The sequence below is a fragment of the Eumetopias jubatus genome, unplaced genomic scaffold (assembly GCF_037043125.1).
Source record: "Eumetopias jubatus isolate StellerSeaLion01/CBP00866 unplaced genomic scaffold, mEumJub1_p1.0 scaffold_9, whole genome shotgun sequence".
Classification (NCBI taxonomy): Eukaryota; Metazoa; Chordata; class Mammalia; order Carnivora; family Otariidae; genus Eumetopias; species Eumetopias jubatus.
This window is the reverse complement of record NW_028274815.1, coordinates 41,360,779-41,432,867: the sequence shown is the minus strand read 5'-3', so window position 1 is coordinate 41,432,867 and position 72,089 is coordinate 41,360,779. Positions and strand designations below refer to the sequence as shown.

The following is a 72,089-nucleotide window of genomic DNA, read 5'->3' as shown; positions in this document are numbered from 1 at the left end:
AAAAACTCTCCCCTCATGTTTGATCCCCAGATTTTAGGCTGTTTATTGTGTGTCTCAACCCTAGTCTATTGTCCCAGGTGGCTGTAGGTTTTCTGTTTGCCTTTAATGTTGTTGGGCAATGCTGCTTTTCCACCCTGAGTGAATTCCAAGTTAGGCAAAACGGAAACAAATCTTTTGTGCCAGATCCTTCAGGTAGGTCCCAGACAGCTTAGAACAAACAATTGTTTGCATCACTCTCTTCTAAGTTATTTTACAGAAGCCATAAAAACATCCTCTTCAAGAATCTCACTCAATACCAGTACTTCTTCCCTAATATGATACCTAAATCCATTTGTCATACAGCAAAAAATATGACTTTAATGGGCTTTAATGGTTTTATATTCAAAAAGCCTACTCTACTTCCTTTGCATCCATATGTTCCCAGTGATGTCCCCCTAAACTGTATTCTGTCTTTGTACTTATTTTGTGTTCATGTTCTTATTCCTTTTCTCACAATGATAGCTTAAGAATTCAGCGCAGGCCAAGCAACATGCCTAAGTTTTATTGTGACTACTGCGACCATACCTCACCCATGACTCTCCATCTGTGAGAAAGACACACTGCAGTGGTAGGAAACACAAAGAGAGTGTGAAAGACTACTATCAGAAATGGATGGAAAAGCAGGCTCAGAGCCTGATTGACAAAACAACCACTGCATTTCAACAAGGAAAGATACCTCCTACTCCATTCTCTGCTCCTCCTCTGCAGGGGCAATGATCCCACCTCCCCCCAGTCTCCCGGGTCCTCCTCGCCCTGGCATGATGCCAGCGCCCCATATGGGGGGCCCTCCCATGATGGCAGTGATGGGCCCTCCTCCTCCTGGGATGATGCCAGTGGGACCTGCTCCTGGAATGAGGCCACCTATGGGAAGCCACATGCCAATGGTGCCTGGGCCCCCAATGATGAGACCGCCTGCCCGTCCCATGATGGTGCCCACTCGCCAGGAATGACTCGACCGGACAGATAAGAAGAGACAGGAACCTCTTTATATTCATTTTATGTTACTTGTTCTACTTCACCAGGAGATCATGGTGCTGTGACTCTGGGTGTTTTCTCACAGCAGGACAAGGAAGACTTGCTCCCCCTTCCTATCAAAGCGAGAATAGTTTCTGCCGGGGAGCGGTGGGACAAAAAAAAAACAACAATTTTTATTTGTATTGTGAAATGTGAGAATAAAATTGTCAACTGTTTTAGTTAAAAAAAAAAAGAATTCAGTGCATCTTATCCTTATTAAAATACAAGCATGACTTTATGTTCAACTTATCCCATCCCATTTCCACAAGGTAATTCTTATTTTCAAGACTAATGAACAGGGATAGCTCCTGAAAGAAAACCAAGTTTCTATCTATGCAGCTCTGTCTCCAAGCATTTTTTTTTCACTGTAATTTGGAGAAATATATCCGCAGAGCAAGGTGGATCCAGATTTCTCATCTTGGTCCCCAACCTCCCTTTGTGATTCTGTACGTTGGTACCTTTCCAAGGATCACACTGAGACCTTTTACCTGTTTATGATGTGTTTATGGCTGTATTTTTTAATGAGCTTAGCCATGGGGGCCTCCCAGAGAAGGAAGATCTCATTTAGTGGGTAAATGGCTCCCTGCTTTAAGGACTCAAGAAACAATTTCCCTTCTGCCAGTTTTCTTCTCACTTCACTTCACCTAATTTGTTCTGCAAAAGTTTATGTGCAAATAGTATGTCCAAATCACCACAGGGGAGGGGCAGTACACAGTCTTGGAATAATAGAGAATTAATCTAATTGTTGAACTATTAAAGTGGCCATGACCACCTACGGCAAGAGGATTGGCTTTAGTAACCACTGGGACTAGAGATCAAGTGACAAATAACCTCATGAAAGAGAAAAAAATAACATCGATTTATTTCTGCTGCATCAGTACAGAAAAAAGAAATACCACAGAGTGGGATTAGTAATTAAACTGGGTAGTTTGGTCTGCCAAGATGAGCATATGTGCCAACCTGAGAACCCTTACAGAAGACATTTTTAGGGACTGGAGCTTCCATATCTCTAGTGAATCCTGGAGTCAAAGTTTAATGTCATTATAAAATTTTTATGGGGCACCTGGGTGGCTCAGTCAGTTAAGTGTCTGACTCTTGATTTCAGCTCAGGTCATGATCTCAGGGTTGTGAGATTGAGCCCCAGGTCAGGCTCTGCACTGGGTATGGAGCCTGCTTAAGATTCTCTCTCTCCCTCGCCCCCCACTGCCCCTCCCCCCGCGTTCTCTCTCTCTCTCTCTCTCTCTCTCTTAAAAAAAAAAAAATTATACACTGCCCCTGCCTCTTTGATTATCCCTATCCGTGCAGGTGTGACCTAGTAGATTGGTTAGCTAAAACTGAAAACAGCCTTAGTTACAACTTCCACCCATTGGTTTCAATACCACTTTTAGAGCTTCCACATTGAAAAATATAAATCCCTAGATATCAAACATCAGCTCCTAAAATGTTGGAATGTCTGCGTATCTCAGCACTATTTTTCCTCTTGTCAAAATAATGGAAGTCCTGTGTGTTGTGAGAGAAGTGATCTGGAGGCATGGAGGACAAAGGCAGCCTGAATTCCTGGCTGTGGATTACATCAGATATGTAGATGCAAAGCACCAGGGTGATGACATCCTGACCCCAGAAATGGGCCACTGAACTTGCCTCTGGGAAGGATGAATCGCCCCAAAAGGCAGGCTCACTTCTAACCTTCAGGAGAAAGCATAGAAGGCAAAGAAGAGAAACTGCTTTCCAGTTAGACTAGCAGCCTGAACTTCCTCCTCACCCCTCCCTCTTCCCTGCCTTGGTGACCCTGTAATGGATGTGGTTTATAATAGGCATAATGCCTTAGGTAATTGTCATTTTGATTAAGCTATAAACCTACCCACTTGTGAGAAGGAAATAGCCTTTCAAATCCTGTGGAGAGAACAGACCACAGGGCAGGCCAATTTAGTTTAAATAATTTAGAAATACCCAGTGAGAAGATTACCCCCCTAAATACTTAAGACCCTGAAGGGACAAGTCATTCCAGTTGTTCAGTGTTTTCTCTCTAGGAGAACTGCCATCAGGATAATTGCTGACTCATCTGTGGTTCTGTTTCAAGCCCTTGAGCCTCAGAACTTAGACTCTGGGCACAATGACAGGAGTGGAAAGCAAGGTAGCCAGGAATCTTCTTCTCTGTTGTCTCTATAGAGGCGGATCCCTTGTCTGAGATAACTCTGCGTCCTGTGAAACGTTGATTTCTAATATGTAAAGCGTGTAAACATCTAGCTCTCTGAATGAGAGCTTGTAAAACATAAAATGCTGTGCAATTATTAACTGGTTAATTAAATTTTACTTAAGAAAGGTTATATTATGCCAAATGAGATACAAAGAATTTCAAGATACTATCACCACTTTCAAAAGCATACAATCAGGTCAGTGAACCACAGTGGTGAGTAACTTGAAATACAGGCTAAATAAGGTGATGTGTAGCTGATAAATAAATTGGGATTTAAGCTGATCTGTGATGAAATGTAAAAATTGGAACGAATAAATGAAGGAAGACTTCCCATGGTGGGAAGTGTTGGGGCTAAGAAGTGTCATATACCCCTCCTCCTTTCCAGGGCCCTGACACATGGAGTGTAGCCACAGATCAACAACCCAAAAGGAAACAAAAGCAATATATTTGAGCAAGTATCTGTTCCCCCACATGCAGCTTGAGGTCAGATACGCTCAGTCTGGTCCAAGGTGGGCTTCTTGCCTCTCATTAGCAATAACCAGGTCTTCAGTTCCAAACCTGGCCTCACTTCCTGTTCACTCAGAACAGAGAGGATGGGATTCTTCCGGCAACCACCACCTGAGGGTGTTTCCTGCAAGAAAAAGAAGACGCACCACCCCTGAGTACAAGAAATAAAAGAGAAATCACTAAATCAGTTCCCAACTGTGGGTAGAGTAGCTATACCCAGTAATAAAATATCCAGCTCCCCCTTTGGAGAGAGGATAGCAAAGATGTATTAGGAACAGAATTCAATAAACACTGTGAGTCCACTTAGTATTCAAAAATATTTAAAGTAGTGGTAGGAGATTTTTTCCCCCCCTTGTTCTTCTACCCACTCTCACCATTTAAGGTTAAATCATGAAGCTCCTTATGCCAGAGGAAGTATTTACGAGAGGTCAGCAGACTGGAATCTCAAAGCTGACATCTTTGCAACTATAATTTTAAAAACCAGAAATCTTAAAAATCTGAAAATTAAACCTTAAAATCTGATAACTCAACCTCATGAAAAAGAAAAGCAGAGCATCAGTGCCGCAGAAAATAAACATGGTGGGATTGGTGCCCCTGAGGCCGCATGCCCTGGTCCGCTTAAGATGAGATTATATGCCAGCCTAGAACAATTAATGGAAGAAACTTGGAGGGACTGGAGGCTCCATCATTTTTTCCGGCATGTTCTGGAACCAAAGCTTAATGTCATTATAAGTTTTATTTGCTGCCCATATCCCTTTATTTGTACCTGTGGAGGGAATGAATTTGTGTATTGACTCAATATATGAGAGAGTGCATTTGTTTGTTTGTTTACTTATTCTTCCTGTAGTCATTTGTAGGGAGAACCCAGTATATAAGAAAAGTGACTTTCCCAAAAGGAAATGGAAATAGGAGCCCTTTGGCAAGGAAAAGAAAAGTCAGGGAGACAGAATAGGGAAGGACAGAGAGGAGAATCGCTGTACCCTGCTAACCACTCTAGGTTGAAACCCAGGGTAAAGAATGCTCTGGTGGTTTTAGAAACAAGCAAACAGGTCAGGGGACTCCAGGGCCCTGGCACTCACTCCTCCATCTTTATAATGAAGACTGGGGACCTTTGCAGTTCTCTTAGACAATCTCCCTGACTAGCATAACTCTATCTAGATGGCGGAAAAGAAAGAAGGGATGAGACTACACAGAGAGAAGGTCATTGATAATGCCCCAGGGTTTCCTCAACAGCCTGGACTGGGAATCGGGAAGTCCCTGCTTGCACCCAGTCAGTAGTTGGAAGACAGTTGAGGTGGGAACCACAGGCTGGCAGTGGGGAAGCAATTACGGAAGACCAGCATGAGGCAAGAGCCAAGTAGACCATGACACAGAGCCTGTAACCCCAGTAAGAGCTGAGGTAAAGCAAGTTAGCTGACGGAGAAGGGGCTCAGGGCCTTGAAAGTATCAAGAGTGTAGACTGTGCAAAATTCACCAACTAGATTTCAGCAGCAGGACACTGAGTACTGACCAGGACAGAGGCCGTCAGGTCAGAAACCAGCCAAGACTGGGGCAGAACCAATTTTGCATGTAGACTAGTCAGCCCTCCAACCATTGTGAAAAAGATGTGTAGTTTCCCTGACAGCCAGACATGACGGGGATATGTGGAATGAGAAGGGAGTAACTTCGTCTATGGCCATACCACCCTGAACGCGCCCGATCTCGTCTGATCTCGGAAGCTAAGCAGGGTCAGGCCTGGTTAGTACTTGGATGGGAGAGGGGAGTAACCTCTAGTCCCACTGGTATGCTCTGGCTAGCTTATGTAGGCCTAACACAGGGGGCCAACTGTGCACAGTGCTTCCAGGCCTTTGGAAATTGAAATGCTAAAAATCAGGACTTTTTTCCCCAAAGGGAGCTGATTGTTAACCTTTTACCAGCCTGCCACTGCCTAGTCCTCACACCTCCCCCTCCCTACCTCCAGGTAGAAGGAATGAGGAGTTTGGTTTCTCATGACTAGAGTATTAGCAAGCACATGGAAGAATGGCTGCTCAGAGTAAACTTGGTAAAGAAGAAGAAACAAGCTTGCTCTATGCAGGATGTAGATTATCCTGGAAGGTAAGGAGGGCTAGATTATAGAGAACTTTAAATGTCACAGCAAGGAATCTGGCCTTTATTGCTTAATCATTAAGAAAACTTGAAGTTTTGTGGAAAAGAACAGCATCATGAAATGGGTATGGAAAAATTACCTTTTAGGATATATCAAATTAGATGAAGTAGTGGGTAAAAAAAAGAATATTTTTAGGAACTTCAATAATACAGTCTATTAAATTGTCTTAAGAGTGAGGGGACGATGATGTGGAAACTAAGCAGATAGAAAAATAGATGTAAAAAAGTACAGAGCTGTGTTAATCAACCCTAAGTGACTTGTTTCACGTACATATCTGCCATATATCCTTGTTTTCCTACTTAGATCACTTCCTAGGTCAGATTTCAAGTCAAACTGTTTCAAAGCCCCTACTGAAAGCAGATGATCAATTTCCATCAAAGTCACCTGGGTGCTTGTTGTTATGCAGATTCCTGGGTTCCGGTCCAGACCTATTAAATCTGGTGGGGCCTAGCAGTCTGTGTTTTAACTGATGCTCCTGGGTGATTTTCATGCACAGTAAATTTGGGATCAGTTTTCTCAATGTAGTCATTTTGTGGTCTGGCACTTTAAACGCATTCTGATATTTAGCTGAGATTTATTGGAGTGGGAGGGGGCAGTGGAGTCTAACTGCATTATACATATGGTTAATATAAGTTTTAAAATATGGGCTTTCACCTTACTCACTCATTGGCCACAGATGGCAAGCTTAAAACCATCTCTTTCAGGGAGTTCCTCAATTTTTCCTCTTTCCAATTCATAGAACTCTTCCTTCAGGCTTTGGGTATATGAATCAGTTTTTCTAAATTGTCTGAATTATTGCCCCTCCAACCCTATGTCCACAGTGTGGCTGGGAAGTGACCTTCTCTGGGCCTTAGGAGGAGGGTGCTTGGAACAGCTGGCTCCAGATTTGGATTCAGTCTGGCTCTGATACTAGTTTTGTGACCTCCTGCTAGTCAATTTCCAGCCTCACTTTCCTCAAGTATAAAATGAAAAGGGGAAAAAAAAATCTTTAAGAGGATAAAAACGAGACTACTCTGTTTAAGAAACTCTAGCTCCCCCTTTTCTCATTTTCTTTGCATCCAGATCAGAGCTTCTGTGCTGGCAGTCACCCTCACTGACAAGGCAGAGAGTCCACCCACCATCCCCCAGGGGCTTTATTTTAGTGCGCCAAGCTCAGTCACTGCCTCTAGTCACACCTCTCTGTGTGCCCCTGGTACTTGAGGGAAGGCTCTTCTCACAGCCCTTCTCTCATGAGCTCCCCCTCCGTTTCTTCAGGGGGCCTCTCAGTCTCTTGTCAGTTCTGCTCACTTCTTTCCAACCCTGGTACCACCGGCACATCTGGTCCAGATGTCTCACCTCCAGAAGAGGTGTTTATGTTCTGACAGCAACCCTCTGGATCCAGAGACGCTCTAACGCTGACACCTCTCACAACGCTGAAAACATCTTACGCCTTACGTCCCCACATTCTCGCTCCTGCTTGAGGCCACAGGCACTTTCCAGGGCAGGGATTTTGTTTTGTTTTGTTTTCTCCGTAGCAGTCTTCTTGTTGCATCCCTTCTTGTTGCATCCCTTTCCCCACCCGCTCTCCCCGGTTCCTCAGCCTACGGCAGTGACTCACAAGGGTTCTCATCCGAGACAGTGACCCATAGCATGTTCCTCCATTTCTCTGATTAGAAGAAATCAGTGCCTCAGGTCTCTGCTTTTTGTTCTCTTCATGTCTCTCAGGTGTGAACATTCATATCAGTTTCACATCATCCCCCATCTGGAGGACCCATAATACCCTTGGAAATACCTGAAAGAAACCAGTGGAGGAATATGGCACATTTTCTGGAACGCTGATTTTATCTCAAGATTCGGGAAATAGGGGAATATATGAGAAAGAAGTAACACAATATAATAAGAGGATAATTTAAATAACATTTTAATTTAAATATACCTGATTATATGTTGATTTATATATCACTCAAGATCCAAGTAGGAAATAAATGGCATGATCAAATGGTGAAGATGAGCAGAGTCTAATAAAGGACTAGTTACAGATGAATGGGTTGAATGAAGGGGAACCAACAAGGGGCAGTGAAGCACCCTAACAGCAGGGGTGCCTTCTCACCCTTGGACCAGAGGGAGCCTGGGATAATCTGCAGCTGTAAGAAAGAACCCCCGGCTGGAGGTGGGACAGTTGGTAGCAAGGATTCACTGAAGATAAAGCCCCGCGGGCAGACAGCCATGTAAATAAGTAATCTGACCTCTCTGTCCCTCTGCACTCTGACATTCCATTATCCTTTGGCCGAATCCAACCATAAGCCGGAGGGCAAGGGCAGCCTGTTAGTGCCATCCGTAGAGGCTGGCTGGGGGGCCCAGAGAAAGGTGGAGGAGATTAGCAAGTGAATCTGGAAGAGCAAACAGAATAGACAGCCCAGAGTAGAAAGCAAAAGTTATACCAATTTTGAAGCTTAAAGAATGAAACTGGAAATAAAATTTGAGCTTAAGAAAAGCCCACTTTGGCTCATCACTATGTTCAGAAAAAAAATCTAAGGTCTGCTGCTTACTGGAAACCTGACGGAGTTGAAGATGAAGGCTTAACATAAAATATTTTTCAGTGGTTACACAAAATGAATGTAGTAGCAACAGCTTCATACTAATCACGGAGCTGCCAGAGAATTTTAGGCCTTTTAGTGCCTCAGAGTTACATGCAAAGTGCCCGGTAGTCTGCCCCACCATGTTCTCTATGTCTATCATCATCTGTAAAGCTATGACCAGAGGAGACAGCTCCCAGATGTTCTGTAGAGTCTATTCTGGAGACTTGTTCCATCACTTCAGAAGGGGTTCTGTGTCCAATTCACTTGAGAAGCCTTAACTATTATATTTCTGGTTTGAAGATTCCTAAAGCAGATCAGAATTCTAAAGTTTCTAAGAACTTCCAGTGTGGTCAAAATACTGTTTTAGGTTTTGGAGCCGAATTACCCGGGTTTCCACCTAATCTCTAATTCACTCCCTGTGTGGTCTTAATATCACGAAGTTAGGTTTCTCCACACGTGAAGCAGAGACACTTAATGTACTTACCTCATAGAATCATGGTGAAAATTAAGTAAGAAAACTTTTCAAGTGTATCTTGATACAGTTAAATACTCAAACATGGCAGCTGGTGGCAGTACTAGTAACGTTAGTATTTTTATGATTATCACTACCTGTTTAATTTAACCCAGAGATTTCCCAAAGGAACCTGAGCAAATCGAGCTCACACTCGAGTATGTGTTAAGATCATATGGGGTTAGTATACTTTGCTGAGACATGATACTTAGGAAATCCCAACCTGCATTTTCTCTCCATGGAAGGCAGTGGGTTTCCAGAGCAGACCTTTCCCCAGCCTTTATCACCTGAGAGTCTTGTTAAAAGGCAGATTCTGATTCAGTCGGTTCGAATGGAGCCCAGATTTCTGCACTTCTTACAAATACCCAGACAGTGCTTATGCTGTTGGTCCCTGGCCCCTGCTTTAAGTGTCAAAGTCTGAGATATGCTTGCTCCACTTGAGAGGAGAGAAAAGGACTTTTTTTTTTTTACTACTCTTGTGCCTACAAAACTGAACCTCTAGCTCTGGGAATTGGTGTCAGAGATCAGTGTTTGATGTATGGATTAAATCCAAGAGAGTAAGCTTCTAGAGCAATTTCATGAAGGAACAGGATTCCAGGAGGTAGGATAGAGAGGCTCACAAAAAGGAGAGAAAGAGATGCCCCAAAGACAAACTTGTATGTATCCAAAGTATCACTTTGCCTAGACCAGCTTTGAACTAAAGGGAGAACCCCCACATGCCCACAACATTGACCACGCAGAACCCAAACACCACCCTTCCCTACGTGCACTTTGATCACAATATTTTTTAAACAGTATCCATCTTGCAAAAGTTTAAAAAGCAGTAAAAGTCATGCATTCTCTGCATTATGCTGAAAATGACACTAAAGATATAATGGATGGTTTCACAGAAACTGAGCTCATTCTCTTCCAAAGACAAAGTCTATTAGCATTTTTTTACCTCACATCATGATGGCCTTTCCACAAACAAATGGAAAGTGTTGGTCTCCATGTACATGTGGGCAGGAATATTAACCCAGACTGCTGCGACTGCAGAGTTTTTAATAACAGTTAGAAAAAGGAAGGTGATGGCAGGGTCATTTTTGTCTTCTCAACACAAGAAACAAAGGGAAGTTCACTATTTCAGAACCAAGCACTCAGGCTGTGCTTTTTAAAACCTGTGCTTTGCTCTTGTAAATCTGGAATCAGTAACATCCCCAAAGGGCTCCAGGAGCTGCCTTAGTTAGCCCGTGCCTCTGCTCTAAATGTGCGAAGTTGTCTGATGTCTCTTCCTTCAGAGCCTCCTAAGGCTTTTATCGTGTCATTTCTAGAAACCAGCCGAATGCCCTTCACACACGCTCTCTGCCAAACAACCTACTCTCCTCAGTTTCTTCAAGACCTGGAGAGGCTCTGACACATGGTGACAAGGACTAGTCTCTAGGATTGGATAGAGCAGAGTCTGAGGGCTCCCTCCCTAGTTATATGACTTTGGGTGTCTTACTCTACCTCAGTGAGCCTTAATTCCTTCATCCGTAAAGTGACAATAATAAATGTGGCCCCATCTTGGTGTTTCTCTAAGTATGACAAGTTTGCTAGTGAAATAGTATTCACTGCCTGAGGACAAAGCCATTCATTCATCAAGTCAAAAATATATTGACTGAAGTGTCACTGTAACAAGGTGATATAGGAGAAAGGGGACTCTCTCAGTGGAAGCTTCCCAGTGATATTTATAAGGATTTTTATAGCTTTTACGTATAGTTCCTGACCATTGCTCCACAATCCAATCCAATTTATGTTAAGCATGTTTTGTCTTATCTAAGTGGTAGTTGTTTTTAACAATAAGAACCATACCCTTATGGCTTTTGTAATCTCTACCCATCATATCTAAATAGATTGGTTACTTGACAAATGCTTTGTAAACTCCAAAATTGAGTCAGAAGAGGAGGTAAGAATAGAGGGAACAAAAGTGACTACTCTAATTCTCTTCCAGATTACCTCATTTTTGTTTATTCTCACAATATCTTGGTAGAAAAGATATAATAAAAAAATACATATATAAATCTTCCCCGTTCCTTCCTTCCCTTCATTCATTCATTCCTTCTTCCCTTCCTCCCTGTTCTCCTTCCTCTTTCTTTCCTTCTTTTCTCCCTCCCGCTCTCCCTCTCTTCCTTTTATCTTTTTTCATCAAAGAGAACTCAGAGACTAAGAGAAGCAAATGAACAAGTACATGCAAGTATGTAAAACTGCAAAGCCCATGTTCTACTTATCTCCTCACATTGCATACTGAATAAAGACCCAATTATGTAATTTCTGTGAAAGATGCAATGGTACTTAAGGGGAAATAATTTCTACTCCATCTCTAAGTAAACTAAACTACCAGGCTCTTGGTGATCAGTTTCCTCTAGTAGGAAGTATCTGGGTACCCAAAGGATTTCCCTGGATGATCTTCCAGTCTATGTGCAAAGAAGATGCAGTCAACACACACACACACACACACACACACACACACACACACACTCTGCATAACAACCAAAGAGTCTAGAATAGTAATCACAATAGCACAGTTCAATAGAGAAATCTTTTGAAAGGAAGGGAATTTTGTCCAGAGAATGTGCTAATTGCCCTTGGGAGTGTGACTGACCAATAACTGTACTTGACTTGGAAAGACCAGAGGGGCTCAACCTTCAGCCCTATAAGAGCCTTAACGCATATCTTCTTGACAGAATGACACAGCCAATTAACTTTCCACTCTGTTCCATGGAATGCGATTGTACAACCTACAACGAAAGGAAGGAAACTAGTTTTAATTATCTACTTTATGTAGGGTAAGATATGTCACTTACATTGTTTTAGTTAATCCTTACAACCATGCTATTAAAATAAGTCCTAGTATTTCCATTTCACACATAAAATACAGACTCAGAGATACTGTGATGTGCCCAAAGTTTAACAAATCACACAGCAAATACTCAAATCCAAATTCCTTGACCTAACAACCCTTTTTTTTTTCCACTATATTACTGAATCAGACATGAGATATGGTCTTTTACACAGAAGTGAGCCACTTTTGATTTGCCATTTTAAGCCATGTGCCCCCTGGTTTGAGAACAGGTGACCTCAAGCCATATGCCCCCACACACCTAAACCTCCCTTCAGATAACCAAAAGCCCACTAATGCTGAAGAAGTTTAGAGAATAATCTGAGTGTTGGGAGAAGTTTAGATTAGAGTTTCCCAAAAGTGAACTGTTCATGAACCATCTTCGTAATATTATACCATATCCTCATTCCAACTGTACCATATTTTCTATATTTTTGTTTCTTTAGATTAATTTATTTTATCTAAAATTAATATATTTCCAAAGAAAACTTTATATTACCACCACAAATGGAATATCAGCATCAACAAATTAATTTCACGGTAATTAAAATCTGTGTACTCCTTAATATCCTCAGGCATGCCATCAAGAGAAGGCTTACCACACTTTAGAAAATACTGCTTCAGGCAAATCTGACTCACTTCAGGAATAAATCACAACCTTAATTCATTTGCATCTCACTTTAATGGTATTACTCAGCTGGCATATTTCAGTATTATAGAATGTGCCCTTTTGAAATTCAGTCCTGGTTTCCTTGGTCAAGATGAAGAGCTGTCTTCTTCTTTCTCCTTTGTCTTTCTCAGTCTCTCTCATAACGGCTTTATTGAGGTGTGGTTCACATACCATAAAATTGACCCATTTCAAGAGTATAACTCAATGGTGTATGTTGGTTTGCAGCCCTCTCAGGAGCTTCCAAGGTGTGATCTGAAACTGGCCCCCAAAAATGGAAGACAGGAAGAAACTAAAGAAAGAGGCAGGCCCCTCCAGATTGGTAGGTAGCAGTTTTAATAAGCAAAGGGAACTTACATGCAAGGCTTATTTGGGGCTATAGCAAGACAGATGGATCCCTGCACCCCCTCCAAATCTTAAAAATTTAAAAAGAAGCCCTAACTTGGCTCAGTCACATATACCATGTAGGTGTTTTCAACACAACATCACCATCTCAAGGCTATGTCTTTGGAGCAGCCCCTGGAAGCAGGAAAGGCAAGCAGAACCCACATTCCAGGACAGGGGTGGGGGTGAGAGCCTCTAAGTGCCCAAATCCAGCTCATGGGTCAGTCAGCAGTCATGTCTTTTTGATGACATTTCCCAACAGTATACTCACACAGTTGTACATTCATCACCACAATCCATTTTATAACATTTTCATCACTGCAAAAGGAAACCCCATATCCTTTATTAGCCATTCTTCTTCTCCCACTACACCCCAGCCCTAAGCAACCACTAATCTACTTTCTGACTGTATGGATTTGTATGGAATCATGCAATATGTGACCTTCTTAACATTTAACGTAATGTTTTCCAAAACTAGCCCATGTTGTAGAATATATTGCTATTTTATTACTTCTTATTGCTGAATAATATTCCATTGCATGGAAATACCAGTTTGTTTATCCATTCATCAGTTGGTGGACATTTGGGTTGTTTTCACTTTTTGGCTATCATGAATGATGCCATCGACATTTATGTACAAATTTTTATGTGGATGTATGTTTTCATTATTTTTGCATTATATGCCCAGGAGTAGAATTGCTGAGCTGATAAAGGGCCTTAGCAGTGCCTGGGGTTATGTTTTAAATTACCTTTTTGACCTCAATTAAATCACTCAAACATAATTATATTCTGCCTTAATTCACACATTGTAAAACTAGACAAACAAATGCTGCTGTATTTACTACAGAGGGGTCTCCCAAGACAGAAATGATCTAATGGTGCGTGGACAGAGACTGAAGAATCTGGATTCTGCCACCAGCTAGCTAAATGTCCATGAGCAAAGCACTTTACCTACTAGCTTCCATTATCATTATTTGGAAAATCTATCTATCTCTCTGTCTGTATATAGCACTACCCCTCAATTTGAAACAACAAGATATTATTGTCTCTCATGGTTCTGTAGGTTGACTGGACTCCGTTGGGTGGTCCCAACTGGTGTCCCCCATAAGGTTGCACTCAGACAGCTGGGGTTGGAGTCATCAGAATATCCGACATCAAAGGTGGCTTGAGAAGTGGCCACCTAGTCTCTGTTTTTATACTTCAGCTCAGGGTAATTTATTTCAGATTCATTTGTACATCAGTACTTTCACATGGTGCATCTTTATGGCCAGGACTGTTCAATAGATAAAAGATGAGAAAACAGAGATTCAAATATGATAGCGTACCTGAAAAAAACATGGCTATGAGTATTTAAAAAATCCCAGGAATTGTCCTAATCCTGACCCAGTATTCTTTTCATTACAACATATTACTTCTCAAATTCTAAGGGATCATGGTCCATTACTGAAAAATTTGATAAAAATGCGTTCCCTTTTTGTACCAGAACTTGCTTCCCAGTAATATGCAACAACTGACCTTTACACAGCCCTCTATGATCTAGGTTAAGATTAGATTAAATCTGTCTTCTACCTGAGAGTTCAAATACTTGAAAACCCAGTTATCTTCTAAAATACCATCTTCTCCCAGTTCTCAATCATATGCATGTTTTTTTTTTCTCTTAATGGCCTGTAACTATTAGTCAATGAATGTTTCTAAGAGGTATATTTAGTTATTTTTTCCCGAAATCAGACATTAGGTTTTTGGATCAAAGGCATAGTATTATTGTGTTACAGCAACAAATGTGCTGGTTCCCCACAACCCAGTATCTCTCTTCAGGGTGATACAATGGGAGCCAGATGTCGCCCTGCATGCACACGTGATTTTTTCTTTGGCACTACAGAGAAGAATCCCAAAATTATGAATCTGGGAGCTCATATAAGAACTACCACTAAGCGCCCACTCTCCTTCCAGAAAGACTAAGATAAATCTTTGCTCCCTACTGTTTTACAATCCTTTTAATTATAAACAGATGGCCCCAGGGATTTTATACCCTTTTGAAATATAAAAACAATACTCCTGAAGATAAATCTCTATCTATGGAGATCTCTATTCAACCACTGTGTCACATCCATGTTTGTCCTTTTTACTTAGTGTTCTTTGCTTAGAAGGCCATAATTATGTAAAAAATATTTTTCTTTAAGTTCCGCATTAGTGTGCCAAGAATTCAGTCTTCAGTACACTGATTATTTCTGGTTATAAAATCTGCCTAGTGTTTTTCCTGCACCAGATACTACATAGATGCTGTTGAATCTTCAGGCTCTCCTTCAGCACAAAAGTGTCCCTTTAGCTTCAGCTTTTCAATCTACATTTGCAGTTGACATCTCCATGAAGATGTTTTTTGGGCACCTGAAACCCAATATGTTCTATAATAAACCATCTACATTCCCTTCCTAAACCATTCATCCTCAACTTTAGACACTTATATATTGGAAATGTAGAGTCAAGGAAGTAAAGAGAGACTGATAATCACTTTTGTCTTCTCCAATTTATGGTTATGTCCTTACTTCCTTTTAACAGACATCTACTGGGTACCTTCTGTGTGCCAGGCACTAAGAATCCAGCAGTGACCAAAGCTATCAAAATCCCTGCTCACAGGGAGTTTATTAAAATAGAGAAAGACAATAGGCAGAGAAGCAAATGATAACCTAGTATTACAGATGGAAATAAATGTTTTGAAGAAAAAGAGATCTGGGTATTTCTATTAACTATATCACCATTTCTGTTTACTATATGGCCATTGTATTGGGAAACATCAGCTTTGGCTGCTGACACAGGCTTGGATGCCTGAAACTGAACAGCTGAGTCATACAGGAAAATGATAGACCATTTCAACCCAACAGCATTCCTTAAAAATATGGTTCTGGCCCCAAATCTAAACAAGACCCAAAGGTGTATGCTTTGAGGCATCCAGAGACAGATACTGCCCTTTTCCATCCCCTTCTACTGCACATCTCAAGAGGAGGGTGGCCCCCTGCACACTTGAGTGTCAAGGTGACATAGGAGCTGAAGAGACAGGGAAAGGAAGGCAATGAGAACAAAGTCGTTTGGGACTTAGAGTTTTCGTGAACCATCTGCTTCATAATGCACCGAAAGAAAGTCACCATATTCAAGTCAGAGAAGCTCTCACCTCACTTAAGCGAGGTTTGATCACATGTTTCCACTACAAAACAAATTTGGCTGGGCCTATTCATAATAGCCCCATCCTATGCCCACTCATCTTAATATGGACACAGAGAACTTACGGAACTCTCTAAGAATCATGTAAAAACCATGCAAACAGTGAGATAGATAATAAACATGATAGACAGACAGTGGAGATTAAGCCTATGGATAACTGGCAGTACTATAGGGAAATCTAGAAAATGGGACAGAAGCAATAATCCACAGTAAAATGGAAACAGAAATTCTAGAAGCAAAGAATGAGTGTTAAAACCACAACCGAAGGTTTATTCACTGTCAGGTAAAATTCACAAAAAGATACCAACATCTAAAGCTACTCTTAAAATAGTTAGATTTCAAGCATAAAGACCAAAAAAAGTGAACATTTTTAGCTCCTTATGAACACAGACCCTGAATATTAAAATTCTTCATCAGCATTCTGATCCTAAGGATGTGCTACTCATGTACAACCCCGGGAAGAACCATTTGATTTTGAAGTGATCCAGGCAGGGGTGTATATGCAGGGTATATGGGAGTGGAAGAGCAGGGAAAAGCAGGGGACAGTTAATACAATGTATTAATACAGCAGAAGAGTTTAAATATTTAGGAGGGAAATTGCTTCCAGAGCAACATGGCATGAGCCAAAGTTAGAATCTTTAGTAATGGTCTCTTCTCCCCTCTTTTTCACACAACCAACTACCTCTTCGAAATAGGACGAAAAGGGTTGGGGGGGGGAGATGGCTGGAGAGATAAAAGAGAATAATAAGAAAATACTTGTAAAAAGACAAAGGTGAATTTTAACAGGAGAACGTGGAGCTTTTTTCTAAATTTCTCTTCACTTCTCGATGACAGGTCTTCAGAAGCTGCTCTTCTCCATTTCTCTCCCTTTGTTTTTCACAAGCTAAATCCTAGCTAAATCCAGATGACATGGCAGAAATTGATATTATCTGTAATATTCAGATAAATACTGCTTCTAGAATAGGGAGATGCAATACTGACCACAATTAAGTCTTAACCAAGGTTCGGAAAGAAAATTAGTGCCTCGAGTGGACAATAGTCTCACACTTTGTCATATCTCCTCAGCAAAATAACTTTTTTTTTTCATATACTTGCATTTGTAGCCTTTTTCAGATCCTTCATGCTTGGATCTAGTTTCTGGATTGAGTTGTTTGTTTGTTTTTTTGTCCTAGAATCTGAACATCAATAGTTTCTGACATTTCCCTTAAAACACTGACGCATCTTAAAGTCTAAGCTCCTTTGCTGCCTCTTGAATCTGATTCTGCACTGTGAGAACTGCCCATGAGATAAGGGGAAGCTTTGGTCAGAAATCCTCTCCATCCAGAGCCCAGATGTGTAATTTTCGTAAACAGTATCAATCAATAAATTTAATTGACATTAAGCAGAAGGAAAATAAAGTAAGTTGATAATTTTTAAAAATTTTTTGACACGTTGACAATATGTGGTCAAGACCTGAACTTTCTTATAAAAATTATTATTTTCTTTAAGAATAATGTATCAAGAGCTTTCTGCAACTGAGATTTCTGGCCTGGGGAAATTGGCAGAAGAGAATTTTTCCAGAGATGTACTCACCCATGTAAAGTTGTATCTTAACTGGAATGCAGGAAGAGAACAGGCATGCAGATAGAGCAAGCAATTTCTTTCAGAGAGATCAAAATGTTTCTGTGAAGCTGCTATAACTTCCACTCTAAGGATACAATTGCTTAGTCTTCAATGCAGAAGCACCGACATAAACAAAGCATGTAATAGAGGAGATGGGGGAATGCAAAATAAACATATTAAGGAAGGATTGGCAGAAAAGTCAGTTTCCAGAACAAAATCATAAGGAATATTTCCCCTTGCATTTTCCACTAGATTTGATTTCTCAAAGATTTCAGATGTCTCCTCTCATTTGGAGAATTCAGCTTCCCTATTTAGAATCAGTTTTATTGTAGTGAACTCGTTAGGAGTCTGGAATCAACAATCACCGGTGTTTATCCACAGTGGAGACCGATTGGAAACCTACACTGCCACCTCCCACCTCCTCCCACACACACAATGAGGTGCTCCTCCCCCCTCCCTGCTCAGGTGGAGTCAGAAGAGGCCAGTGGAGAGACAAGACTTTCATAATCACCCAGTAGTAATGAGACTACCACCAGTGCACTGTCAGTAGAAACCATATGGGGTATTGGAACTCCCACCCTGCCAAGCAGTAATAAGACTCCTATCCAAATGTCAACAAAGACTAGGGAACTGGGTTTCTATAGCCACCTGACAATAACGAGGCATCACCCTCCCTTCTGCTGAAGTGGTGTCAAAGATCTTCTTCAGCTAAAAGAAAAGGTTTAAATAGGATCTAGAGTTATAACAATACAAAAAGCTACAGGTTAAAAAAAAAAAAGGATTCATCATACTGAGAATCAGGAGGATTTCAAACAAAATGAAGAGACAGTAGGTGCCAATATCAAGATGGCAGGGTTGTTAGGATTATAAGTGTGCTCCCTACCAGGTGGCACGTTATAATGTTATAATGTAAGAAGTCTTGGACAAACTTATAAACTCTGTTGTGGGTGGTCATTGAGAGCATGTGACCAGCATTTGCCCTTTGAGCTGTCTGTCCCTGGCAATCAGAGGCTCCACCCTCCCCTGTCCTTGGAATGTGCCTTCTGCTTGGGGGGAGGGGGGGCTAATTCTGTTGGCATTTCTCACTCTCAGAAGCTCCCCCAAGGATAGCCTTCAGATGGGGAGGTGGTGTTGAGACCATGTGGGCGTGATTAAACCCAATTAAGGCCTCTATAATAAAGCTTTAAGATTTGGCCAGTGAGTGCAGAGATCTACTTGTCTTGGGGCTGCCTAAAACGAGCTGCATAGTTCCCTTGATTTTTTAAATCTGCCACCTACCTCATCTGGAGTGGCCTGCCTCTTTCTTTGTCCTTCCCTGCCCTGTGCTTATAAGGGCGGGTTTCAGATAATATCCAGCAAACTCCCAGGAGGTTTCCAAACCAACAAATACATACAAACAAGCAAGTACAAAAGCAATCACATGACATTCTCATTCTCTGTCCTTGTAGACAATGACAAGCACCTTTTGTGAAAGTTTTATTCCCAAGTAAAGGCGACAATATTTTGACAACAGGGCCAGCTAAACTCACAGTCAGAGCAGATGCCAGAGTTTTCTGTTGAGTGGGGAGACAAACAAGACCAAATGAGTCCTAGATTCATTTTGGAGTGCCACCCAAAAAACTACTGGGCTCCCCAGATTCCGGCAAGAGCAGAGATACCCCCGTACGGTATTTCTAACGACCCACATGTTTGGTCATTACTCATTTCACCAATGCAAAAATTATTTCTAACATCTCATATGCTAATTAGCAAATTGCCTAGTGCAGTGATTCTCACATTAAATGCTCACAGAATCCACTGGGAGTCATGCTAAAATGCAGACTCTGATTCATTATGTCTGGGTTGAGGGCCTGAGATTCTACATTCTAACAAGCTCGTAGATAATGCCTGTTAGTGGTCTCTGAACTACACTAAATAGCAAGAGGCTAGTGCAGATTTAGATGGTGATATTGAAGTGTCAGTTTCAGCCTCCTTTGAAATGTAGACTCCTGATTAGGATCTTTAAAATGCTCAGGAACTACCTTTGGAATGTGGACTTGAAAGAGATATATCAAGTGTTAAACAGTTACTTTGGTGCAAAGTTAATTCTCTCACCCACATATGTACCACACAGCTTATACTGATGTGTTTTAAAGTGAAGTACACACAGTATAATGGCCCACTCAAATACTGTGGGCACAAACAAACTGTCCATTTGGGAGAGAGAAGGAGAGAGACAGAGACGAGAGGGAGAGGATAGAGGAATGCCACTACTTGATGTAAAATTTTGTGCAAGCTCTGCCCTCCTGGCTCCACTTTCTCATAGCAACCCGGGAATTTCCAATGCAGAGCACAGAAATTACGCATCTCTCTCCTAGCTCAGTTCCCTCAGACATGTCACATATAAGCATTAAGCTGTATTTTTTTTTCCAGTGGGGAAAAGATAGGCTTACTGGATGACATTTTATAATGACCTCTATTTATTAATAGGTTTGCACCTAAAAGCAATGTTCCTAGTTACTGCTATTGGAACCATATATGAATTGCTGTTGTTAGGATCCATCAACATTAAATACAATAGGCTCCCTTGATATCAATATGTATTGTTTATACCACTGCCATCTAATCAAATTAGAGGAGTTCTTATCCCAGCCAACAGAAAATTAATATGTATACTTGTACAATATAATCTCATAAAATATTATTGCTTTGGTTAGTAACAAAATACATTAAGATATATTTTCTGCCATTAGGTGTACGAACATATATCCACACATATCTATTGATAGTTACGTTGTGCACTGATATTATCCTGAACGCAGCTCAAAGTCTCTATTTTACTAATGGCCTCAGAGTAGTAATTTTCAACATAATTCAAGGCTTTGACTCTGATTCCAAATAATTCATAAGCTTTGCATTTGGAATTTTTGGTTACTTCATTCTCATCTCTGATTTAACCAGGTCACTTATGATAGAGACAATTACTTAGATTAAATTCTGAATTAAAAAAAATTTTAAACTCATGTTTAGAAAACTCATCTTACGTTTGCCAAGCACTTATACGAAAACCTCGGACATAAAGATTAATAAGATGAGAACATGAACCCTTGAGAATGCATCATATGGAAAGGGAGACAGAAACAAATGATAGTTGATCATTGTAATGGGGCAAAGTAAGTGTTGTTACGAGGTAGTACCAAGGGACGGGTAAAGAATAATGCAGAGTACTAAGTGATGTGTAAAGAATAATGCAGCGGAGGGGTGCTTGGGTGGCACAGTCGGTTGAGCATCTGACTCTTGGTTGTGGCTCATATTGTGATCTCAAGGTTGTGAGACTGAGCCCTGAGTGGGCCTCCACACTCAGCGTGGAGTCTGCTTAAGACTCTCTCTCTCCCACTCCCTCTGCCCCGCCCTACCACATTCTCTCTCTCTCTCTCAAATAAATAAGTAAATCTTTTTTAAAAAAGAAGAAGACGAATGCAGGGGAAGGAATAACCAACTGTTTGCATAAATCAGGAAAAACTTCAGAGACACTTCTATCTGCTAAACCTTGACAGAAGAGCAAGGGGATTGCAGAAAGTTGAGAGGAAGAGGAACATTCTTACAGAAAGAAAACCCATGAAAAAGAAAGGCACAAAATTATAAATGGCACCATGTATTCAGAAATTGTCAAGATGTAGTGAGTGGCAGGCATTGAAGCTGGAAAGTCAAACCCTGCCATAACATAAGGAACCTAGCATGCCCAGTTAATGGCATCTGGGCTTTATTCAGAAGGCAGCATTTATCTGAAGAAAGTTCTAAAGAAAGAAAGTGATAGGAAATGCGATTTTGAGGAAGGCAAGTCTGTGGTAATATGGAGACTTACTTAGAGGAAACATAAATGAAGACAAGGAGATGAAGGGCAAGGCAAATGCAATGGCTTGAGCAAGACAGATGAGGCTGAATCTGTTCAATGACAATGGACACAGATTCTGGATTCCAGAGGATTATCTTCACAGATGTCTTGACAGGTGAGCGCCTGGATATGGGGTTGAGGAACAGCCACCCCTTGAACCTGTGTCATGTAAGATAGAGTTCTGATTGTTTGACTTAAAGTCTAATGCTTTCAACCTCCTCCTTTCTTTAACTCTCCTTTTTGAACAAGTTGGGTTCTTAGAAGGTGTTGGGTTGGCAAGAAAATTAACTTGACAGATGAATCATCCTGACAGTGACTATTACAGCCCACTTTGCATAACTGCCATGTAAGATACTTGAATTGTCCTAGGACTCAACTTGACTATGTGCCTCTGTATCTTGAGAGAAAAGTTTAGAAGAGGAAATGCAGCTACTGTTAATCCTCTAGTGAATCAGGGTTAAAGGTTGTGTTTGGCTTCATGTAATACTACTGCGAGTAAACCACAGGATTATTACACACACACACACACACACACACACACACAGTTCTGCAGTATTACACAATTCCCAAGAATCTCATACTTATTGCAGACTTTAGAATTGGGGTCCAGTGTGCCGCACATGCAGAGGCTGCAATGTGGATGGAGCCCCCCAAGGGTCATGCAATGCGTTGGTGCTGAGTGAAGCAGGTAGTCCAGGCTGATACAGCTGCTTGAGATCCATTTTCCTGCTATGCGATCTCTGACATGACCTTGCCTCCTGATTGCAAGGTGACTGCAACTCCAGAAATCGTGTCCATATCCTTGGCAGGAATAAAGCCAAAGGAAAATAGAGAGTCTTCTCTAAAGTCTCTGAGACAACCAGCTCAGGAACATTTGCTTGATATCATGACTAGAACAGAGTTACATTGCCTTCTATAGCTGCAAATGAGTCTAGGAAAATTAGTATGAGGTTGTCCAGAGAAAATCAGAATTCTGTTGGTAAAGAACAAAGGAGTAAGGATATTATATAGGCAGAAAAGTCAGTGTCCATTATACCCAGTAATCGGAATTCCGACACTGTCTGAAGAGACTGAGGATGAGGAGGGGCTGAAGAACATGGCACCCCACACACAATCCAGAATGTTCTCCCTGATTTATCATCTATTATCTTACATATTTTATATATGTGTTTTATTGTCTGTCTTTCCTACTTGAGAATAAGTTTGATGTAGGCAGGAATTTTTCTCTTTTGTTATATCCTGTATTCCCCAGTAGTTGGAACTGTGACTGGTACAAAGTAAATACTTAGGGTTTGTTACATGAGTAAATGAATATTCAACCCAGCCAGGGAATCAGTGGATCTCAGCTCTCCCTTGCAACATGGTGGAAAGGGCATAAGGGAGGAACTACATGTGTGCTACTGATATGTCTTTGTTTACTTTCTGGAGAAATTCTTTAGAACTTTAAAAAGAAAGTTTCAAAAAACGGATCCTTAAATTAGTTGCATGGTCTCACAGATACCACTAATGGGATCTGTAGTAAGAAAAAAAAAAATCAGATGGTAGAACTAAAAATAATACAACTTTTCTCAAAACCCATGCAGTTTGGAGCAATTCCTTAAGGCCAAAGGGCTCCAGCAGAAAATACAGGGCTAGAAATTGCCACTAGGAGGAGCAGCTGAGAGATCCTTCTTTTCCAAAGATGCCATTGTGAAGAGCAGATGTCCTCCAGCCCGGAAGACATCTTAATTTGGAGATTTCTGGGGTTCTGTGCCACCCCAAGTGATTACTTTCACAGGAGGAGAATATTGTCTCTGATTTTCTGCTTTACATGAGTGAGGAGACTCTAGGAATTGATATCCATTACGTACTTGACTGAAAAGAGAGAATGTCACTGTTCCCCCCTCTAACAAAAGGATCAGTGAGGCCCAGGAGGGGAGCCCTCAGAGAGGAAAGAATTAGAAATACAGGATGAGAATTCCTTGAATAGAAAGATGCCAAATAGAAACTTGACAGTTTCATAGCACAGAAAGTCCAGACTAGGAACTGCAGGAAAAGTGAACAACCAGTGTGTTAACCTACTTCCCTACAGAGTGTGAGGTCTGGCATCCTAAAGATCTACCAGGTGAAAATGCTAGAAATCATAATCTTCAGTAATTTGAGTGAACGATCTATTAATTACCTCTCATGATGGGATAGTAATTGCTTCAATTTTGGTCTGAGACTTGCCTTGAATTAAACTAACCAACTGCAGAGACATGGGTTATAAGGGCAAAACAAAAATTAAAATACCTACCTTCTTATTATAGATGAGTCAACTGAAAGTGTTACACAGTTACTCTGGGATTTCACCTATGTTCATATTTTAGAGATTAAAAAAAATGTATTAGAATAAACTCTGTGCTTGTTAAATTCCATTAAAATGGCTTTACTGTGTAATTTTACTGATCTAATAAGAAATTATCCGATAATATTTTATAAAATCAAGATCTACACCTTAAATGCATTTAACATTGTTTCAGTGAACAAGAGGCATATTTTCTGCTTCTAGGTTCTCAAAAGTTGAAAATAAAAAGTGCAGTTTTAAACATAAACAGGTAAGGATATCAACATTGTAGATATAAAAATGAGTTTATAATGCAGATATAATATGAGAGAGATGGCATTTTGCCATCTGAAGAATTCTAGGCTCATGGAAAACCATGTTCAAATCCCTGAGATCCCATTTCCTCACTGTGTGACCTTGGGTGATGCACTGCGTATTTCTGAAATCCAGTCTCCTAATCTTTGAAATGAAGATCTGAATGTTTTTTTCTTAGTGTTAAGTGATTTAGTGCGAAAACTAGGCAAATATGCTTAGCATTCTGCCAGGCAAATAGCCGTTTTGTGGTCATTGTTTGTCAAATATGAAACCAAGTAAGTATTAAAAGGGTTGAGGCAAGAGAATAAAACAAAACCATCCTGGCCAGCCTTTTCTATTTTAAAATAAGAAACCTATGTCTGAGATTTGATGGACCACGAAAAAACCTCCCACCTGGAATTATTTCCCCTCCTGTCCCTGCTTTTCAAGTAGAGGCTAAGAAATCTCTCCTGGGTGCAATTACTGATGAATAAGCCTGAATCCCACCATAGCAAAAGTAACAGTGTGACCTCTTTCTAGGGATTCATTTTTTTAAAGAAGATTTGGTAGTAGATAAGGGGTTTGCTTTTTGATGTTTGACCTCTCCTATTATACTCCGCTCGATTTATTATGCAACCATGATAAGCTCCAGGATGCTATTCTTTGGGACCTGTGACAGCCTTGGATAAATTCCATTATGAATCATGCAAAATGGCTTCTCTGAGTTGCTGTGGATTTAGACCCTCTGAAGAGTTACATTTCTGTCTTATCACTCCTTGTGAAAATATTTCAATCACACATGAAAATGTTTCTCCCAAATTCCTTCTTGGCTGAGTTGAATATTCATGCCGTGCAAAGAGCAAAAGGTAAACCTCATACATATTGGGAACAAGTTGTTTTCTAGTAATCAGTGGAGGAGGAAGGATTTCTGGGTTCACTGAAGATTGGCCCACTTCTAACCAGGTCTAGCACTCTAGATATGGCAACCTTGTTTCATTGGCCTCTACTACCATCTCTTATCCATGCCACCTCCTGATAAATTCATAGCTCAGAGAATCTTGATTCCAGCCCTTGAGTGAAAGATTCTGCCATGTCACTGCCAAGTTTTGTTCATGCCCCTACCTCTAAAATGATTGACATCTGCTCATAAGATCAGGCATCAGCTGAAATCAGGATAAATACAATGCTGGCCATTACCTGACTCATACTAGATAAATTTAGAGATGACAACTTAATGCAACCACACTCCAAACAACCCCTAAAGAAGAAAAAGGAGATGTCCTAGGATTGGTGAAATTAACACTTTGGGTTTTAGGCAGTCACATCAGTCTCTTTTATGAAGTTTCATTGGTAGGAACCAATGGAGACTATACCGCATATATCATTTAACACTGTGGCTTTCATCTGAATAAGAGGAGTGATAGTTGGGCAAGCAGCAGACTCTGAGCGTATCGATTGGCATGTGACAAAGTCACGTGAAGGAAGCAGCATTTGGTATTCCAGTTTGCAGTCATGAATAGGGCAGTGGATTGAATGTCTAGGTCATTCAACCTCAGACTGAGTCCAGGCATGCTTTGGGAACAACTCTGTGACTTTGGAATTGCCATCCATTAACACATGGCTGTGCCAAAAATTGTTGTCAAGGAAGGAGAGATAGGTCTAAGCTATCCAGCTCTGTCTCATTATCTCACTCTTTTGGGTCCGAGGGAAGGGAAATACTAGAAGAAGAATTTCAAGGGCAGTTGGCCCCTTCAGGCCAGCATTAATAAAAAAGTATTAAATCTCAGTCAGTGGAGATCCCCGTGTATCCATCATGCTAGGTCCTATTCTTCCTTTTGGAGGGAGGAGGTGAAGTCATTTGCCAAAACTGGGTCCAACATGTCTGCAAGTCTCCTAAGACTACTAGTGAAGCAAGATAATCTCCATACCTTTTTTAAGGCGATTGACATTTCCATTAAAAGGTTCTCACAGAAAAAAGCCAGAGTCCCAAAGTCCCCCAGAGATATTCAAGGGATCTTGTCCCTACAGATGCTCCCCTATTTCAACTGCAGGATCCCACAAAAACTGGGCCTGAGTTGGGATGGCTTGTATGTGGCCCATTTCCATTATTCCCCCTCCTATGTCCACAACCAGCATTGCTGCTCAGTAGATCACGCCTATTCTCAAAGCCCTTTTCAAAAGAGTACTTGTCTTTTTCCCTTCCTGAGATCCCAGAACAAACCAGAGGCCTAAGTGAACAATTAACTCAGCATATCATTGTTTGAGCTGTGGCTCTCTGGGCTACTTTGGGAGTTCCCCTGACTCTTTTTAAGAACTGTGGCTATAAGAATTAATGCAATTTCTAAACTGAGCCTCACAAATTTTCCGTAAGTGCTTTACGCACTTGTGAATCATGTATCATGTTTTGTAGGTACCAAGAGGGGTTTGACCACATGCCATCGCAGTCAAGACCCACTTTATTCTCCCTCTGCTGAGAGTCACGGAAGGCAGAGTAGTAGAGGTGGAGGCCTTGCACATGATGTTTGCTGGGTGAAGTGTGCTAAGAAATCAAGTGAAGGGAAAAGATACTTACCCATGAGCAAAGGGCCTGGGCACTCTGACTCCCACCAGCTCCAACAACTCACTCTTCCTCACTTCTCATATCCAACTCAATAGGACTTTTGTACCTACTTCTCAGATGGCTCTCAGGTTCACTCCCCCGCCCCTTGTCCACTGCCTTCTGGCCCTTCCAACTAAGAGACTGCCTTACCTCCTATCTGGTTGCTCCTAGCTCTGATTGATGTCCTGCTCTGCTGCCCAGTCAGTCCTCCTGAAGCATGCTCAAGACCTCTGACATATGTCACCTTTCAGTTTTTATACAAACTCTTTAACCTGGCATATGAGGTTTTCTAAATTCTAGCCTTGCCCTCTCAGCTCTATGTTCTGTTCCTATTCTAGTTCTTATCCAGAGTTACGTACTGCCCCTGTACACGGTGTGCCCTGGACACTCTCTGTTAGTCCCTTTCCTAGAACTGCTGCCTTCTTTCTTCCCTTCTAATGCCCAAATACAGTGCTTGGATCCACATCAAACTCTGGCTCAACTGTGAAGCATTCCCTGATCCTCTGTCCTGGGACTGCTCACTCTCTCTCCTGTGCTCTCTTAGTAAATCAGACTGCATTTCCCTCTAGTCATGATCGGTGTCCTTTATTTTATTGTTCACTAGATTGGGAACTCAGAGAATGTACAATTGTTATCTAGTATAACTTAGGATCCGTCATTGCAGGCATAAGAGCCTGGCACACAGGATACAAATACGATAAATATTGCATGATTCCACCTGCTGGTCTGGCTTTCCCATTTTACCACCTGGGTGTTTATTTACAGAGACCTTATGGTGTTATGGTTAAGAGTTCAGCCTTTGGGAGCCAAACTATCTGGATTTGAATCTTGGCTCTGTCCCCTCATGTCTTTGTTATCTTGAGCAAATTACTGCATGGGGATAATAATATGGACCTCATGTAGTCAACATGAGAATTAAATGAGTTGATACGGTAAAGCTTTTAGAACAGTGCCTGGTGCCCAATAAACATTCAGTAAAGGTTAGCAAGTTCATTCACGCATGTGATCACTGAAGAAAAAGGACAGGGTGGTTAAGTTCTACTGAGCCAGGGAGAGAACGGGTCTGGAGAAGAAAAAGCCGGGCAGATTCCACAGTCCAGGAAGACAGTGGGCCAGGATGAGGGAGTTTACTGAGACAGAAAGGGGTGGGTGGGTCCAGAGTCCCAGATGGGCAGAAAGGTCAGAGTCTGTGACAGCAGCACCATGAACAGCATACAAAATGCCTAGTCCCAGGGCATAGGGGGCTTGCTGTCTGTTCCACGTTTGCTTTCCCTTCCAATAGGCAGTCCTGGAAACTCAAGCAGTAACAGAGTCAGAGGAAACCAAAGGTCCCACCTGGGTCCAGGCCCATGGAGGAAAAAACAGAGATCTAAGTCATTTCACGCTGATGTAACCAGAGTGTATGCAGCCCACACATCCCCTGGGCTAAGACCCTCTACATCTCTATCTTCTACATCATGCCATGCGTTTTTCTTGTAACCTTCACAGTTACAGGTCACCACTCTAGGCAACGTGTGAGCTGTGAGGAATGCAATGCCAAATGACAACTCTTGGACTCTTCCTTCAGTACCTAACTCATTTTCTTCTCATAAAACATTCAAAGCACTTAAAATTATTACTTTATTCCTGAGTCATAATGTTGTTGAAGCTTATAAGAATCATTTCAGTGTTAATTCCCCTGGCTCAACTCTCTTATATTCTTCCTTAGAAGTTGTATATAATTTAACCAGAAAAAGATTTTCTTTCTCAAAATGAACTGGAGTAATTAGAAAATAGATGAAGAGAGAAAAATGAAAGAACTGCTAGGTGAATACAGGGTTTGGAGTTGGGAGTTAGAAATTAGGGCAATCACCTAGTTAGCCTGGTTCACTGACTTCTTTGTTATAAAATGACCATTTGACGTGGACCTTTACCCCCCAGGCATTCGCACCATCAACCACGGGCTGAGAGGTACCATATGCAGCCAAATTGAACTATTGGTCTTTTTTAGTCTTTCTCATTGCCAACGCTGGTCAACCAGTCCGGAAAGTGCAAAAGTCATGCTGAAGACAGCTCAGGCATAACATATCAAACTGAGAATTTTGGCTTTCTTCAGAGTCCATTTCTCCCTCAAAAGAGCTACTTCAGGTGATGGATGGGATGTGAGGAAGCTGCAAGCACAGCTCCCAGCCATGCCTCCTGGTGAAGGGGACCATGGAGCTGCACCTGAGCTGCTGTTGCAGGAGGCACAGAGGCAGGATATGGATTATGACTTTTCTGGGAATAGAGTCTACAAACCTCTCATCAAGATTCTCAGAAAAGGATCATGATTTAGACAGGATTAGCTCATTGTCCCAGAGATCCAAGAGAGAACATCACAAAGGATGTCCTGATATAGCGTTTTAGTGATTTAAGGGGAAGCTCCAGGATAAACGATTGGTGTCTCTTTTACAAGAGGTGGACACCACTGAACAGGAGACTATTAAGCCAATAGATGACTTCCAGAAGTCATAGAGCATGGGACTAACACTGCAGAGGAATTAGTCCAAGAAGGAGAAATCCCCAGTCTTGGTGGTGTGTGAAAACAGAATGGGAAACTGGGATGCTTTACCAAAAAAGACTCACGCATTCAGTTGGACAGGTTACCAGAAATGACCGTACTGGTTGATGCACCTTGTTTATCTGCTCAGTCAGATGACTCAGTTCTTAACATAGTGAAAGACTACATTTTTAACCATAGTACAGTGGCATCTCAACCACGAGAACACATACAAGAACTAATAATGAACCCTAGAGGCCTCACAGTACAATAGTGTAAGGTGGATGGTGACTTTGGAGCCCAAGATTATAGGTACCAATTCCATAAATGTACTTCCAACCATTTTAAGGACATACATGTAACCCTGACATGGAACTCACAGCATTGCACAGAGACTCGGATGTTGATGATCAGTTCTGGTAGGGGAGATGACTGATAGGAGTGGAGTGCTTGGAGCATCCCCCAAATATGTCATTCCATATTGGTGCCTAATGAGTGGAAAGCTGGCTTTGAGAGGTACTGTTTGAGCAATGGAAGACATAGAACACACCAGAATGATTCTGAATCCAGCTCCAGCACTCCAGTTTATTTCTGTGGGCAGGCATTAGCATTCATAGTTGAAATGCTCTGTAGAAGGATCAAGCATTGTGCATTAGTACAAATGTTGCCATTTTTTAAATGGAAAAATATAATCAGCTGCTCAAAGTTACTTCTGGACAAAGGGGTCAATGGAACTCTCCCATTTGACATTGAATCTGTGACTGTAGGAACCATCAATAAATGACAAAGGCAGAAACTTCAAACTTCAAAGAACTATTAGCTTGAATAACAGAGAAATGAATGTTGACTGGTTACTTGATTAATCGTGGGATTTTCTTTACTTTGGATGGATGCTTGTTTTTCTATCTTGAATGGAATGTGTTAGTATTTCAGACTTTTGGATGACTGGCTTTGGTTTCTGGGGTTTCAACACAGCTGTTCTGAGCCTAGTTTACTTGTCATTGGTAAAAAAGGTTGGATCCATCTCTCAGGCTATTTGGAAATAGCAAATGTTTACTGGATTCATTTTGGAATATTTTAGCAATAAGATATTTGAATGTTGTGGACAAAATCATAATGCAGTCCATTTTATTTTTAGCATAATGTTAATTACAATATCACATCACAATAAAAATCGAATTGGCCATAGAAGTACAAGTACAGAAAGATCTATACCCTTCCACTGTACTTCTTCTTAAAGCTGGTTATTAGGACTGAAAAAAATAATATTATTTGATTAAATTTCCATCCAAGTCTAGGTAAAACTTAGAATAAAACAATAGGAATAGACCTAATGAAGCCAGAGTTCTGTAATATACCTTACTCTTATACTCTTCACATGAGTATTTTGCATACACTCTCCATATCCAGGTATTTTGTAAGCAATATTGACTTTTTTTTAAAGATTTTATTTATTTATTTGACAGAGACACAGCGAGAGACAGAACACAAACAAGGGGAGTGGGAGAGGGAGAAGGAGGCCTCCTGAGGAGCAGGGAGCCCAGTGCGAGGCTCGATCCCAGGACCCCGGGATCATTACCTAAGCCGAAGGCAGGCGCTTGACGACTGAGCCACCCAGGCACCCTAGGAATATTGACTTTTATCTGATGTTCAATTATCTTAAATCCCAAAAACCATTACAATTTTTGCATTTGCATTTTCAAATTCTTTGACTAAATGTCAAAGCATTTTCATCTTCACTGTTTCTTTGCCATTTGATTCAAGATAGTCTAAAGGACTTTTAGAGGGTAAAACTACTTATGAAAATAGTATGCCCAGCCATTTAGCCATTTCACATGTATGTAATACGCACATGTGCATATCAGCCTCAGTGACACACCTGTACTATTTGTAGGATAGGCTTTGCAGTCCAGTTTAATATCAGTTTGATAAATGGTGTTTCAGTTGACCAAACATAGGGTAAACATTTGACCTATTTTTTGAAAATTTAAATTTGTGCAAAATATTTGAAGGATTTATTTATTTTATAAATATGGTGGTCTTAATTTGCTAAACAAGCCTACAAATTTTTCTTTGCAATGTGATTTTTTTTTCATTTTAACCAGCTCAAAAATGTTTAAAAAGTCAAGTTTGATTTTTTTTGTAGGATAATTTATTTGGGAATTCAAATTCTCTGTTAAATAATCATGACATTTTCCCCTTCCCTTTTTATATAGTAAGTAAGTAGTTACGTTAAGATGTACTAGATGTCCGGGGCACCTGGGTGGCTCAGTCGCTAAGCATCTGCCTTCAGCTCAGGTCATGATCCCAGGGTCCTGGGATCAAGCCCTGCATCGGGCTCCCCGCTCCGCGGGAAGCCTCCTTCTCCCTCTCGCACTCCCCCTGCTTGTGTTCCCTCTCTTGCTGTCTCTCTCTCTGTGTCAAATAAATAAAATCTCTTTTAAAAAAAGATGTGCTAGATGTCCTTCTGGCCTCTATCCACTACTTACTCTCTTTTTCCACCCCCTCCATCATTCTACCACACACGGGCTGCGTTCAAATTATGACATCCTCACCTATCCACTCTAAAGGGTGTTACCAGCTACATTTGTGGTGGAATATTAGAGTTATTGTCCTATGCACTAGCAGTCTGAGCAACACAGGAAAATTTGTCACATAATGCTGAAGAATAGTGCTGAGTACTTTGAGAAATATAAAAATGGCATGAGTCAAGAACTGTTTCAGCCCTCATTCTGGTTTAAGAGAGAGTGCTAATGTACTTGGAATAGTACTACTAAGGCATGATAATGTATTTAAAGGCAACTTAATGTGCCCTCTACTATAAATGCATCAAGGATTCAAAATAAAAGTGGTCCACTGATGACTGCACTGATCAAGAAAGCTTGCTTTGAATGAGTTGAGTGACCCTTAAGGATTGATACGATTTGGCTAAGCAGCAGGGACATAGATAATCACATGGTGGCAAGCACAGTAGAAAAGATGTACAAACACAAATGAACACAGCACATTTTTGTGAAGATGAGTTTGCTTGGAGTGTGTAGGACGAGGTTTAAAGGCCAGGCAGCTCTGGGATTTTTGTTTATTTGTTTTAATTTTTGTTTTTAAAGCAGAGCGATGATATAATGAAATAGATACTTTCATAATGTTATTATAGACCAGTGTGTGAACATCTGCCCAATGGATGTGGTGCTGTTTGCTGACAAAGACTTAGAGATTGTTGAGTTCCGGGTTGCAAACAAGTGTCTCATCAGCAGAATGTAGCCCACAGATATTTTGTGCGGCCCAAATAATGATGAACAAATTTGAACCAATGTTTAAAAATTGAAAAATTTCATATGAAAATCTGAATTTCTGAATTCACCTAAAAAATCACATGAGGCACAATACATTCACATCTCTGCATGCAAATAATGTGCCATGACAGGGGTCTGCCTCCTTTAGATAGTGCATGCCTCTTCCAGGTTGGGACAGTGCACAGCTAGTCTTATTATGTACCTGTAGACTCGATCCATCTGAGCAGAGACTAGGAAATGTAAGTGGAGAAAATGGAGAAATAGGAATAAGGCAATCATAGAAGAAAACTTGTGTTAAAGGAAACATAAATTCATTTAAAATATAGAATAGGAGTTGATGATAGGCCAGCCATCCGAATTATCCATGTGGTAGTTGGAAATAATGAAATTGCCCCTCAGGAGTGAAGCCAAAATAGAGAGATATTTGAAAGTAATTACCTTAAAGAGAACAAGTGAAATATGCAAATGGGTGAGAGATATAGAAAGAATAAAGCCTTAGATAAAAGTTGAATTTGACAGCTGGGAGTATATTTTGATGACTGAGATGAAAAAATTCATTGTACCTGTCTCTTTTTTTTAACCCCAGCATAATGAACTGCAGTGTTAATGTTAGTTTCAGATGTACAATATAATGATTCAATTTTATACATTACTTAGTGCTCATCAAGATAAATGTACTCTTAATACCTTTAATGCCTCTGGTAAGCATCAGCTTCTTCTCTATAGTTAAGAGTCTGTTTTTTGGTTTGTCTCTATTTTCTTTGTTCATTTTCTTTTTTGGTTCTTAAATTCCATATATGACTGAAATCATATGATACTCGTCTTTCTCTGACTGACTTATTTCACTTAGCATTTACCCTCTAGATCCATCCATGTTGTTGCAGATGCAAGATTGCATTCATTTCTATAGCTAAGTAATATTCCATTTTTTCTTTGTCCATTCATCTACCAGTGGATACTTGGGTTGCTTCCATAATTCGGCTATTGTAAATAATGCTTCAGTAAACATAGAGGTGCACATATCTTTTGAATTATTGTTTTCATATTCTTCTGGTAAATATCCAGTAGTGAAATTACTGGATCATATGATAATTTTATTTTTAATTTTTTGAGCAGCCTCCATACTGTTTTCCACAGTGACTGTGCCAGTTTGCATTACCACCAATAGTATTTGGTGGTATATCCTTGCCAATACTTGTTATATCTTGTGTTTTTTATTTTAGCAATTCTGACAGGTGCAAGGCAATAGCTCATTGTGGTTTTAATTTGCATTTCCCTGATAATGAGTGGTCTTGAGCATCTTTTCATGTGTCTCTTGGCCATCTGTGTGTCTTCTTTGATTAAATGTCCGTTCAGGCCTTCTGCCCATTTTTTAATTGGACTATTTGTTTTTTTGGTGTTGAGTTGTACAAGTTCTTTATATATTTTGTATACTAACCCTTTATCAGATATGTCATTTGCAAATATCTTCTCCCATTCAGTAGATTGTCTTTTGGTTTTGTTGATTGTTCCCTTTGCTGTACAGAAGATTTTTCTTTTGATGTAGTCTCAGTAGTTTATTTCTGCTTACTTCTCTTCCCTCAGGAGACATACTTAGAAAAATGTTGCTGTGGCCTATATCAGAGAAATTTCTGCCTGTGCTGTATCCTAGGATATTTATGGTTTTAGGTCTTACATTTAGGTCCTTGAACTATTTTGAGTTTTTGTGTATGCTGTAATAGTGTGGTCCAGTTTCCTTCTTTTGCATGTAGCTCTCCAGTTTTCCCAACACCATTTGTTGAGGAGACTGTCTTTTCCCCATTGAGTATTCTTGCCTCTGTTGTCAAAGATTAATTGCCCATATAATCATGGGTTTATTTCTGGGCTCTCTGGTCTATTCTGTTGATCTGTGTGTTTATTTTTGTGCCAGTTCCATGCTGTTTTGATTACTATAGTTTTGTAGTATATTTTGAAATCTGGAATTATGGTAACTCCAGTTTTGTTCTTCTTTTTCAAGATTGCTTTAGCTGTTCAGGGTCTTTTGTGGCCCCATACAAATTTTAGGATTATTTGTTCTGTGAAAAATGCTGTTGGTATTTTGATAGAGATTGCATTAAATCTGTAAATTGCTTTGGGTAGTATGGCCATTTTAACAATATTTATTCTCCCAGTCCATGAGCATGGAATGTCTTTCCATTTGTTTGTGTCATCGTCAGTTCTCTCATCAATGTTTTGTAGTTTTCAAGTGCAGGTCTTTCACATCCTTGGTTAAGTTTATTCCTAGGTATTTTATTATTTTTGGTGCAATTATAAAGGGGACTGTTTTCTTAATTTCTCTTTCTGTTACTTCATTATTAGTGTATAGAAATGCAGTGGATTCCCCCATTGATTTTGTATCTTGTGACCTTACTGAATTCATTTATTGGTTCTAGTAGTTTTTTGGTGGAGTGTTTAGGGTTTTCTATATACAGTGTCATGTCATCTGCAAGTAGTGACAGTTTTACTTATTCCTTACCAATTTGGATGCCTTTTATTTCTTTTTGTTGTCTGTTTTCTGTGGCTAGGACATCCAGTAATATGTTGAACAAAAGTGGTGAGAGTGAACATCCTTTCCTTGTTCCTGATCTTAGGGGGAAAGCTCTCAGTTTTTCACCGTTGAGTAGAGTGTTAGCTGTGGGTTTTTCATATATGGCCTTTTCATTCTGTTGAGGTATGTTCCCTCTAAACCTATTTTTGTTGAGGGTTTTTATCATAAATGGATGCTGTACTTTGTCATACACTTTTTCTATATCTATTGAAATGATCATTTTTTTGTCCTTTCTCTTATTGAATTGTGATTGTATTGTGTTCATTGATTTGCAAATATTGAACCACCCCTTATATCCCAGGAATAAATCTCACTTGATCGTGGTGAATGATTTTTTTTTTTTTAATGTATTGTTGGATTTGGTTTGCTAGTATTTTGTTGAGGACTTTTACATCTATGTTCATCAGAGATATTGGCCTGTAGTTCTCCTTTTTTGTGGTGTCTTTATCTGGTTTTGGTATCAGGGTAATGACTGCCTCATAGAAAGAATTTGGAAGTCCTCCTTCCCCTTCTGTTTTTTGGAATAGTTTGAGAAAATAGGTATTAACTCTTTTTTAACTGTTTGCTAGAATTTGCCTGTGAAGCCATCTGGTCCTGGACTTCTGTTTGTTGGGAGTTTTTTGATTCAATATCATTACTGGTTATTGGTCTGTCCAGATTTTTGGTTTCTTCTTGATTCAGTTTTGAGAGGTTAAATGTTTCTAGGAATTTATCCCTTTCTTCTAGGCTGTCTGATTTGTTGGCATATGATTTTTCATAATATGTTCCTATGCTCTTTTGTATTTCTGTGGTGTTGGTTGTTATTTCTCCTCTTTCACTTCTGATTTTGTTTATGAGTCCTCTTTCTCTGTCTCTTTTTTATGAGTCTGGCTAAAAGCTTATCAATTTTGTAGATCTTTTCAAAGAACCAGCTCCTGGTTTCATTGATCTGTTCTATTGTTTTTTCAGTTTCTGTATTGCGTATTTCTGCTCTAATCTTTATTATGTCCTCCTTCTACTGGTCTTGGGTTTCATTTGTTTTTCTTTTTCTAGCTCCTGTAAATGTAAGGTTAGATTGTTTATCTGAAAGTTTTCTAGCTTCTTGAAGTAAACCTGTATAAGTATAAACTTCCCTCTTAGAACAGCTATTGCTGCATCCCAAAGATTTTGGACCATTGCATTTTCATTTTCATTTGTCTCCATGTATATTTTGATTTCCTCTTTGATTTCTTGGTTGACTCATTCATTATTTAGTAGCATGTTATTGAACTTCCATGTATGTGTGCTCTTTCCAGAGTTTTTTCTTGTGGTTGACTTCTAGTTTCATAGTTTTGTAGTTAGAAAAAGATGCATGGAATGACTTCGATCTTTTTTAATTTGTTGAGACTTGTTTTGTGACCTAATATGTGATCTATTTTGGAGAGTGTTCCCTGTGCACTTGAAAACAATGTGTGTTCCACTGTTTTAAGATGAAAAATTCTGAATATATTTGTTAGATCCATCTGGCCCAATGCATAATTCAAAGCCACTCTTCCCTTGCTGATTTTCTGTTTAGATGATCTTTCCATTAATTTAAGTGGAGTGTTAAAGTTCCCTACTATTATTGTATTACTACCAGTTACTTCCTTTATATTTGTTATTAGCTGCTTTATGTATTTGGCTGCTACCGTGTTGAGTGCATAAATATTTGCAATTGTGTCTTCTTGTTGGATTGTTCCCTTTATGATTATGTAGTGTCCTTCTTTGTCTGTTGTTATAGTCTTTGTTTTAAAGTCTATTTTGTCTCATGTAAGTATTGCTACCTCAGCTTTCTTTTCAGTTCCATTTGCATGATAAATGCTTTCCCATCCCTTCCCTTTCAATTTGCATGTGTCTTTAGGTCTCAAATGAGTCTCTTGCAGGCAGAATACAGAATGGGTCTTTCTTTTTTATCCATTCCATCACCCTGTGTATTTTGATCAATTTAGTCCATTTACATTCAAAATTATTATTCATAGGTTTGTACTTATTGCCATTTTGTTACTTGTTTTACAGTTGTTTTTGCAGTTCTTCTGTTCCTTTCTTCTCTTGCTCTCTTCTCTCGTGGTTTGCTGGCTTTTTTTAGTGATATACCTGGATTCCTTTCTCTTTATTCTTTGTATATCTATTACTGGTTTTTGATTTGTGTGTATCATTAAGTTTATATATAACATCTTATGCACATAGCAGTCTATATTAAGTTGATGGTCGCTTAAGTTTGAACCCATTCTAAAAGTATTAAATATTCACTCTTCTTCCCCTATGTTTTAGGTATATGGTATCACACTTTACATTCTTTTATTTTGTGAGTCCCCTGATTTTTATAAATATACTTTAATGCTTTTGTGCTTCCTCCTTTTCTTACTCCTGCTTATGTCTTTCCTTTCCACTCAAACAATCCCCTTTAACATTTCTTGGAAGGATGGTTTAGTGGTGAGGAACTCCTCTAACTTGTATTTGCCTGGGAAATTCTTTATCTCTCCTACTATTCTGAATAATAGCCTTGCTGGGTAGAGTATTCTTGGCTGCAGGGTTTTTTCTTTCAGCATTTTGACTATATCATGCCACTCCCTTCTGGCCCGCAGAAAAACCTACTTCCTGATAGCTTAAGGGGTTTCCCTTGTCTATTACTGTATTCTTTTCTCTTTCTGCTTCTAAAATTCTCTGTTTATTACTACTTTTTGCCATTTTAATTACTATGTGTCTTGGTGTAGACCTCCCTGGGTTGATTTCAGTGGAGGTCTCTGTGCCTTCTTGGTCTGGATTTCTGTTTCTTCCCCAGATTTGAGATGTTTTCAGCTATATGTCTTCAAATAAATTTTCTGCCCCCTCTTCTGTCATCTTCTTCTGGGCTCCCCATAATGTGAGTGTTGCTATGCTTGATGGTGTCACTGATTTCCCTCAATTTATTTTCTTTTGTTAATATTCATTTTTCTCTCCCCTGTTCAGCTTGATTGCCTTCCCTTACTTTGTCCTCCAGGTTGTTAATCTGTTCTTCTGCTTTCTCTTGTCTACTATTTATTCCATCATTAGAGTATTTCTAAATTCAGTTATTGTGTTCTTCATCTCTGATTGGTTCTTTTTTGTTTTCTATCTATTTGTTGATGGTCACACTGAGGTTATCCACTCTTTTCTCAAGTCCATTGAGTATCTCTATGACCATTACTTTAAATTCTCTATTAGGCATATTACTTATCTCCATTTCATTTAGCTCTCTTGCTGTGATTTTGTCCTGTTCTTTCATTTGGAACATATTCCTCTGTCTCATTTTGTCTAACTCTCTGTGTCTGTTTCGAAGTTTTAGGAAAGTCAGCTACATCTCCTACTCTTGAAAGTAGTGGCTTTATGAAGATGAGGTTCTGTAGTACCCTGTAATGACAGGTACTGGTGAACAGTTCTGTCCTGGTGAACTGTCTTCTGTTCACCAGAACCTGGCACTAGAGGGGCATCTCCTATGTGTTTTACGTGCCCTCTTCTGTGGTGGCTGAGCCACTTTTGCCTTCAGTCCAGTCATCTGTGATGGTCCTCTTTACCTATTTTGGGCAGGGTTTTGCCCCAGTCTGGGGCCACCTTGGATTTGAGCAGAGTCAGACCGTGCCTTTTCTGGAGCTGCAGTAGCACTGAACTGCAGGGTACTCTCCCTGTTTTGTCCCCTGAGAATCTCTCTTTGGTGGGTACAGCCTGCAGTCAATCCCAGTGCCTGCCCCCAGCCCACCACAGAGGCTGCATTGGGACTTGTTTGTGTGTGGTTATCTTCCCCTCTCCATGGGGCACAAGTCACTTTGGAATGGTGCTGGCCCCTCCCGGGGCTGCTCACTTACTGCCAGGCTTATGGCACACTTTGGATGGACTCCTGCCACGGGCATGTTGGAGGGTGTATCCACAGGAGAATGAGGGGGTGGGACACATGATGCCAGCAAAATCTGTGCTGGTCTGCTGCAGGAGGGGACCTGAAGCTGCCTGAGAAAACTCCTGCTGAGACCAGCAGGGTTAGAGGAGGCAACTCTGCAGAAGCACACGAGGGCTGGGTGTGCTGTTAGCTAGCTAAGAGGAGAGTGTTTAAATGCTGTGCTATTCCCACAGGTATTAGTTTACCTAGGCTGAGGGTGGACAGAGGGAAATGGTGCCCACCAGCTCTTTGGCTCTTGAAGAAGTCTCCCAAAGATCCCTACCCTTCCAGCACATGCTCTGATGTTATTAAATAAATCTCCTTCCTGTATACCCTGGGTATTTTTCAGATTGCCTCTCCTGTGCTATATCTCAGCAAGGCTTTCTGTTGTGCTCTCTCTTTAAGGGCAGAGACTCAATTTCCCATCATCCACCAGTAATTCCAGAGCTGAGCCTACTGATTTTTAAAGTTCCAGGTGTGAAGCCTCACTTATATAAAAAACTCACAAAACCAGGCCTCTCTGGTTTTCAAAGCCAAATGTTATGGAGATTTGTCTTCCCATTGTGGGTCCCCTGTGCCTGCAGTGCCTGGTGTGGGGCTCTCCTTCTCTCCCCTCTTTGTACCATGAATTCCTCCTTCCAACAGATGGCCTGTGGGTCTGTTTGGCTGCTGACAGAGTCTCTGCCCTTCCTACCCTCTTCTATGTGGCCTCTTCTCTACAGTTAGCAGCGGAGATTCTGTTCTGCCAGTCTCCAGGTTATTCTCTGGGTTACTAAGATGGTTACGGGTGTTATCTAGTTGTGTCTCTGGGACAAAGTGAGCCCAGGATCCTCCTACTCCAACCATCTTCCCTGGCATTTTACCTGCATCTTTTGACTGAGACTCTAAACCAATCTTAATTTCTCAAAGCAGGGTTTAGGCATTCAAAATTCCTAATATGTGGACATGGACAATAATATCTAGGGACATGGTAGAGAGGGAATTTAGGGGACTGGGTGACAAAAGAATTGCAGAGGTAACCAAGGGAATAATTGTTGAAATAGGAGGCCACTGTTTGACACCTGTGTGATTGCAGATACAGACATCTGTTTTCCTCTACCCTGCAAGATTCTTCTAGCTGGCCTAGGAATTAAATTGACATGAGACAGATTAACAGGAGGAAAAAAAAAACAAAACAAAATTTAATCATATGTGCAGAGAGGACCAATAATGGAATTGAGACCCAAAGAAATGATGGTAGGCAGTTTTTAGACTTTTTAGGCAAAAAGACAATAAATTTGTGAGGAATTGACAGGACCATGAAAACTTATGCTCAGGGGTTTAATCAGTAAGGAATTCTAAATAGGATGTGAGCTGGGGTTAAATTACTAAAAAGTAACAAGGATTCTTTCTCTTCTCTGAATTCCTTATCTCTCATGATAACAATGTGTCTTTCCGTCCTGGTGCAGGGAGGCTGCCTTTCAGATGGGAGAGTCACTACCTGCTTTCTGGAGACAAACGGAGGTCAGGGTGTTCTTTTTTGCACTGGCTGTTTCTTAAGTAACTTTTAATTTAAAATAATATGCCAAAGTGGCACATTTTAGGGCGGCCTGCCCTCGGCCCCTATGCCCTAAACTGCCTGGAGCCTTGTTTACAATCCTTATCTCAGGCATGAAAGTTCATAGCAGTGAAGTGAGCCGTTGAAAAGGGCCCTTTTCTTTTAGCGAAGTGTTTCAATCACTTCTTTACCTGTTGGTGAGGAATGGATTCTTTCCTTGGGGTTCTGGGAATGACAAATTCACAACAACTGACACTGGACAGATGAGATTGACAACAATTTATCCATCACGCATACTTGCGGGCTGGTAGGGAAGGACACCGCACACCCTGTAGGACGACACACCATTGCAGTGGGGAGAGAACAGAGTGAACAGCCAGTAGCAGTGGGAGCCAGGCTTTGCGGTTTCAAGAAGGTGGGTGACTCCTGGGTTCCAGGGAGGATGGGGCTGGCTCATTTGAACAGTTCCATAGATAGGTAAGGAACTGAAGCTGGTACTCAGGGATAAGCAGAAACTATGGCTGGTCCCCATCATAAGAAGAAATGTTTTCCTAGGAAATCTTATTCCCGGGAGCAGAGTGAGAGTGAGGAGGTGAACTTGTGATTAGGCCATTTGAGGTACTCCTGCCTTGCCCCAGATGCCAAGGAACACATAATATTGGGACTTAATTTGGGGCCTTATTTCACATGAAGAAACCAGAGTTTTAAATTGGAAAATTAAAAAAAAAAAAAAAAGCTTATAGCAAGCCAGGAAGAGTGCCTCAAAAGGAAAGATTATGGCAGACACAAAATAGCTCTTTGCAAAGCTTAGTGGTGCAAGAAGGAAAAAGGAAGGTGGTGGCAGGAAGAGAAACCTTGAAGGACAGCAGAGCCTTCCTCCAGTTTGACACAGAAACAATAATGGCATGTTCTTCTGCTAACTGTGTTAGCAGTAAGACATCCTTTTGATGAATTATCCTATTTAAATTATCAACAAAACTGTGAAGTGGTCTATACTGTTATTAAGGAAACAGATACTCAAAGAGAGGTTGCAAGTATGTACTGGGAGAAACAGACTCAGGGACAGATTCTTAGATTCAGTGATTTGACTGAGGAGAGCCACCTGTGGAGCAGTGGGCAGAGGAAGGTGAACCATAATTAGTCTCAACAAAGACCTCAGAGGATCCCCTAGGAAACTCTGAGAGCAATCTCAGGGAGGGACTCAAAGCCACCAGCCATTAATGGTCTCAAATAGGGGAATTGGTGCTGCAGTCCTGAAGGCGTGGGGGGTGGGAATCTGAAGGCTGCTCCACAGAATCCACTTTGAGGGATTAAATGATTTATCCAAGGTCACACGGTTAATTACTTTTTGGTGGCATGTTTGAGTCCAGGTTTACCTGATTCCAAATCTATGTTCTTTACCTTAATATTCTGCAAGTAACTATCCTGTGATATTATGAATTGTACTAAAAAATATGTACATTTGGTCTTCATTCATGCTTCCTAGATCACAGCTCCCCACACCCCTGGAGTTCTAAGAGATAAAGAGCAATGGGAGCATCTTTTGTTATAATGTTTGCCACTTGTCCTCAGTTCCTGAAATCCCTTCAGAGCCATAAAGGTGAAATGGGTATCTTTTTATTCATAATAAGCCTCCTTCTACCACAACTGAGTTTATATTAATGATAGGACTTTTGGAAAGCTCCTAAGGCTGGTTGCCAGGGGGAACCAATGATGAATAGAGGGCTGGAACTTCTTTCAGTCCCTCAGCCCCTGATTTCTGGGGAAGAGAAGGGGACTGGGGGTTGAGTCAGTCACCAGTAACCAATGATTTAATCAACCATGCTTATGTGAAGAGGGGGTGGTTAGAGAGCTTCCAGATTGGTGAACTAGAACACTTTCATGTGCCACAGTGCCAGGCCCCAAACTCCATAAGGACAGAAGCTCTTTTGCTCAGGACCTCAGTTATGTATCTCTTCATCTGGCTGTTGATTCATATCTTTTAATATGCTTTGTAACAAACCAGTAATCTAGTGAGTAAATGGGTTTCCTGAGTTCTGTGAGAAATAATCAAACCCAAGGAAGGAGTTGTGGGAACCATCAATCAGTAATTGGCAGGTCAGAAGCCCAGGTAACACCCTGTGCTTGCCATTGGCATGTGAAGTGGGGGGCAGTCTTGTGGGACTGAGCCCTTAACCTGTGGGATCTGATTTTATCCGTAGGGAGATAGTGACAGAATTAAATTGAATTGTGAGACACCCAGCTGGTGTCTGAGAATTGCTTGGTGGTGAGAAAATCCCTCGCTCTCACATTGAAATTAGAGTCAGAACCCATACTTACTGTTATGCAGCAGTGGGACAAGAATATTCTCCTGGAAATGCAACTGCTAAGTGAATCTTCATTAGAAAGCCAAAGCACAGGCCCCATGGAAATACATTCTGGACAGCATACACTTGGAATCATGTCATGTCTCTGGCCATTCTCTCTTTGAGATTCTATTTATTGTTGGTCACTCCCTCTGATTAGATGCTATTAGAAGAACTTTCCCCAGTCTCTATTTAAAGGCTAATTTTGACCATTTGCTTCCTGAAACAGTTCCTTGATTATGCTCTCTTGCTTTGAACCACGGTAAAATACACACACACACACACACACACACACACACACACACAAAACTACTTTTAATGTCATTTGCATTTGTCTTGGCACTTTGTGAAACTTTGAAAGTGACCACATGTATATCCTTGAGTCAAACGTGTTCATTGAAACAAAAATGATGACAGAAAACAAGACCACTGGAAGGTAAACATAGAGATGATGTCACACAAAATGAAGAAAGAAAGGTCAGTATGTGCCCTGAGATCTTTGAGCCACAAATGGAGCCAGTAGGCCGTTAATGTGTGATGGGGTCAGTCCACATCTAGCAGATGGGATAATGTTCGATGTATCATTCACAGTGATAAGAAAAGAAGAAACTAAGTGCTGGTCAGTAATGTAATGAATATGTAGGAGTATGTGTCAGTCCACCTACTTGTCTGAGATCAATAGTGTTATAATTGGTATTCTATATATCACCTCTCAGTAAAATAGTGTGGGGAGGGGGCAACACCCTACTGCATTTGAATAATACACCTCTACTTGGCATGTAAGGTTGCCCAGTCTGCTAAAGCAGAATTTGTTCAACTCTGCTGCCTCTTGTCCTGACTTAGTGTCAACCCAGGAGAGGCAGAAATAAAATTCTAACACACCCCTGTGTAAAAATAAGAACATTTTTTTTTTCATTTGAAAGTTCAAATGCCAACTTGAAAAGCATGAAAACAATCTCACCAGCTGGAGTTTCAGGAAACTTGAACTTCTTTGAACAAAACAATCTCCTGTGGCTAATTACCTTAGCGTGTTGTACTTACAGACAACTTCACCTCTGCTGCTTCCCCGACAGCCCACTTTTGCAGATTATGTAACAAAGGGACAGGAAAGTCAGCTACATTTTCAAGATCAGGAAAACGGATCAAGGGGTTAGAGCCACAACTTTCTTATTTCCAGGAATTGGGCTTCTACTTCTAGGCTGGGTCTGTTCTGGATACTCTGGTTTACGTTCAGAGACTGTTGTAATGCGTCCTCTGTGTGTAACATCTCTTACAACACAGTCACAATCATTTTTGTGTGTTTATCCGGTCTCTGTAAATTTACTATCACAGCAGGTTAATTTACATGAGTCTCTTAATTCTAGTTATTGAGTTCATTCATTCCTAGTGTTTAGTGTGCTGATAAAATCCACCTTCTAAAACTGCAGAACTGAAGGCCAGACGCTGGTCCATGATGGACTGTCCATGGCAAATGCTCCTTGGAAAGTCTCTTGTTGGCTAATCACCTGGCATAGCACATGACATTGTCCAAAGCTATTAGTCACTAAGACATTAAATCACAAGACCTGTTGTATTGCTGTATGGCAATACTGTGTTAGATGAGATTTCCTTAACCAGTCTGAAAACCAGTAAAGGCCCAGAAGTTACAGTTCTAATCTATTTACAATTATTAAACTGATTATTAGCTGATTCAGTTCATATTAATTGAAATCATGATTTGATCTAGAGTTCATTATACATTAATGCCAGCCTTTTTGTAACAAGCTGGTACTAAATCTGTAATGGAATTTATTTCAGTGGTAGGCAGTGTTCAGTATAACTGACACCCCCATCAAACACCCAGAAACCTCACATGATTCTTGAACTCTAAAAGTGATCCTCACACTTTACCCTGCACTTTATAACTGTATATGCTTTCTCTACTTGCCAATGCAAAAGAAGAAAAAGGGAAAAAAAAAACGAAAAGAAAAAATGAGCAAAAAGACAAATCATTATTTGTCATTGATGGAATTATTTAATTTCAAATTACAGTGTCTTTTCCTTTCTGCTTCTTTTTGTGCTCCCACTTTCGGGTAAGAATGCTCCCCCTCCCCATGGGTCAGAAGCAAGCTGATCATGTTCTCAGAGAATTGACATCTTACAGAAAAATTCTTAAGATTTATCCTTGAAGAATTACTCTGGAGTGTTCTGTGAAATCCTGACCTAGTTAGTGGGAGGACTTGGGCTAGGCATTGTACATTTGCTTGTACCGCTGCCTGATCTTGGTTAAGTGATAGGTTCTGAATCAGTCTAACATTCCTAAAGTAGCAGTATCAAATGCTGGTTTAAGCATGCTCAACTCTGAGATATGCCTGCCTCTTGCTAGCTGAGGGTACATCTTACTTTCTTGGAAGTGTATCTGTTGTTTTAGAATGGATCCAGGAGAGCCTTCCATATTTCCTTGGCTAAGGTTAGGATGTGTATCTAAGACCCAGAGCAGGGTTCTCTTACTAGAGGTGAACACAGTAGCAGGTGTCTCACATTTGGGGAGAGTTGTATGCCCCCCCTTCTGTATCCCCGCCTGGGAGGAAGGAGGGGGAAGAGGGGAGCTGGAGTTCCTGCATAGGTTGAAAACACAAGTAAAAGCCCACTGAGAGGATGAAAGCCACGGCTTTGCAAGAAGTAGCAAAGGGCTCAGGAACTTTGGAATCCCTGCTGGTACAAGTGAATGATGCCAGTCTTATACAGGTCCTTCCACAGTGACCTCAAGAAGCAGAGCATGGTTTATATAAATTTCAGTGGCTTTTTTCTTCATTCAAAATAGTGGTCAGAAATTTCCAGTAGTTTCCATGATAAATCCATAGTCATTAACCAGATCACAGTTATGCAAACTGTCAGCAGGATGGGGGCCGCAGTACTAGGTGTGTGTGTGTGTGTGTGTGTGTGTGTGTGTGTGTGTGTGTGTGTGTGTGTGTGTGTGTGTATATATATATATATATATATATACCTTTAGCATTTGTGTTATTCAAGCTTGACTTCAGAAACCCTAGGCCCAGGTCCAGCTCTACCACCAGCAGAAGAAGCTGCAGGCGGCTGAGGGCAGGAGGGGCACTCTCTGGGTATTGTGGCGCATCCTGCTGCCTCCTGGCCCTGACCATGGACCCCTCACAACCACTTACTCTTCTATTCTCTTACCTTAGTCAGTCTACAAGATAAGCACAGCAGGAAGAAATTTCCCCGTGTGACAGCAGAGAAAGCAGAAGCTCAGAGAGGTTAATGTTCTCCCAGTTGTGTGAGGAGTTGGTTACCTTCTCCTTCCATCACCTGGTCTCTCCACACTCCATATTAATTTCCCTTTTCTCTTCCTCTCCAGCTTGAAACATGTTCCACAGGGTGCCGAGTAACCCATTTCCCCGGGAACTGATGCGCATGATTACTCAATAACAGTAGCAATAACAATACTAACCTCTTAAGCCTTACCTAAAGTTAAAATCTATGCAAAAACATTCTCAAATTTTGCTTTTTTTTTCCTATTGTGGATTGACTTTGGTATTCCCCATCATCGTTTACAAAATGCAGATTTTAAATAATAAAATGAAATGTTTTAACTCCTTTGTATTTCAGATTAAATCTATTTCATATAAAAAGACAATTGATCTGTATCTTCTTTAGAAAATGTCCATAGATAGAAAGAGGTAACATGCAGCAGTGTCCCACTCTAATAAATTATCCAGATTAGCAATTCAAAAATATTTTTCATCTCTTATCTGCCTTAAATAATATTATAAATCATTTCTATGAGTCTTTGAGAGACTTAAAAATGAGGACTAATTTTAATTTACTTTTTTTAGTTGTCAAGTATATTGTTCACCTTAACTGCTGAGAAAACAAAAGAACAATAGATGAATATCTCCATCTAGAGCCTGCTAAGGAAAAATGTAATTGCTCCAAAGAAGTCATCCTGTATTCTGATGCTGGGCTGCAGTGCAGCTCATCAGTATGTCAGGAGAGAACATCAAGGACGTGACTACCCTCAGTCTGAGATGGACACTGTGTGACCGGGTTTATATCCCCCAGGATGCTGGTTTAGTTTCTATTCATGTGTCCTAAGATTGCTGGGCACAAAGTAATTCAATGCTTTATAGCTCAAATGAACCAAATGGAGCTCTAACTTCTCTCTGTGCCTGATACCATCCCTGCAAATAAATAACTTGGAGTCTGTGTGGTAAATCCCATCATAAAAATCAGCAAAGGGTGCACTGGAAAGAAGAAAAAGTGACACTTAAGCCAGACTTGGCAGTTCAAGCAGAGTCTCCTGAATAAGTTGATAAATGAATTAAATCATAAAAAGGCATTTTTATTTTTAATTATAATTTTATTTTGTCTTTGTGTATATTTTGAAGGGTTTTTTTTTAAGATTTTATTTATTTATTTGTCAGAGAGAGAACACAAGCAGGGGGTGTGGCAGGCGCCCCGCTGAGCAAGGAGCCCGATGCAGGACTTGATCCCAGGACCCTGGGATCGTGACCTGAGCTGAAGGCAGACGCTTAACTGACTAAGCCACCCAGGCATCCCTGTCTTTGTGTATATTTTTGAATTTTAGTTATAAATAAGCACATACCCCTCATTCCATCTCCTCTTACGTTCTATTCCATCAAATATTCATTTTCTGTAACTTTTTCTTAATCTTTTCTGTTTCTGTTAGTGCCTTCCCCTTGGCTTATCACTCATTCTCAGTACTTTTACTTATGTGACGTGTCAGTCTTTTGACGTTATTTACTACTTTCTCCCAGAAACCCTCTCTTCCTTTGGAAGTCTCAGGGCACTAAACTTTGGCAAGCGCTGTTAGTGCTCCATCTGTAGCTCTTAAGCACTTAACATTTCTGCGCATGACAGCCTAGACCTATACCCGCCATCAGTAGCACTCTCTTGTGGAACTCAGGGTTCTCTCTGAGCTCTTGATGCACGTGTGATAGGTCAGCGATGCCAGGGAATTAAGAACTCCCAAGAACTTCCCCTAACCAATGACTAATAGCAATTAGTGAACAAATATTTCAGCTCCTTCACCCTTCAGCCAAGACAATTCTAGGAGACATGTCTATACTGACTGTCAGTGCAGAGTTCCACAGTGAAGCAAAGCTTCAGTTACTCATGGCAGTAACTTGCAACCTTTACTGGCTTCTCTTCTCTGCCTCATCTCCTTACTCATCTACTGGGACTTCCTAGGATCATTCATCATATAAATTCCTTGTACTCAAACCTTGTCTTGGGGTCTGCTTCTTATGGAATTCAAATGAAGACAGAATTTTAATTCTATAGTTACTTCCCTGAATTTTTATTTTCAGTAGTGGTTTCTACTTTAAATAATTGGGGATTCTCAAGATCCCAGCCTCTGATAGAGCTCATCCACATTCCTGTTTTCATTTACTATCTATAGGTTGATGATACTCAAATCAATTCCTGTAGCTCTGGTATAACTTTCAACATCCAATTTGACCAGGATGTTTCTGGCCCATACAAAACTGTGAACTCTTTGAAGACTGGCCTATCTCTTTTTCTTTCTTAATTTCCAAGCACTAAAATAGTACCTGACAGTAGATATTGACTAAATGATATTTGAATTTGTTAGAAGATGAAAGTACAGGACACATGTAAATTTATTGCATACAGGCAAGTACGAGAATTATTCTGTGCCAACATAGCAACAAAAGAAAGCCTATTTGTTCAATTCACACAAAAATATATTCAAATCAGTGAAGAAGAAAAAGAAGAAGGAAAAAAAAAATCTGTCCTTTGGGAGCATGATAGCCTAAATAGCCCACTGACTGATTGAACTTTTCATGTTCCAACTGAATCTGTTGGCAAATTCAATAATTTGAGTATTCACTGCTGAAAATCAGTATTTAATATCTGTAGCTTTTGTTCCCCTTTTAGTTAATCAGCTATTCAAAAACCATCTTGCTCAACTGAGGCCAATTTGTCCAGTTTTCAGGAGATCTGTTAACCACCAGCAACTATATTTCTTATGTTTGAAATAAGTGGGAGCACCAGCAAGGCCTCTCCTTTCCATTTAGAAAATGGAAGGCTGCCAGATAAAGTACCCAGATGAACTGCTGACATTTAAATAGCTATTTGCTTAATACCAATAAAGTATTTCATGTATGAGAACCAAGGTTGTGAGCAATAAATTAGGCATATTTTTGCTATGAATCCTTTAAAGAATCATCCTCTAGAATAGCAGAATGTTACTATTAATTGCAACGTAAGCCAACCGCCATATTCTATACGTGAAGGAGCTGAAATCCATAGACATGAGGTAGCTTTTTCTAGACCCAACACAAGTGGTGAGCTGAAACTAAGACCTCACCTTCATGATTTATATACAGGCTCTCCCCTACCCCATTTATATATTGCCTCAAAACTGTAATATTAAAGACATTATAATGGCTTTACACTCCATTTTATGCAGCAAAATTTACAAGGCAAAACTTGTTAGAAGTTCAGACCTGGAAGAGAATTTAGAGATTATTAAGTACAACTCCTTTTCCTGATAAATATGCCCTCTCAATAAGATCTAAAAATGTGGGTCTCAAAAATACAGTTTCCAGTCTGACATGCAAAAAGTTTGGGATCATCACTTCTGTTTTTACAACAACAATGAAAAAACTGAACGAACTGAAAATCAACAACTCTTCTTAGATCCATTGGAGAACTTAGGTCACAGGGCAAACAACTACCTTGAAAACTGGAGAAACAAGTGAACACATAATTACAGCTTACCTGCAGCAGAAGCTTCTGCTGGAGTCTACTAGGAACACTCAAAGGATAATTGAATAATTGCTGGAGATGCAACAACATTTGAGAGATAAAAACTCCTGGGGGCCCAGCCTTAAGGAAGTTCCCCTACTTTCTTGAGTTTTACCTCAAAGAACTCTACCAAGTTTACACTGTAAAGATCAAAGAAAAATCCCTTCATGTTTCTGGCAGAGAAAGGGGGAAAATAACAATTTTTTGTTACTGATCTCTTGATCTCTCACAACTGTGAGATCAAGACCTGAGCCGAGATCAAGAGTCAGACACTTAACTGACTGAACCACCCAAGCACCCCAGGAAAGTAACAATTTTTAAATAAGCTCAGAGTGCTTCATTCTTCTTAACAACTGTCTATCCTCAAGGGAAACTATTTTACCAGAGCCTAACTGACCTGGTGGAAGGGGACTACCGAACTCCAGCCCCTTCTAGCCTTCCCGTCTCACCTAAACAGAGATGCTTACTGTGAAACACTTGTAAAAGTCACAGCCCAGGGACATGGGCTCACTAAAACACTGAAATTTAATCATAGGATTAGAAAATACTGCCCCTCCCCCACAACTTTCCACTACACCAGGTCTCCTACATAACAGAATATTATATATGAAAGGACAGCGAGGCTCAGAATTTAGTTAAGAAGGAGTCTCTAGGGAAACAGGACAATAAAGAAAATAAAAACAAGGACATTTAAAGGAAATTTTAGCCTCTGATACCACAGCTATAGCAAACAGGAATTTATAGCCTTACTCCTAACCAGGTAAGCATAAACTCTCACACTAAAGGCCTGTTTGCCTCAGTTCTTTTTAGCCAGTACATCATGTGTGCCATTCAAAAATTAGACAAAAACTTAGTCTAACTGACATTTATACACTACTTCATCCAACATATTCTTCTGAAGCTCCCATGGAGCATTCATCAAAATAAAACACATTCTGGGCCATAAAACACACAAATCGAAACAAATCTAAAAGAGTAAATATCTTAAGACGACAGTGGTATTAAACTAGAAAACAATAACAAAGACAGCTGGAAAAATCCTAAAATATTTGGAGATTAAACAACATACTTCTAAAAAACACATGGATCAAAAAATAAATCTTGAGAAATTTTTAAATATTTCAAACTAAATGAAAATGAAAATACAACTCACCAAAATATGTAGAATGCAGTGAAAGCAGTACTTACAGGGAAATGTATAGCATTGAATGCATTATATTAGAATTGAAGAAATATCTAAAATCAGTAATCTAAGCTTCCACCTTAGGAAACTTTAAAAAAAAATAAGAGCAAAATATATCCTTTAGTAAGCAAAAAAGAAAGAAATAATAAAAATGTGAGCAGAAACCAGTGAAATTGAAAACATCATCACAAGTGTCCTTATGAAAGGAGAAAATGGAGTTTTGAGAGATAAACCAAGAAGATTCACAGAATAGAAGACATAGAGCAGAGACGTGCACAAGACACCCACAAGTCAAAGAGTGCTGGAAGATGCAAGGAAGAGATTCTCCCCTACAGACTCCGGAGGGACTTGCATTCCTGTAGACACCTTGATTTCGGACGTTGGGCTTTCAGAACTGTGGGAGAATAAATTTCTGTTGTTTTAAACCACCAACACCACCAATGTGGTGATTTGTTAAGCAGTCACAGGAAACCAGTACTATATTCAACAGCTAGTTTTTTGAGTGAAATTTCCAAAGAAAATACTATGCAGCTAGCCAAATAGTGGCTAATGGCATCAAGATACAGGAAATCATTTAAGCTGAATTGTCAGCCTCAAAGACAAATCCTGGCCCTGTCAGGATATTCCAGAGATCCTCAGTACTTTTCTCATAATGAGTTTTTTGTTGTTGTTGAGAAGCTTTGGGTAAATGTCTGTGCTTTTTAAAAAGTTATACTGATTATGCTAAATCGGCTTTTAGAAATTCCACCTGCTGGTTTAAGTCAAGTCAAACTGTACATACTGTTAATAGTAGGCTTGGTATGAAAAAAGGAGGATGAATCTATGGTACAGCTATGTCAGGTATGAAGGTATTGTTAGCCAACACAGATCAATTGACTTAGTCCCTTGTCTACAGCTGTGCACTAAATATATTTGTATCTGATTCCTATACTGTTTTACCCTTTCTGAACACTCTGTCATAGGAGAATATCCAAAAATTCTGTTTCCCTTCTTTCTCCATCATCAGAACTTCCATACTCAGAATTTTCAAGCCTTATTATTATGTTCTTAATGAAATTTTCTCACACTTCAAGGTCCAGCTCAAAGCTATAGATATTCTGAAGCTTACATAGGTCTCTCTGCTTCTTAGTTCATGTTAATGAAATCTCTTTTTAGAAGGCAGTTCATCCTGTCTTGCAGTCCACTTGCTTAATGTTTATCTCTTTATCTTTCCTACCAGTCCAGTGATTTTCCACCTGGATAGGGGATGGGATCCCACAGGATCACCTAGAAAGCCCTGTTTGTAGTTCACCCATCGGTGCCTATCCCTGCTCCTGAAATTCTGATTCAGTAGGTGGTAGATGGGAATGAGCTGCCCAGATAGCTCTGAAACTCCCCTCCCTTCCCACTCCCTCACCTTCAACTTTATCTACCTAGCATATAAACATTTTACCTGAATCCAAATGGCCATTAATAAAGGCCTATTGAATTGAGTTAGTTAATCCACATTGATGGATTTTGTACTGTCCACTGATTTTTATACTAGCAGACACAAAGAAAAATAAAGTATAAGGCCCGTGACCTTAGAGAATTTAGATTTTAAAGTCATTGTTTTTGCATTTTTGAGGTTACAGATCCCTTTGGAAATCCTTTCGAAGCAATGGATTCATATTTTTAGATAAACAGATACACAAAGCTTATATATAAATTCAGGGGACTTGTACCTCCTGAAAACCATCTTTGGACCCTCCAAGGGTTCAGGGGTCTCAAATTAGAAGCCCTAGGTTAAAGCGTAATGTAGAAGATAGCATTACATGGAGGAAACTCAACTAATATTCATTTAATTAATCCATTAGCTAATGAATTGTCTTATGAATGCTATTCAAACATATACACTAATCTCCTGAGCTGCCTGCAGCTATCCCTAGACTTTGAGTTGAAAACAAGAAGGATATATGTTTTTTCCTTTAACCAGTGCCTTTGAGCTTCCGCTTGTGACAAAGTAGAGTGAATATACTTATAAAAACAACACAAAAGAAAAAAGAAAAAGACACAAGAAACAAGTGAGAGCTGAACCAATCTCATTTCTTTTGGAAAAAAGAAAATAAATATGGCCAGTCTTGTCATCCTAAAAACTTAAATCCTCAATCATCCTACTTTCACTGCCCCCAAGTTCCCAAGGAAAATAAAAGGATAATCAACCAGGCAAAATTATTTTATTTATTCAAATGAGATATTTTCCTGAAACAGTATTAGACTTTCTTAAATGGTTAGACTAGGACTATAAAGAAACCTTTGGCCCAACATGAATGAGCCTAAAGGTAAAATCAAAAAAGCCAGCTCATTGGCTTTTCCAGTCTTTCCCCCCACCCCCAGTCCACACCCAATTCTCAATCCTCTGATCTACACTTTTACCCTGAATAAAATTCCAGGGTAAAAGATGGAGGAAAGAAGAGGTCTCTTTTAGAGGTCTTTTAGATCTTAAAGACCTAAACCTATAGGACTAAGTTACTCTTTATGCCTCCTGTCCTTGGGAAGGGCTATGGTTTTTATTGGCTCTCTAAGCCCTTCCTTCTGAGCTAAAAGAGACCCTGAAGCCTTTTCTAACCCACCAGTAGGGAAGAAAGAAGTCACCATAGAGATGAACTATAGAAGGTTCCAAAGAGGAACACTCAACCCAAGACTCAGCACATTAATCCTTCCCTTCATCATGACTAACTCCAGCACAGCTCAATGATCTAGTAATGATCCTTAGACTTGTACTCACCCATATCAGTGCCCCATCCTAAGGGTGGAGTGGGGTTAGAGAGGAGACCAGAGCGGAAACTTGAAGCTAATGATTTGCCAAGCATCTACCGAATACAGTTGGCCCATAGAAGAGCGGAAACTGAAATCCAGATATTTGGAAAGCCAGCCCAGTGCTATCGGTATCCCACTATAAACTTAATCATTTTATTATTAGAAGAGATAAGGTATGTTATCATTGTGGGAATAATATCCATTCCAGGAAAAAAATAAAAACAACTTTATCTTCAGTTGATTATTCCTCAGGCCTATGACTCAGTCCTTTGCACCCCACAGATCTTTGTTTTTCCCCTCCAAGTAGCACTTATTTAATCTTATATTTTCCACCAATTAGAAGTAAACTTCTATAGGCCAGCATTTATAACTGATTCATCTTAAAATATCTAATGCAGTATTCTGCACATACAAGCAACTGAGTAGAAGACTGTTGGAATTAGCACACAAGACTGGGAAACTTCAACAAAAACAGCATTTCTCCCAGTATTTCATAAGCCCAATTAATTGGTCTAACTGATTTATTTTCAAATGAGTAGTATAGCAATGTATTAGTATATCTTAAGCCACATACAGATTAAGAAACCACTTTCCAAAGCAGTTAGAACATTACAGATATGTTGCTCAAATATTAAATATTTGACATTCAGATTTTTAGACTAAATTTTTGTTTCCCTTAAGAGTTTGGTGTCATATATATTTTCAAGGTCAGTAGGAAGAAAAGAGACTGAAAACAACAACAACAAAAATCAACCTCTGATCCTGCAAAGGCTATCTCAGCCAGAACAGAGATCTTTCATAGACTTTGGAGGCCAGTTCACTTTTTAACACATGAATGCCCTTCACAAAAAAAAAAAAAAAAAAAAAAAAAAAAATCAAGACAAAAGTGCACAGAGTAAAAGTGAGATGCCTCCCTCATTCTCCAGTGCCACTCCCCCAGAGGAAAACATACATAAACCTGTTTGCTTGTAACCTTTCCTTGTTCTCCTGTAGGAATTACTCATCCCTAGCACACAAAACGCAACCTGGGAGGTAACCCTGACATTTCTCCCCCATTCTCACTCAGAAGCAAGATTTACCTGGCAGTTCCTAATCCTCTTTTGGCCGTTATCTCACAGGTAAGCCAAGGGTCAGCCGTGGCCAGCCATTGAACTTTGAACAAATCACTATTATAGATATTATAAAGCAATCACCCTGCTGAGGAAAATTCTATCAGTCATTGTACAAATATCCATCAAGTGCCCTCGATACTCACTGAATAAAACTAGACTTTATATGTGAAAAAAAAAAAAGAAGAAACAGAGGATCAACTGACTCAAGAAAGGTCTCTGTTTCTGACTGATTCACCTCCCAGACACTGACTATGTCTGTCTCTTTGGAAGCTCCTCAACTCCCACCCATGCTAACTTCTATAAACCTTATTCCTTGCCATCCATGATAGCTAATTCCTGTCAAATGCCTCTGCTTGCCCATACAACTCTTATAAAGCAATCTGAATGTTCAAACTACATGATTGTAGCTCTTTTTGAAAAACGCAGTCGTTTGTTGAAATGGGTGCATCATGGCTAGAAGGTTGTCAGTTGAAATAGTCTTCTGAATCTATTCTCAGAGACCGTGACCCCTACAAGCAGTCTTCTGTGTCTCTGGAGTAGGTCAGACTCACACAGGCATTTGCCCAGTGCCAGGATTCCTACTTGGGAAATGCAAGGGGTTGGCAGAAATGAAGTGTGGCTTCTCTACAGCTGGCCACAAGGGACAAACTGTCACAGTCACAGCAAATGGCCCATGGGATATTTTCTTTGACAGTTGATTTTATTCTTTTACTCCAACATGTATCTGAACGAGCTTGGTTCCCCCACTCAGATCTTTTAGCCAACTCCAGCCTTGACAGATATATAATACAGTTTTAGCAATGGCTGTAAATGAGTCCTGTGCTTTTCCTTCATGGACATCTGAACAGGATGATGTGACATATTTTTTGAGCTACTTCACCATTTCCTTACCCAGTGACTAAATGCTACTACCTATTTGAAAACCACTTCAGTGCCCATAATAGCTGCTCTAGAAATCAGTGTTGTTAATCTCACACGATTGCTGACCATGTTGTGGCATCACCGAGGCAAACATCTGTTGAACGGAGGAAAAAATCAACAACATTTTCTGGAATTAGGCACTCTTTTGCATCTTTTTACTTTCCTCTGCCCCAATTTAAAACCGAAATGACTAGAAGTCAGAGAAAGCAGACACTTGTGACCAGATGCTACTCGCCACATTCTAAGAGTCCATCTGCTCCATTGAATACCCTGGTTGACTACTTTATACAAATGCTCCAGGATAGCTTTTAAATTGATCTGAGTTTTCTCCAACTTGTTAAGTCGGCTTTTATAGATAGCCATCCTTATGAATATATCAGCACCTTCCAGGACATCTGTACATTTGACACCAGCCGGGCAGAACGGTTCTTCAGCAAGCTTTGCAGCCCAAGGAAAGGTGGACGTGTCAACAGAATGAGAGGTATGTATGTATGTATGTATGTATGTATGTATGTATAAATAAATAAATAAATAAATAAATAAATAAATAAATAAATAAAACCTTTATTAGCTTACCCAATTTTAGAGAGTGGATTTAAGGATTCATGCTGCCTTATCCTGTCCCTAAGAGATCTGTTTACCCATCTCTTTCTACGGTTATTACCCTTAAACCTCGCATACTATTTTCCAGTTCTGCTAGCATACTAATATCATGGTGTCTGGTGTGCAGGGTGCTAGTAGGTGAGAAAAGACTGGGGCTTCCAGGGCCATGAGGATTCCAATTGGTATTGAAACCTGTCTTGGTCGAGGGCTCTCCAAACAACACCAATGCCCAGCAATTTGAGGCCTGTCTGAGGCTTTCTTCTTCCTCTCAGGCACGTAAGAAAAATATGGGAGAAAGCTTCACTATTTAATAATAAGTTCCAATGTTTCTACCACAATTGTATTATAGGATCTTTTCTATATGTAAAGTTACCTTAGAAAATTGAGAGGAGTGTCTTCTTTGAGGAGCTCTCAATTTTTCCTTCATCTGTTTTTGGAGCCTCTGGCTCTGTCTAATTAGATCATTGGTACCACCACAGAGCCTCATCTCTGACAGGTCACCCTCTATCCTTTATTCATTGACAGACTAACCTTTACTTAAGAAAGAGGAAACTTTGAACACCAGCATTAATGTCAAGTTCCATAATTAAGTTGATAAAACCTTCTTTAGACCTTGAGATCACTTCCACTTGGTTTATATAAATACAGCCCTGACATGTTAGTTTTCATCTTCCCCTGGCCCTTAGACTTCGACAAGATGTTACCATGTTTTGAATAGCTGGTCAAAACTTGCCCCTCTTACATGTAAGCTAGGGCAAAGACAACTCTTTGAAAAAGCTTGATGTCTTTGGTACAAGCGAAAGAGAACATTTACTCTTCTTCCCACTCACTAAGCTTACTTTGTGGACTCATTCTTCCCCAGTCATAGTTGGGAGTATTAGCTAGGTCTTTAGGCTTTTCTTCCTTCTTTCTTTTCTTTTCTTTCTTTCTCTCTCTCTCTCTCTCTCTTTTTTTTTTTGGTGAACCATATATGTACAAAATTAGATTAATTGTAATTTCTAGTTCATGACCTATTATTCATGCATGTGTCTTTTTATTGTATTATATTGCATGCATTTATTTAAATTATTAAGATAATAAGCCTCCACAGTGCAGCCGACACCAAAATTAGAACATCACCAATAATGTACTTCTTCCCCCAACCCATCCCTCTGTCTTGCTTCCCACCCCAGAAGTCAGCGTGGCCCTGAATTTTACGCCTCTTATTCCTTTGCCGCCTTTTTATAGTTCATCACTCAGTGTACTCACAAATATTGAAATATATTATTTCATTTTAGTTTCTTTAACCTTATAAGAAAAGGTAGTATACTATATATGTCATCTTCTGGGACTTACTTATCAGGCACCCATACTGATCAGTTTTGCCTCTGTTTGTAAATTTATTTTCCAGCATGCCTTATCTGGCATCTCTGTGTAGTTTGAATTCTCCTTTGAGTAAGGTTGTAATATTAGCAAATCAAAATAGCAGGATGCCCAGTTATATTTGAATTTCAAATAAATAATCCTTTTTTAACATAAGTACAGTCCCGTGCAATATTTGGGACATACTTATCCTAAAAAAATATAAGTTTTTTGTCTGCAATTCAAATTTGACTAAGCATCTGGCAATCCTACCTTTGACCCAGTGTGACATCTCACCAGTGCCCTCATTTCCCTCATTAATCAATAAGGTAGTATGTGGCTCCCGCGCCATGGCATGCAGGGAGGAGCCGCAGCTGCAGCACCCGCCGCCCGCCGCCTGCGTCTCAGCTTCTTACAACTACCTGGTGATCAGGGGCGGCTCGGGCGGGCTGGCCAGCACGCACAGGGCGGCCGAGCTGGGCGCTAGGGCCGCCGTGGTGGAGAGCCACAAGCTGGGTGGCGCATGTGTGAATGTTGGATGTGTACCCAAAAAGGTAATGTGGAACACAGCTGTCCATTCTGAATTCATGCACGATCACATTGATTACAGCTTTCAAAGTTGTGAGAGTAAATTCAATTGGCATGTCATAAAGGAAAAGCGTGATGCCTTTTTGAGCCGCCTGAATACCATCTATCAAAATAATCTAACCAAGTCCCATATAGAAATCATCCATGGCCACGCAGCGTTCACATGTGATCCCAAGCCCACAGTAGAGGTCAATGGGAACAAATACACTGCTCCTCACATCCTGATTGCCACAGGCTCCCGTCCTCAGGAGAGCCAGATCCCCGGTGCCTGCCTAGGAATAACCGGTGATGGATTTTTCCAACTGGAAGAATTGCCTGGCCGCAGTGTCACTGTTGGTGCAGGCAACATTGCTGTAGAGATAGCTGGGATTCTTTCCGCTCTGGGCTCAAAGACATCACTAATGATACGGCATGATAAGGTACTTAGAAATTTTGATTCAATTATCAGTTCAAACTGCACTGAAGAGCTGGAGAATTCTGGCATAGAAGGCCTGAAGTACTCACAGGTCAAGGAAGTTAAAAAGACTTCTTCAGGCTTGGAAGTTTGCATGATTACTTCAGTTCCTGGTAGGAAACCCACCTTGACCACGATTCCAGATGTTGACTGCCTGCTATGGGCCATTGGCGGGACCCAAACTCCAGTGGCCTGAATTTAAACAAAGTGGGGATTCAAACTGATGACAAAGGTCATATCATCGTAGATGAATTCCAGAATACCAGCGTAAAAGGCATCTATGCAGTTGGGGACGTGTGTGGAAAAGCTCTTCTTACTCCAGTTGCCATAGCTGCTGGCCGAAAACTTGCCCATAGACTTTTTGAATGCAAAGAAGATTCCAAATTAGACTATGAAAACATCCCCACGGTCGTCTTCAGCCACCCCCCGACTGGGACAGTGGGACTCACGGAAGATGAGGCCATTTATAAATATGGAAAAGAAAATGTGAAGACCTATTCAACCACCTTTACCCCAATGTATCACGCGGTTACCAAAAGGAAAACAAAATGTGTGATGAAAATCGTTTGTGCCACCGCCAAGGAAAAGGTGGTTGGGATCCATATGCAAGAAATCGGGTGTGATGAAATGCTGCAGGGTTTTGCTGTTGCAGTTAAAATGGGAGCAACAAAAGCTGACTTTGACAACACGGTTGCTATTCACCTTACCTCTTCAGAAGAACTGGTCACGCTTCGTTGAAAACCCAGAGACTTGTATGGTGGGCAGCTGGACCAGGAGACCCAAAAAGAACCAAATTACCACGTTTACTTACCACCGTTCCCATTTTATGTATTTCTTTATTGTAATCAGGAAATTCTGATAGTGGAAATTTTTCAGTGTGTAGTAGGACTTATTTATGTAATTAGAAAGTTGTTTTGTCATCCAGGGTTAATTTTCATTTGATTGCACCTCACAATATTTTAAAGTTTTGTTTTTTTTAATTTTTTATTGACAGCTCTGTGCTAGCTGGTTTTTTGTTTTGTTCTGTTTTGTTTTTGTTTGAGCCTCCTCCCAGCTAAAAAACTATATGAAGTATGGTTAATTAAGGTGTTTGAATGAATATCGCTTGCTGATTTTTATAGATGAAGATGACAGCAGGTCTGCATATTGCAAAGCTGCTTCAGTGATGTGACCTTTCTCCAAAAGCGTGTGACATGAGAGACCACCTTCCCTACTTTATTTCTTTTGCTTTAAATGATTAAAAATCATGTTCCTTTTATGAGATGAAAAAAAAATAAGGTAGTATGTGATATGTGTTCATTTCATAGAGGTATAAGAGTCTTGATTTTACTTTTAAAAATACAGGTAGTTCATTTGGGAAGTAAGAAAATAGGGAAGTGAGACAGGAAAGGGAAGTCAGCTAATAAGTGTACATTATAAAGTTAGTTAATACTGTGAGTAACTGGAGTTTTTGCTCGCTGGATGACTCCTAATCAGTATGGTACACATTCCTCAGAGTTATCTCAGCCATGGGTAGGAGAGGTGTAGTATTTATCCACCAACTCCTGTACTTAACACTCTGTCCCAGACCTTTCTCCTGATTGTAAACCATGTATCTGTGACTTGATGGCTGCTTTAAGAGAATGGTTCATTCCCAGCATGTCCAGCTTATCATGGGTTTGGCCAGTAGGCACTGATGTTGTAAAGACAAAAAACATAGACAGGCTACCACAACTTCAGCTGCATTGGCCAAATGTATACATTCCTCAAGATAATCACAAATACCTCCTTCTCTATGACACCTTTGTAGTTCCCAAGGTTGTTAATAGTCCTCGACTTTGCAACCTCTTTATCCTTCATAATGACTTCTTTAATAGAAGATTTGACTTATTTTTCTCAACATGTGTATCCTCTGAATACATTATATACTTCTGGAGGGTAGATAATCTTATTGGAATTTCTGGCCCTAACTCCTGGTAGATGATCTAGAAACCTATTGAATGAATGAGTGGGTAAATGAGTGAATAAATGAATGGGTGAGTGAGTGAATATATAGCAATTTGAGTGAGGAGGACAACTGGAGAAGGTTTCAGCAAAGAGTTACGTCTAAGCAGGATGATATTTATCCTTTACTGAAGGATAACAAAGAGTCTACCAAGATAGAGAAGTCACTTCAAGTAAGGAAATCATTGTAAGCAAATGAATGAAGATGATTTATATTCAGGAAGATGTTGTTTGCTCTTTTCAATAGCAACCATTTAACTTTCCCGTATATGTTGGGTGCTTTTCCACTCTTACACCTAAAGCATTTTAAAAGTCCAACCGCAAAGGTCTTTAAAAAGAATGACAAAGCTATGCTGTGATCATCTTTACCACAGCTTCTCCCGGAGTAAATATAACCCCAAAGCATCAGTAAATGTTCCATCTGAAGCTATTCAGCATTGACCAAAGAGGTCATAATTGCATCGTTGTATCTCCTATGCAATTAAAAATTTCACACCATCTTCAAGATTGGTGTATATACAAACTAGATAATTAAAGTCATTCTTTTTTGAGTCCTTTACCAGGAAATCCTCAAAAAATTCTTCCTTTTATTCTGATATACTATCAGAGTTCCCAACATATAAAATATTTTGTTTTGTAAACCTGATAATGAAAGCTTGAGTGCCTGCCTCTGTCACTCATTCCTGGGACTCACCAGTTTTTATTTTAAAAGCTGGAAGATGAGAAATTTAAAAAGCTGTACAAGTTGGCCAAATAAGAAGTATGGGAACCTGTAATTGAATAAGCATGACTAAGGTGACTAATAAGGTAACTGAAAACAAATACTTGGGCATAAATCAAGAAATGTTAATGGAGGATTTAAGATTTATGAAATATCTCTTACTATGTAGAATAAAGGAAAGCCAATGCCTGCTCTATGAAGCAATGGGGAATGTGGAAGACATTCTGGGCTTTACCAAAAAGCATACCAGTTCCTTTGATAATCAGAATTGACCAGTGGGACATGACAGGAAGCCAAGACTGTGTGGCTGAATCTTAGGGACAAAAACATAATTTTAAAAAATGGTCTTTGATGGGTTAATCACCAGTTTAATAAATTTAATATAAGAATGAAAGCAAACCCAGTCTTGATTGGAAGGAGCATTCATGTCTAATGGAGAGCCATTGTGTGTTTGTGTACGAGCATTCATGTGTTTGCTGATTGTGATCAAGTTCTGATGAGGAACCATGTTATGAATCTGGTAGATTCATTTATTTTGTAAATGGTCTTCAGCCAGTCCAGATGGTCCAGCCCACATCTCCAAGAGATAGCAATTAAAGTGTTCATGGTGAAATTATTTTAAGGCCTTGGCAAGATCCCTTTTATTGGGTTCAAAGAGATATAAGATACCCAATCTGTTTTCTCCCCTTGTTCTCTGTCAACTTCAATTTGCTTATCTATAAGATGGAAATTCCAATAGATTATAATACCTTAAATGACTATTCTAAATCAATCCCTCTATGAAAATTACTTACAGCAATGTAATAAGGAACTAGGGGGAGAAATTGAGAATTCCCTATTATAGAGCACCTGCACTAGTCATGAAGTGGTGTAGTGTTATTTGAAGGTGGACTTAGATTAGTTGTAAACCTGAGAGCAACCACCAAAATAGTTTTTAAAAGAAGTATGACTGATATGCTAAGAGAGAAGATAAAACAGAATCATGTAAAATGCTCAATTAAAAACAGAGAAGACAACTAGGACCTGTGCGCCGCCTCCACTGCCGTAGCCCCTCGCCGCCGCCACGTTCTCCGTCCGCGTCCCGCTCGCCACCATCGTGGACCCCCAGCAGCAGCAGCGGCTTCAGCTCTCGCCCCTCAAGGGGCTCAGCCTGGCGGACACGGAGAACACGCCCCCGAGGCTCAGCGGGACCCGCGTGCTGGCCGGCAACACCGCCGGGAGGATCTCCCCGGAGCCCGCCGAGCCGAAAACTAAGGTGCTTGGCCGCCGCGTGGAGGACGAGCCACTACTGAGAGAAAACCCTCGTCACTCTGTCATCTTCCCCATCGAGTACCGCGATATTTGGCAGATGTATAAGAAAGCTGAGGCTTCCTTTTGGACAGCTGAAAAGGTGGCTCTTTCCAAGGACATTCAGCCCCGGGAATCCCTGAAGCCTGAGGAGAGAGACTTTATATCCCACGTTCTGGCTTTCTTTGCAGCGAGTGATGGCATCGTAAATGAAAACTTGGTGGAGCGGTTTAGCCAAGAAGTTCAGATTACAGAAGCCCGCTGTTTCTGTGGCTTCCAATTTGCCATGGAAAACATCCATTCTGAGATGTACAGTCTCTCCTCGCTGACACTTATTATTAAAGATTCCAAAGAAAGGGAATTTCTCTTCAACGCCATCGAGACAATGCCTTGTGTAAAGAAGAAGGCAGATTGGGCCTTGCGTTGGACTGGGCCTACGGGGAACGGGTTGTGGCTTTTGCTGCTGTGGAAGGAATCCTCTTTCCTGGTTCTTTTGCGTCGTTATTCTGGCTCAAGAAACGCGGCCTGATGCCTGGCCTCGCCTTTTCCAATGAACTTATTAGCAGAGATGAGGGTTTACACTGTGACTTTGCCTGCCTGATGTTCAAACACCTGGTCCACAAACCTTCTGAGCAGAGAGTGAAGGAAATAATTATTAATGCCGTTCGGATAGAGCAGGAGTTCCTCACGGAGGCCTTGCCTGTGAAGCTCATTGGGATGAATTGCACATTAATGAAGCAGTATATTGAGTTCGTGGCAGACCGACTTATGCTGGAGCTAGGTTTTGGCAAGGTTTTCAGAGTAGAAGATCCATTTGACTTTATGGAGAATATTTCACTGGAAGGGAAGACTAACTTCTTTGAGAAGAGAGTAGGCAAGTATCAGAGGATGGGAGTGATGTCAAGTCCAACAGAGAATTCTTTTACCTTGGTTGCTGACTTCTAAGAGAAATGAAGATGTGCTAATAAGAGCACATCTTGCTGATTTTTTTTCCCCTTTCTCATCCAAAAAAAAAAAAAAAAAAAACCAGCTACTTGAAGTGTATCAAACCAGCTACCCCATGAATTTTCCATAACGTTCATTAATAGTATTGTTAAAACTGTGTAGCTACCTCAAAAGCAAGCCTGTTGATTAGTGATGCTAGTTGTCTCACCTAGAAAGAAGCATAGACAAAAGCTACTCGGATTCTTAGGAAAGACCTTGGCCGTGTTTGGCTTTTGCAGGCAGGCTGGCTCTCCGTGAGTTCACCGTGGCTCTTAGTGGCAGTCAGGGCTCAACGTGTGTGGACCCTGGAGTGAGTCAGATCCAGCAGGATTAATCAGTCAGTTACTCAGAGGCCCTTGGGAGGGCTCAGCCTCGGTGCTTCAAAGCAAATTTTAAAATTTACTTACTGATTTGTATATAAAACGGGCACTTTACGTACAAATAAACAAGAGTTTGTACTGTTGAAATAAAGGCGTGATTTAACCTAATTTTTAGGTTTCTAGCCCACATGCAAAGCCTTCTATTGACCACTAATGGGAGCTGGTCTGGAATTGACTACGTGGCCAAAGTCTGTCAAACCTGTGCAGATCAAGCACGTTAATTTCTATTCTTTATTTTCTAGAATGAATGGATGTGCTCTTTGATCGACTTCAAAGTCAGCCCTGCACATACCTAGGTATTAGCTAGTTGGTGCCACAAAGAAGACAGGTTGTGGTTTTTATTTCGGAGGCCAGGTCGAGTGTTGTGGAATGAGAGCAAGGGGAAAGGAGCTTCTGACTTAAATCATTGGCGCTTGAAATGTGATGCAGGCTGTCTTCTGGTCACCTGGGGGCGTGAGAGGGGCAGGATCCTCTTATTTTCCCCAACTTCAAGCTCTTAACGAAGATCTTTAGATCCTTCCTTAGCTATAGGATCTGAGATAATATTGTAAATTGATTTCCAATCATCCTTGCACAAAATGCCCCACTGAGGATCTTGCTCCAATTAAGTGGCACAACCAGGACTGAAGTTGGCTCCCCGAAAAGCTGAGCATGTATTCCGATTTGGTTGAATTTGTAAGTAGGTACTGTTGCCCTATTTCATTTATATTTACTACATGTTTTTTAAGTTAGAACTATTTTTTTTTTTACTGTGTATGTCTTTTTATGTCTGTGGTTCATAGTTTGAAATAATTGCCCAGTTAGTGCAGTTCATGATTGAAGCAGCTAGAATTCAGTGCAGTTACTTCCAGCATCAACCTCAGTCTGCGCATTTACCTTATTGGATTCCTGACCTTCAGGAGAAAACTTGAGTTGCATGAGCTATATTAACACGTGCTCTAGTCACATCGTAATTTTAGATTGATAGTATATGATAATATACTTAATAGGGCTAGTTTGAATCGACCTGCCTTAGTTTCCCCCTGCCTTCTCCTTTCCCCTCCCCCCCAAAAAAACCAGCCCAGCCATGATGTTAGGTGGAAGGTGGTAGATGATACGCACTGATCCTTTGGCTGCATTTGTTAACCTGTTGTATTTTGTTGGCTGATCACTGGCCTGTTCTATTGTCAGTTTTTTCATTTATTGTATAAATTGTCAAATAGTAAATTTAACAATTTCTGTAACAGGGGCTTTCTATCTTTTTAAATTATTGTTACCTAAAGTAAATCCAGATTATGTGGTTCTTACATTTGTGCAACACAAAAGTGAATAAACGATTTTGCCGCGCGAAAAATAAATAAATAAATAAATAAATAAATAAAAACAGAGAAGACAGCCAAAGTGGTAGAAACAAAGAAAAAAATGAAACATTTAAGAAACAGTTATAAGCATGCTAAATATTAATGCAACGGCACCAATAATCATTTTAAATATGAACAAGCTAAGTACACCGAATAAAAGAAGGAATTGTCCACAGAGTAGATAAAAAATGATCCGGTCACTTCAGGTAGATAAACCTTCTTATTTCAAATGAGTGAATTGAAATGGAATATCAACTTTAGTAGATTTGTATTTTCATTTTAAAAATACAATTTAAGTAGAGACATTATTTTCACAAACTTGAAGTGTATTTATTTTATTCGTAACATGTGGAACTAAAAGAAGTGGAATCATTTAAGGCATACAGAATAGAATGTGCCAAGACGGGGTTAAAGGTGAGCTCGGCTTGTCGGAAAATGCAGCCGTTCAAAGGATTAAGCTTTTGGGTTGGTGTGGTGAGAGGGAGAGCTGAAGAACCAAGCAAAGATCACAGATATCACAGGGCCTCATCTTGTGAAAGACCAGCTGGCCTTCCTGCCAAGATCAGTAGGAAGCCATTGCCAAATTAGAAGGAGGATTCAGGAGTTGAACAGATATGCATTTTAACACATTCTGTGCATCTCTTCAATAGGATGGATGAAATGGGCAACAGAAGTGAGGACATTCACAGGGAGACTCCCTTGGGACAAGACATGATAGTGGCTGGGACCAGGGTGGAGTTACCAAGTGATCCAGCCCCCTGATTCATATGATGGGAGATGAATCAAGACCAATAGAGCATGAATGACCGTAGGTGTGTAGGAGTCCCATTTACGGGTTAAGGAGCAGTTTGAGACAATGTTAAGGAGTATAAGCAATAGATAAGAAAGAATGAGAGCAAGAACAGGAAAGATATTTTATAATTCTTAAAGGTAGAAATAATATCACAAGTTCTACTTATTTTATTTTTTTAAGATTTTTATTTATTTATTAGAGAGAGAGAACAGGAGCAGGGGGAGGGGCAGAGGGAGAAGCAGACTCCCTGCTGAGCAGGGAGCCTGATGCAGGACTCGATCTCAGGACCCTGGGATCATGGTCTGAGCTGAAGGCAGACACTTAATCGACGGAGCCATCCAGGTGCCCCTGAGTTCTATTTTAAAAAATACAAAGCATATATGTAAATTGCCTTAAGTTCATTAAAGTAATACAGAAGTTCTATATAGTTATATAGCTGGAAAACTAAATAGATGATAAACTTAGGCATATTTAGAGCAGAGTCTCAAAATAGCAGATGCACCTCATGTGCACTGGAAAAAAAGCAATTTTAATAACCTTAAGTCTTCATGCATATATGGGAATGTTGGTTTATTTATAAATTAGTTTTAAAAAGTGACATTTTTCTATTAAAATTACAATATAAAAAGTCAATAAACCCTTTATCACAGGTAAAATGGTAACTGATCATTTACATATCTTTCATCCCACTTCACTTTACAAAAATATGTACTGTCAAGTTTTAAGCACGACATGCAGCTTTAACAACCCACATGGATTCTAATCAGGCCTGTTATGGAATAACAGCCACAGAGTATTTAATATCTAGAAATTCTAGTATCCTAAGATTAGAGAGAATTGATTTAATTGGGAAATAATTGAATTTCATGGAAATGGTTGTATTAATCACTGAAAATAGAAAATATTTTAAATCATGTCCCAAATATGTGGAACATGGGCACCTTTAAAAAAAAATTTAAATTAATGAATAAAATTAAACCAAACAAGAGAGATTGTCCTTATGTTCAAATCTATTTCAAAAGACAAAAATAAGGCAGATGAGAAGATACTGGCAGTTCTGTCTCATTGACTGACGATAGTTAATTAAAAACTTAACCCACTTATTCTGAATTACATAAGATGCCTAAAGGAAAGTGACACAGGACAGATAGAAATTATGTTATCACTGCAAAAGTAACTGGGATTAACTAAAATGTGATTAATCTGCCAGAGTTTATGTTACAATATTTTAAAATTATCATTAGCCTTCATATTCTAGAATAGACGCAGCCCCGCAAAATTGACTCTCAAATGAGTTCTACTGCTCCACTTCCTTCCACAATTAGAGCGAGATTCCTTTAAGAGAAGAAAGAGGAGAAAGAGGAAAGATGAGAAGAACAAAGGCAGGAAGAAGAAGGAAGGGAACAAGAAAGGAGGAAGAACATGAGGAGGGAAAGGGGGAGGAAAAGACAAAGGGAAAGAAGTATTGGAGAAGGGCTAATGGAAAGGAGGGAGGGAGGCAAACAGGAAGGGGAAGAAGGAGGGAGAGATCAGGAAGGAAACAAAAGAGGAAGCATGAGGACTCGACTGGATAGCTCTGCTGCAAGCTGACGGTGTTATCGGACAAGTTTTATGTGGCTGGTGCATCCATGTTCTCTCAGAGCATTTTCTGGGTGCCACCCGCTTCCCTCCACAAGATATCCTCTCTGACACCCCTTGCCATTTAAAAACTTCTTTCTTGAGGTGCCGGGGTGGCTCAGTTAAGTGTCTGCCTTTGGCTCAGGTCATGATCAGGGTCCTGGGATCCAGCCCTGCATCGGGCTCCCTGCTCAGAGAGAAGCCTGCTTCTCCCTCTCCACTCCCCCTGCTTGTTCCCTCTCTCGCTGTGTCTCTCTCTGTCAAATAAATAAATAAAATCTTTTAAAAAAATAATAAAATAATAAAATAAAATAAAAACTTCTTTCTTATCATGGAAACCATGAGTCTCCACCAGCACGGCCCAACTCTGTGCTTCTTTCTCTTTTTTCTCCAGATTTACTTCTACTAGAGCAGAGCCTTAACATGCCCCCCTGATAATGGATACAGCTGCCTGATACATAAGCATGTCTGTGTGTGTGTGTGTGTGTGTGTGTGTGTGTGTGTGTGAGAGAGAGAGAGAGAGAGAGATCTGTATTTTCAAAACTTTATTGGTAGCACTAGGAGGAAAAAAAAAAATGTGTAGACCTGACACAGGAGAATTGGGAATTTTTAAAAATGATTTTCCAAAATATTTTCAAAATGTGATTTTTATGCTAAACTGAGCTCATTTTTTTTTTTAATCTGAAAAGAAACTTGGTTCCTCTCAGTGTTTCCTCTGCTGCAGAGATGGACAGTAAACTCATCATCCCCTGGGACTCAGGAATCCAGCCCAATACGGACATGCAGCACATGCTCATTGAAGACTGTTCTGTGTCAGATGCTATGCTGGGCATTGTAACCAGGGGACGGTGGGCCCTGCCCTCAGGGATGTCCGGGCACACAGTTCCGAGCTGCTCATTCTCCCCTGGGAGTCTGTATGTGACAGCCCTGGAACCGTGAGCTGAACAGCCTGGTGCAGCTCCCAGCCTCAAGGTTGTAATCCAATGTGGGCAGTGCTAGAACAGAGGAGGATAGAGTCCCTCAGATGAGGAAGTAGTTCCAAAGAGCAAATGACAAATATTTGAGGGGAGCCTTGTGGGATATATTGAACTTAGCCAAAGAGAAAGGAGGGGCAGGTTATTGGAGCAGAAGAAAAGGCAAGCTTACATATATAAAGGGGTAAAAGAGCATGAACGGTTCTAGAAGTCCACATAAAGTTCCTCACTGCTGGCTGCTTCTAAAAAATAAGATCAGGCCACACTGAGGAGCATGTAAGTATAGAGCTGAGTAGGGATTGAACCTTGAGTTGAGGCAGTCTCCAGTTTGTTCCAGTGGCCCATACCAGCCACTCACCTGCCCGTCCCAGGACACCTCTGTCATTTATAATGGAGGTGCCTTCTTGTTGCCTTCACCCTTCAGTGACCATGCTCTCTTGCATGAGGCATAGCCTGGCTCCCAGCACTTCCCACAAGTCCCAGGCCTGCTGCTCTAAGAGCATTGCCCCACAGCCACGCACACAATTCTTTCTCCTTCCCATCTCTTCATCCATTTGGGATGCTGCCTGATCGTCTCAGATATCTCATATCTCTGCTTCTTCTTTAAAGATTCATGTCTTCCATGAAGACAGGTTAATTTCAAAATCAATTCTGTAAGGTTTTATCTGAATTGTTTTACACAAAAGAAGAGGCCCAGGGAGTTTATGAAATTTTTTCAAAGTCATAGAATTAGCAAGAGAGGAAATCAGGATTTGTATCCATACATCTGATTACGAGAGGCAAGCTCAAACACCCTGTGACAAACTATAACATGCAAAAAGGGACACCCACCCATACTTTTAAATGCAGTCTGGATTCTTCTCTGTTTTTGTTTTCCTTGTTTGCTTTTGCATTTATATTATTCCTTCTTAGGTTGCCTTTAAATTCCTTAAACTTCAAGAACTGAATCCACCACTTTGTATATCTTATATTATACTTAGATTTGGATTAAACAACTAGCATTGTTTGAGGATCTGTTTTGATCTAAGCATCTAGTGAAGTTTTTTCATGTAATTTAATCATATTAAATCTGTAAGATACTGAGATACATGTGTTATTATTTTTACTTTTCATATTTGGTCACTGACAACTAAATCACTAGAGAGTAGAAAACTGAATTTGAGTGTGGGGGGCCTGACATCAAGCTCCAAGCTTTTTTCTCTACAAAACCCACTGCTTAACTTCGTACTAAATACAGAGAGGACAGACACGTGGTTAATGCTTGTTAAATGAATGAATAGTTATAAAAGAAGAATTCAGTGACAATGTAATAAAAGTCACCCAAGTAGAGACATGTATTATGATAATACAAACTTCTTACAAATCAATTACATGGATATCATCCTGAAGAGAATGAAAACCACAGAAGATTTTGAGAAGGAAATTAAGCTATGGCCTTCAAAAGATCAAATAGTAGAGATGTGCAGGGCAGCATAAAATGGAAGAGGTAAAGGACAAAATGGACAGTCAGGAGACAGTTGTAATTCATATGTGATATGTTAAAGGAATGCCCTTGTTACTGGGTCAAGGTTTAAAATGTGTGCTCCTTCCCAAATAGCACTCATGCTCTGAATTGGAGTTTGGGGACTGGCCCTTTGCACACTCGGCCCCTCCTTATTACCTCTTACCCCCACTCATGCATTCCTTTATGAAGCTTCTGTACACTTTCTCTAACCCCTTACTAACTATAGTAGGACGTGGGAGGGAGTTGAAATAGAGGATGTCTCATAAATCTTTGAATGCCTCAAGATCGTATTTCCCCCACTGTGTCCAAATAAGGTTCAGAAGTACTGGAATAGGGCGCCTGGGTAGCTCAGTTGGTTAAGCAACTGCCTTCGGCTCAGGTCATGATCCTGGAGTCCCGGGATCGAGTCCCACATTGGACTCCCTGTTCAGCAGGGAGTCTGCTTCTCCCTCTGACCCTCTTCCCTCTCATGCTCTCTCTCTCTCATTCTCTCTCTCTCTCAGATAAATAAATAAAATCTTAAAAAAAAAAAATACTGGAATAAATCCAGTAAAACAGGTATCTGGTAAAGGAATTCTCAAGGCTTTACTTTCCTGTGTGTCTTACGAATTTCCAAGAGCGAGATACAGTTTGTAGCTTTTCCCAAACTTTTTGGAATCATAGATTCTCCACCTCTTCTGACCTCCAAGTGGTATTTATTTCCAGGGATCAATTTCCCTGAGCACGGCTGAGATAACAGTCTTCAGGAGATTTAGCACAGTGCCACAATTGAAGAAGGTGTCCCCTAAGCATTCATTAAATGAAGGTGAGCCTCTATAAAAATCAATCAGATTTTACATTTTAATTATGTTGTTTTACAATTTCCCTGGCATTTTAGTACTGCTACTTACATTGTGATATTTTTTTCTGTTTACCCACTTGTATTTACAATGCTTGATCTTGGACTCTTAGCTTTCATATTATACATCATAAATCCTCCTTGTTTGTATAATTTAATTGCCTCTACAATTTGTTGACCCATATCAACATGGAACACATAAGACATTTTCTTATATTGGCTGGGATGACTCTGAGTTTTGATACACCAAAGCTCAGTGGCTTGCATCACTAAGGCGTATTTCTTCCTCATGTTAAACTGCCCTGTGCAGGTTGTCTATGACTTTAGTTCATATTATCTTCATTCTGAGACCCAGGTTAAGAAGCATGTTTAGAACATGCCAGTCTTCAGACAAAAGGAAAAAAGAACATAGTGAAACCTCACAGTTCTCTTAAACCTTATGCTCCAATGTGGCAGACATCACTTCCCTCATACTTCTTTGGACGAAGCAAGTCATGAGGCTACACCCCATGTTAGTGGGAGAGGAAAGCATACTCCTCTCATAAGGTGGAGCAGCAAATATTTTTTTAATTTTTTAGAAGATTTTATTTATTCATTTGAGAGAGAGAGAGAGCATGTGCGCGTGCACAAGCAGGGGAGGGGCAGAGGGAGAGGGAGAAGCAGACTCCCTGCTAGGCAGGGAGCCAAATGTGGGGCTAGATCCATCCCAGGACCTGGACATCATGACCTGAGTCAAGGGCAGACACTTAACCGACTGAACTGCCCAGGCACCCTAGATATTTTTAACATTATAAGGTCCATCTACTGCACTGGGTTTCCCCTTTCTGGTCCAGTCCAGATCTTATAAGCAGGTAACAAATTATCAAATCATCCTGGCTTACACTTTTAACAGGTACAGTAAAGAGTGCAGTTATTATAGTTTTATTTTTTTAATTCCACATTCTAATAGACATACTCAACCTTCAGATCCACTCCCCTATGAATTTC

General features: G+C 40.2%; 4 pseudogenes; all 4 read left to right on the top strand.

Annotated features, from left to right (window-relative positions):
• Positions 1–529: 529 nt before the first annotated feature.
• Positions 530–1,006, top strand: LOC114223419 (U1 small nuclear ribonucleoprotein C pseudogene; annotated as a pseudogene).
• Positions 1,007–21,635: 20,629 nt separating this feature from the next.
• On the top strand, positions 21,636–30,151 carry LOC114223454 (cytokine receptor-like factor 3 pseudogene; annotated as a pseudogene).
• Positions 30,152–57,986: 27,835 nt separating this feature from the next.
• On the top strand, positions 57,987–59,456 carry LOC114223468 (glutathione reductase, mitochondrial pseudogene; annotated as a pseudogene).
• Positions 59,457–62,718: 3,262 nt separating this feature from the next.
• Positions 62,719–63,617, top strand: LOC114223453 (ribonucleoside-diphosphate reductase subunit M2 pseudogene; annotated as a pseudogene).
• Positions 63,618–72,089: the final 8,472 nt, after the last annotated feature.